The sequence below is a fragment of the Amphiprion ocellaris genome, chromosome 6, assembly GCF_022539595.1.
Source record: "Amphiprion ocellaris isolate individual 3 ecotype Okinawa chromosome 6, ASM2253959v1, whole genome shotgun sequence".
In the NCBI taxonomy this organism is placed as follows: domain Eukaryota; kingdom Metazoa; phylum Chordata; class Actinopteri; family Pomacentridae; genus Amphiprion; species Amphiprion ocellaris.
Window position 1 is genome coordinate 18,398,296 of NC_072771.1, and position 67,572 is coordinate 18,465,867.

Genomic DNA, 67,572 nt, shown 5'->3' on the forward strand with positions numbered 1-67,572 from the left:
AACTAAGCCCCTGAGGATTAAATGTTAAATGAATCAAACATGTGAAGCATTTAATCCGTCACTGACTCATACAGCCGACAGAAACCAGCAAAGACGGACGTGTGGAGGAGTGAGACCTCTTGTCCTACCTGCTTATCTTCACTTCCTGTTATAGCCGTGCTGCATTCATATCTCGCGTAAACGACCGTTTCCGACCTTTGCGGTATGACAAGACCATAGAAGATCCTGTTTTGAGACGCACGGAAACGTGTATATCCACCTTCCTTTCTTAGCTCACCGTTTTGTTTTAGCATATACAACAAGTTTGTCTTTACAGTTCACGTTTTGGGGTTTCCTGCTTCCTGGGTAACCGAATAAGCTAACTGCCGTTGGATTAAGTAAGAAGGGAGTTGGCGTTTCCCGTGATTCGTGAATGCAGCGCAGCGAACAGTGCTGGCAGCTGCGTGTGTCGGTGTGAAGTGAAGGAGGGGGATGACGAGCTGAGGCTTTTTCAGCCATGTTAGTTTTCTGTGCCGTTCACAAACGATGAGAGAGACGAGTCATGGCCTTGTCATTGAGCGGAGACGATGAGGAATATGATTCAGAGTCCGAGCAGGTACGAGCTCCTACGTTTCTTTACTTCACCTCTGAGCTTTGTGTGTGTTTTACAGGTGAAACAAAAAGCTTTCGTGAGCGTTTTTCCTCGGTTGCTTAACGTGAGGTTTTTACCCGCTCCTCTTCTCTGTGTCTGTTAGTCGGCTTGAGGGGAGAAATGTGTCTTTTAAACCTTTTTTCCTCAGTCTACCCGGTTGTAAAGACGAATACGTCGCTAAATGTTCCGTACACGGATAAATAAACTCAAGTTGCTAATCAGATTTGATGCCGTGACCGTCAAAACACACCGTGTCCTCCTCCCCTGGACACCATCTATCATGTTGGCCACCACTGACCCATTTTGTGCTGACCACCTCTTAATACTCAGCAGTTTCATCCAGTCATGTTACACATGCAGTGACCAGGTCCACCAGCTAGCTGTGAGACCACCCGACTTCACCCTGGCTAAAGCTGTGATCTGCTCATGTACCTGCCACATTGGAGCAGCTTTTCCTGTGATGAAGCTCCCCACACTTCCCAAACTTGCCCCTCCACTCTGCGCCTTTAAGACGGCTTTAGGGCGAGATGTTGTTGAGGCTGGGACCGGGGAGGGGGATGGGGAGAGGGAACAATGAAGTGGCTCTACTTCTGTTCTTTGGTAATCCAGTCGTTCCGAATCTGGGGGAGTACAGTGACCCCCTCAAAACCCTGACAGCTCAGTGCCAGGAGGATAATATAGTGCTGGTAATTAGAATCAGGCGCGAAACCAAACATAATGTCCTCTGTGGTTCCTCAAGGAAAAAGTTTTCATCTGTGGAATGAAGTGCTTGTTCAGTGGTGCGAGCAGCATGAGTGCTTTCTAACACGCCTTATGGGATGTTGCTCAATCCTCCGTTGTACGCTTTGCGTGTACAATTCAGAGGAAATATGAGAAGTGCTGATGTAAGATCCTTGTGCTCACATAATGTTTATTTCCACAACACACATTAGCAGCACATCATCAGAGATGATATTTTGGAGTCTTGTGCTGTGACACATTGCTGGATAATGTGATTTTCACTAAGGACCACTGTACATGAGCAGCAGATGACAGACCTTGTGACTTCCTCCCACTGAAATCCACGCTGAGGCTCAGTCAAAAGACCGTGCCGAGAATATAGGCCATGTTTTTGTTCACAGGCCTCAGCAACCAATCCCCAAATTCCTGACATATTACTGCACAGAGTTACAGTAAAGACAAGTCAGCTGATTGTTGCTTTGAGAAGCACATTTTGTGCAGAAGCAGCTCTGACTTTTTTTAATCCACAATTTCCTGCTACTTCCTTGTAGCAAAGTAGTGAGGTAGAGGTTTGAGATGTTCAGGGAGTGAAGGAAATGTCAGTTATTTGTTGTTGTCCAAACTTTCCAGACTGACTATGATATTAGAAAAACACAGTTGTGTCAGTGAGGTCAGAAAAATAATAAGGCAGCTGTTCTAAAAAAAAAAATCTTGTGTGATGCTGACAGTCACCCTGCAGCAGCAGCCATCCTTTCTTTGAAGTTTCCACCCCATATTTTCACAGAAGTCAAAGTAATTAATGGGAAGCTGTTACATTCATTTAACCCCGTTTCGCCAAAATGCTCTGTCAGCAGCAGAGAAACAACAACTTATTTTGTGGGGAAAACACGATTTAAAAGAAACCGTGATCTGAAATCCTTCCGAGGAAAGGTGTGAAGTAGAACAGGTTGTGTTCAACATGAAGGAACATGTTGTTGAGGTTGTTATTATTGATTTCCTGACAAGGTTCTTTGTCATAGTCAACACATTTACGACTGGTTTCTCTCCCCGGTCTAGATGATGTCATTCAGAAACCATTAGTCGAGATTGTCTTTAGCCTGGAATGTCTTGTTCGAGTCTTGTTTTACCTGTTTGACCCGTCAACAGCATTGATTTCCACAAAAGAAATCAGCACATGCTTGAATGCTATTCAACAAAACTGCATTATTTTTAGAGTGAATAATGCTCAAAGAGCTGCTTTCATCTATAGTGTGTGGGCTGTGTGTAGTTATCAGTAATAGAATGAGAGTGAATGACATCAGAAAAGTGCTCAGAGCCACTCGGCAAAGCATAACCTCCTCTGTGAGCTTATTTTTATCCATCTCTTACAGTCCCCTATTCAAACAGTTGCCACCAGCAAGGCAAATGTGTTGCCAAGGTAACCTCTCCTGCGAGAACAAGAATCACAGTAATGGTCTATGATTTGTCTTATTTTTATAGTGCTTTATAGCCCTGCCATGGCAACAGAGAGGAGACTAAAAAATCAAAGAAATCCACAAATGTGAACTCAGGGTTTAGAATTTAATCAGTTAATTGATTAAAGGTTATTCAGACAATTGATTTGATTTATTTTTGAAGCACATCACCAAGCTGCTCAAATGTGGACATTTATTTTTGCACATTTACAGTATATGGTTGTAAAATAAACATTTCTTTTATTTTTTTCATAATTTTCTTACATTATGCAATCTATACAAATCTATGAATTTTAAAAGGAATCATCAGATTAATCAATGACAAAAATAAATGTTTGTTACAGCTCTGGTTTCCACCTGTAAAACCTAGTATAGCTGCAAAGATTAACTGATTAATCAATTAGCTGACTAACAGGAAATAATGAGCTACTATTGTGATAATCAAGCTATGGTTGTAATTATTTAAGTAAAAATGCAAAACATTTTTCTGTTTCTAGCTTTTAAAATGTGGCATTTTTTGACATGCACGATGGTGAATTGATTACTACGACATTTGGAGACATCATTGCCTGCACAAGTTGCCTTATCAAAGACTTTATAAACAGTTGATTGAAAAAACTATCAGGAGACTAATCAATAATGAAATTAATCTATAATGGCAGTCAGAATGCTTGAAACAGATTTTTAAAGACAGTCTTTAACCAGTACAAGTTTCCATGTGTCTCCATCGTCTTAAATAGTTGTAGGAAACATGCTTGGTTTTGAAATTTTCTAACAGGTGACTCCACTGGATCATAATTGTTGATTATAGATGTGCGTACAGTCATTTTTAGCCAATGTGTGTGTGTTGCCATATTTGACAGAAATCTGTGTTTTCCTGTTATTTCTGATGATTTAATTTGATTGAGCTGGTTAAAAATATTCATCTAATCATTCCAACTGTTTAATTTGCAACAGCGGGCAGCCAACCGGCCGAAGCCCAAGATGGCGACGTCGTCGGCCGTTAAGCTGCCGTCCAACCGCAGCTCGTCTGGAGCCAGACGCAGGAGGACACGCTGCCGAAAATGCGAGGCCTGCCTCCGGACCGAATGTGGAGAGTGTCACTTCTGTAAGGACATGAAGAAGTTTGGCGGACCGGGGCGCATGAAGCAGTCCTGCATTATGAGACAGTGCATTGCGGTGAGTCGTTAATTGGAGGATTTTAGAAAACATTCACAAGATAGTATCACATAGAATTTGTATTCGTAGTGCACCAATCTGGAGGAAAGTTTGCATCATCTGTTGTGTAACTTAACCTCTCCTGAAAGACTAAACAAAACTCATTATATCATCATTGGTACATGTATTTATTCCTGCTTTGTTTGTTTGTTCTTGCCTCGCGCAGCCCGTCTTGCCCCACACAGCAGTGTGTGTGGTTTGTAAAGAAGCAGGGAAGGAGGACACTCTGGAGGACGACGAGGACAAGTTCAACTTCATGTTAATGGAGTGTTCCATCTGCAATGAGATTGTCCATCCCAACTGCCTCAAGGTACGAAGAGCCAGAACAGCTAAGCAACTCCACCTCAGTCATCATTCCCATGATGACTCATTGTGTCATGTAGTGTGCCAGGAATCCCAGGTCATTGTAACTTTATGTGAGTGACTCAGATCATTGCACTTTAGTCACTGAAGGTAATGAAGGTAATGGGATGTAGAAATGGCGTTGTTTATATAATTCTGAACACACTCATCATTCTTAAGTGGTTCCAAAGTTTTTATGACTCAACTTTGACACAATTATGTCTGGGGATTTGATTTTCAGCACACACTCAAGAAGTAAAGTGGTCAGTGATTTAAAAACTTGTACAAAATTAACAACAATGTGTTGCCTTAAATGTATGCCAGGAAGTTGACTGAACCAGCTGAGGTGCTAAAGACATTTTCTGAGATGAAAACAAAAAAGTGTGAAGCCACACACACCCTGTTCGAAACCATCATATCAAAACACAGCAAGGTGTTGCAAGTGTAGGCTTGGTCAAACCTGTTTTTGACACAAGCACTGTGTGATTGTTTAGCACATAATAGCTGTGGTGAAACTTCTTTTTTTATTTTATCAGTTGCCTTCCTACAAATTACAGTCAACAAAGAAATGTAGTCATTATTTGGTGTGTCCTAGGTTCACTTGTGCAGAATGCTTGAGGACAGATAGGTTGTTCCAAACTTCTGAGAGAATTTACTGCAGTTGTTTTCTGTATTTAGGCTGTCTCAGTGTCTTCTGTCTCTTTATGTAATCCCAAACTGACATGATGATGTTCAGATCAGGGCTCCATGGGGGCCTTTACCATCTGTTACAGCACTCCTCCATGCTGAAGATGGTTCTTTATGACTGTGGCTGTTTAGTTTTTTGTCGTGCTGCAGCATGAATTTGGGACCTCATACAGCAGTTTAGATTGTATAACTCCTCAGCAGTGCATGTTTAAGTTGTCTGTACTTCCCTTTTCTATTTAATCTATGAAGCAAGAGTCTACATGTTAACGATGAGGTTAAACTGCGCTGACCTGTCTAACAAGAACACGTCACAACTGTGACTTTCACTTCCCTTGTCTTGCTTGTGTTAAACACCCTGTTACACGGCGCTCTGTTCAAGCTTGTTGTTCAGGCTGAAGTCCTCATTTTCTTGTCGGTTTGTCAGGTGAGCGATGCATCAGGAGTGGTGAACGATGAGCTCCCTAACTGCTGGGAATGTCCCAAATGCAACCATGCTGGGAAAAGTGGAAAAGTGAGTACAAATATGTGTGAGTCAGAGGACTTAGGTTGAGTTACAGCTGACTAAGTATGTGTTGGTAGCATTTATAGAAAAGCGGTAAAAACAACAAAAGAGTTACTACTCTAAGAGTTTTGAGATTACATTTGCTTTCCTCTTTCACTGCTGCTCAGTATTTCAGTTTGTGTGTTGATCAGCTTACCGCTTCCTGTTTATACTTTTCTTATTTGTGAAAGTCATCCACATGTGACTGTGTCAGTCACAGAAGCAGGAAACCACTAGCACACAATGTATTAAATTAGTGTATTATAACACAGATACAGTTAGATACACAGCTGTTTTTTCTTGTCGCCATAGGCTAAAGGTATAAAGTTGTCTCGCAATTTTTGTCCCCTTTGGTATTGAAGCAAAAAAGGGGTCCAGGGTTTAAGTACGCCTCCAACCTCCCTGGCTCTTTGCTGAGGGAACAGAAGCCTGTGAAGGAGGAGGGGGATGTTTCTTCTGCAGCCAAGAGGAGACCAGACAGAGAGGAGACGCCCAGGTACAGACCTGAGGAATCTCTGCACCGACAGCCACCACTGCTGTCCCCCAGCACCCTGCCCCGGCCCAGACCTGAGGACAAATTGAGGAAGAAGAGGAAGCTGTTTGACGATGACGAGGAAGAGGATCTCAGTGTGAGGAAGAAGGTCTGTATAATGTACAGAGTGGCTCCTTTTTAGTGGAATTTAATGATGAGTGTTCGGGGATAACCTAAACAAAGTAATCTAAGTTTTTCTTAATCCATTTTTTCCTGCAGGAAAAATCTGATGATCCTTATTTTTCCAAACTCCTGCACCAAATCAAGACCGAAGAGGAGGATGAAGACGCGTATGACGAGGAGGATGAAGAAGGAAGGGAGCCTCACTACCGAAGCTATGTAGACAGGAAAGGGCGTTTTGGGGACACTGAAGATGAAGGGGATTACAAGGACTCAAAGAATGACCTTTTGAATCCCTGCATTAAAACACCAATTGGAGACAGTGACCAGTCTCACTGCAGCTCTCCTCAGGCCGGCCCCAGCAGCGAGGGCGGAAGCGAGACCCAGGAAAAAGGGCCACGTCCAAAAGCTCGTCGTAAGCGGCGTTTACCTAATAGAGAGCTGAGCCGGGAGCTGAGCAAAGCACTGAACCAGGAGATCCAGAAGACGGAGGACTGCCTGGCCAATGAGAACCGGCAGCCCCTCAAGGTGGAACCAGAGACGGAAAACGAAGAACCCAAGAGGTTGTTCCGCAACGGGAATGAGTTCGGGGATCAGAGGGCCCACCTCAAGGCCAAAGAGATGAACGGGACCCCTTGGGAGCTGCGGCACTTCTACCCGAGTCAGATCACACCACTGGGCTTCAACAGGAGCACCCCAACCAACCGGCCGGTGCCGCCACGCTCCCCACCCAAGTGTGTCCAAATGGAGAGGCACGTCATCCGACCTCCTCCCATAAGCCCGCCTCCTGACAGGCTGCCTCTAAAGGATGGTAAAACACACGTCCTACAACGTGAAGTATGGATGAAGATATTTCACTATCTCACCCACCAGGAGCTGTGTGTCTGCATGAGAGTTTGCAAGACGTGGAACAGATGGTAAATGCACAACACACACCTAAAATAGCATGTTTACGTCACAGTTATAACAGAAAAAACTATTCAAGTGTGAAGAAGCAGTTAGCCTGTTGGTGTTCTGCTTTGATGGTGTGACATAAAGACATGACTTATAACACAAGTCTTTCCTTCTGACTAGGTGCTGTGATAAGAGACTTTGGACAAAGATCGATCTGAACCGCTGCACCTCCATCACGCCACTTATGCTAAGTGGGATTATCCGCCGACAGCCAGTTTCCCTGGACCTAAGTTGGACCAATATTTCCAAGAAGCAGTTAAGCTGGCTTATTAATAGATTGCCAGGTACCTAACTATGACTGACTCTTGATCTGCAGACAAAGAAAATAGTGTTTCTCTGTTTCGCTTCTTCTGGATCAGTACATCAAAGTGCTGCTGTGTCTTTCAGGTCTGCGACTGTTGAAGTTATCAGGGTGCTCCTGGGCTGCTGTGTCTGCACTCTGCACATCCAGCTGCCCTCTGCTGCGGACTCTGGACGTCCAGTGGGTGGAAGGACTCAAAGATCCACAGATGAGGGACCTCCTCTCACCCCCCACAGACAACAGACCAGGTGAAACACAAGTGTCAACATTTATAACATGAACATAGTTACTGATCCCGTTACATAAGGATTCAAACCGTTAGTGATTACTGAACTGAATGTAAACTATTTTGGAAAACACTGTTCAAGTGGGTGAGTTTCCTGTAGGTGGTGGGTCGGTTATGTTTATAAACACTGCACACACTACCCACTCCGGTTCATACTCAATGATTGCCCTTGTGGTAAAGAGCAGAAATGATTTTGCCTGAAAGACCTTCTTTAGGGATAGGTCTTAGATTATAAAATCTAGGAGGCATTTATAGCTTTTAGCCATCATAGATATCCTTGTAGACTTGTATGCACCTGTTGACAGAGTACAAAAACTGATCATTTATGTTCTTTGTGCAACCAATGAACAGGTCAACTGGATAACCGCTGCAAGCTGCGTAATGTGGAGGACCTGCGGCTGGCGGGGCTGGACATCACCGACACATCCTTACGTCTTATCAGTCGACAGATGCCTTTGCTGTCCAGGCTCGACCTGAGCTACTGCAACCATATCAACGACCAGTCAGTCAACCTGCTGACAGCAGCAGGGACCACGACCAGAGACTCCCTCACAGAAATCAACCTATCAGGTGAGATGTGGGACCTGAGGAGTGGCATCATAGGAATACACAAGCACAAATCCAGGGCCGTCTGAGTGATTAAATGGGGCTGACTTAGAGGTGTGATGCACTTGGTAGATTATTCAAATGGGAGTCAGTCATTCAGAGTTGCCTGGACCAAGCAAATTTTTCATTCCATGAGTATCAAAATAGAATATGAGTCAATAGAAACTTAAATTAGCAAATTAAATTAATCTCTAACATAACAGGCTTCACAAAATCAGGTATTTTGATTTGTCCTAGCAGGAGATGCTCAGGTGTTACTAACAGCATTAGGATGTCTTTGTTTTATTCTAGTGATGATGACCCATTATGTTTCATGTTAGAGCCCCTAAGCCAAAGCAGCTTGAGGCAATTTCATGGTTTCCATGTGACCAGTGCAGATTTATGTTCCTATTGTAGTATAATAGGTATATGTTATTCTGTTTACAGATTGGGATGTTTCACTCTGTCAGTATGATTATTCCTGTTATGTGCCAAGCACAGTGGGTGAACATGGCACAGGACTATTGAGAAAAATACTGTGTTGGGCATCAATGAAGGAAGCCTGTTTAAAATCAAAGCACTCAACAGTCCCACAGCAGCGACTTCAGTTAAAACTTTTTAAATGCTTAATTATAAATAATGAATAATGAAGAATATTCTTGCGATCGCATAGCCTCTCTTCATAACAAGAATTTGCCTTAAGTACAATTTGTTTTCCTGGCAGTCGATGCGGTTGTGGTGCAAACAGTTTCTTCGGTCCCAAATTTTGGGCTGCATGTAGATGTCCGCAAAGCAATGTGCACGAACCCTTACATGGATGATGAAATTTATACCACATTGTACCCTTGTGGATGCAGAAGGAATGCATAGACCTTTAGGATTACACAGTGTCTTCCATTTATGAGGCCTCCTGCTGTTTTTTTTTAAAAATAATACACAAGACAAACTAATAAGCTGTTATTGTTTCAGTTCTCTGCTCCTTCAGGTCAGTAGTCAACTATTTGGAGATCCCTTCATAGGCAGGATAGAAAAATGCAAGGCTGTGGTTGGCATACACAGTGAAACAGGATCCACTTACATCCTTTCAATCTATGTGTTCTGAAAATGTTTTAATGGTAACTGCAGAGGAAGTAGATGGAGTATGGTTACGTTCATGTATTTCAGCCAATGGAATTCTGTGACAGCTGATATTAATCACTGAATTATTTAAATGCTGTGGGCTGAACTCTATTGATCCAGGAAATAACATACTGAGCTCAAGACAAATATATTGTAAAGGGAATATAACAATCACTGGACATCCGTCATGACTGTAGTGTTTTTATACGTGACCTGAGCCGCTACTGTTACCACAAAGGTGTTCAGTTCAGTTCAGTTCAGGCGGGGCTCTGTCCAAATTAGGTAAGATCACCAAAATAAATGAACCGATAAGAATGTAGCTCTCCCAGCTGAGCAAGTGTAACAAACTACAAACTGTGTTAGACAGCGATCAGTCAAACCTTTCTGTACACACCTACAGATAACAATCGAGAACATTTGGGGTTGTAAATTGAAGCAGTTCACTTAAGTGGAATATAGATAAGGGTGAGATTGCACAACAATGAACAAAACGAAAAACATTTATTTTGATCAGTTCTGAGATCAAGATTCTGTGTCATGATTAATCTTTAGTTTTTAGGAACAATTTTTTTGCTCTGTCAAACTTAAATGACCAAACCACGTCCTTAATTTTCACATTGTGCTTCAGGCTCTCAAATGTTCAAATCTTTGTATCAAAATTTGACTTAACAAAGTTATTTAGTCTAAATCCTAGAGCAGGGGTGTCAAACTCATTTTAGTTCAGGGGTCACATTCAGCCCAATTTGATTTCAAGTGGGCCGGGCCAATAAAATCTCAGCATAATAACCTAAAAATAACCACAACTCCAAATTTCTCCTTTGTTTTAGTGCAAAAAAAGTACTGTCAGAAAATGTTCACATTTAAGGAACTATCTTTTTACATAACATTATAAACAACCTGAAATTTGTTAAGGAAAAATAAGTTCAATTTCAAAAACATTATGCCTCAGTTTATCATTTATACATTACAACTTCCAGATCACAATGGCACAAAGCATTTAGTCGCAGGTATTTGGAACTGAACGATATAGGATTTTACTTCATGATCAAAACAACTTGTCAAGGTCTAGAAATTATTTCAAATTTTCAATTTTAGAAATCTAAAATTTGCAGTTAATGTCATCTCTGTAATTTTTACACTTTACAAAGTCATCCCAAGGGCCTGATTGGACCGTCTGGCAGGCCGCTTTTGGCCCACGGACCGCACGTTTGACACCCCTGTCCTAGAGCAAAGTGAAAAAAAATGCACCCAGTATATTTGACTTGATTAATATCTGCTTGAAAATAGATCCTACAATTTAAAGCTCTTTATCTCAATACCTCACAAGTAGGCAGTGTTTGGTGCAAACTAGGCAGCTGTGCAGAGAGAACTCAGTTACTGTTGCAACTCAGACAGCTTTGTGGCCAAAACTTGCTTTGAAAAGAGTGAAATAAGGTGTTCTAATGTCAGATTTACCCAAGAGGAAATCAACAGATTTTATCTACATGGACTGTTTTTCCAAAAAGTTTGTAGATTGCAATGTTCTTTTAATTATGGGAAGTCAAAATTATGACTAATATTTGATACAGTTTGTAGCTTTATTTAAAGGCAAAAGTTTCTTGACATCTTCAATGAGTTGTAACTGAACTGTAACACTTGTGACCACAGTGTTACAAGACAGGATAAACAGTGGATTTCCTACACACATCTGATTGCTGTTCTCTGTTTCCTTTCAGTCTGTAACCGAGTCACAGACCATTCCCTAAACTTTTTTAAGCGCTGTGGAAGCATCTGTCAGATTGACCTTCGCTTCTGCAAGCAGGTGACCAGGACAGCCTGCGAAAGGTTCATCGCAGAGATGTCTGTGAGCGTACCGTTTAGACTGAAAGAGGAAAAACTGCTGCAGAAGACAAGCTAGTTCCTAATGGGACAAAAAAGGTTGAAAGACTGTCTTTGCACTTAATGGAACAAATGGTCCTGTGATAAGACTCTGAATCACTGTCACATTAAACTGAAGTGAGACATGGAGAGTTTGGACTCTGATGTAAGGAGGTGATAAACATTCACTGGACACATACAGACAAAATGGCATGCATGTATTTCTGTTGAGACTGTAATTTTCTAAAGATGTGCTTGTTATTGACTGTTGGGTTATTTTTTATTCTTTAAATATTTGAAAACAGTATTTTTATACCAGCATCATTTCATGAGTTTATGGTGTCTCAGGATCTAAACGTCACAGAGAGACTGTGCAGCATGTGAACTGAACATTATCAGTTTACCTCCATGTAACGGTGTCTATGTGCCAAAATCTGCATTCGACTTTAAAGTTATTTCGCTATCGGACAATATATAGCATGTACAGTAATATCTGACTAAATGATCATAAATACTTTGAATATTTAGAATGTATTTCGATGATAAAACAGAGTAAACAAATTCATATCCCTGTCACACCCTCATGCCCTCAGTTATGTTAGTACTTTGATCTGTGGAGTGTTTTGCTTGATGGGGTCTTCATCAATATTTCAAGATTAATTTATTGATTTTTTTTTGTTTGTTTTTTTTATTACAGTTTGTATTTATTCCGTAACTTGACATGGATGTCTCACATAGCTGGGTTAAATAATGCGTGCAAATAATTTATCAGGGTGGTGGGAGCACCCAGTTGGTGAGCTTCAACACCCAGAGGTCAGTAGCAGTGACCACAAACCTGACACTGACTTTCTCTAATGCAGTCCGCCACACACAATTGGTTCTCTATACTGGTTTATATAAGCAACTAATCACGACCTTTGCAAATTACTCATTTGCATACATTTTAAAATGTACTCCAAACAGTAGGTGTTGTACTTTGGGTGTTGTGCTGTAATCTGTCACCTCAGGTGAATGTGATAATGTTTATATTTGTAAATCCAAAAATGAAGTGCTAACATGCATTAAAAGAATTTCATTTGTACCATCATTGAGTCTTGTTGGTGCTCTTTGCCATATTCTGATGGAACTCAAAGGCTGATTTGTTCCCTGATGCTAATAGAGAGCAGTGTGTCGCTACTTTTTATATCTTAAAACCCCAAAATGATGCAGTGTTTTTTTGAGACGCATCATAACAAGTTATAGCTTCAGGTAATATGAGGGACATTATGACAGTGATGGTTTCTCACTGTTGTGAGAAATTATGGGAATTATGGGTTGATAATACAAGTTTTAGATGAGTGAACAGAAAAAAATTAAACAAACGTGAAATTGAGCCAGGGAACCTTGTCGCATTCATGTTTTTGCCCAAAATAGGTGAGCAACCAGAAAGTAATCATTACTTTAATCAATAATTTGGAGATTTAGGTGTATTCATTCAGAAAGAAATCTTGACGTGGTTGCAGCTCTGAATAATCCCTAAACCTGGACTCATCATACTGACACAAACTAATTTTAACAGTGTGTTCTGTACCAGAATGGATTCATGTGATATTTAAAAGCAATGTATGCGAGTGTGTGAAATACGGGACGTCACTGAACACATCCTCAGACAGAACATGCACAGAGAGGAAACAACTGGTACACTGGTAGGCTGAGAAAGAAGAAGAGATTTAAAGACTGAGAAAGAAAATAAAACTGCGAGCTTCTGTTGGTGTTTTGTACTAGCGTTCATGGTCCTCAGAGGATGAATCCCACTGACTTTTATTCATACCTTCCACACCTGCTAAACATCTTACCATTGTTACTGTGAGGATGTTGGTGAAAGTTAAAGCTCAAAGCACTAAGTACAGGCTCACAGAGGAATTAGCAAGCAGTCAATCAGGTTTAATTTGTATAATAAATCATACAAATGGAATGTTTCACAGTGCTTTAACACAACACACCCATAAAGGATTGTGAACCTGAATAAATTTCCAATGAGAAGGAAGGAAAAGGCAAAAAAAAAAAAAAATTAAGATTGGCAAAATAATAAATAATGGGAAATGCAAATATATAGACAAGCAAGATCTGAAGAGGTAAATAAAAATATTTCACAGAAAATATAAAAACAAAGATAAGTTTCGTTGAACAGCTAAAGGTACCGCCTCATGGTTGTTTGCCTCCAGCAGCCAGTAAGAATGCAGTTCACATCCAAGCTGTTAAGACTTGACCTTTGGATACAAAATGTCACTTATTTATCCTTTTAGACATTTGTGTGAAGCTTTGTGATAATTAGTGTCATAATTCTTGAGTTGTGACTAAATGTGTTTTGTGAGGAAACAGTGACTTAGATTTTTGACCACTAAATTCAAATTAGCTCATCCTCGAGTGCCAAATTTTTTGCTAAATGTCCTCTAGACGTTTAGAGAGTGAGATGGATGGAGGAATGATCCAATTGACATATAAAAATGTTTTTGTTGTCTTCTTGGGACCACTTGGGTTTATTTGATTATGGACTATTGATACTAAAGTATATGATTCTTATAATGTAAAAAAGTGACATTTAGGGGAAACAAGATCATCTACAACAGAAATAAATACATCAGTATCTCCTCTTTGCTAATATTGTAGACTATTATTCAGCCTAAATCTAGCAATAATTTTATCAATTAGACATCACAATCAGAATGTTGTCACTTTATCTTTTTGTCTACAAAATATCAGAAAAAATATGCCACACCATCCCAGTATTAAGCCTCTAAAATGTCTTATTATGAGTCCTAAACCCCCCAAAAAGCCAGTACGTCCTCATATTTGACAAGCTAAGATAAATTTGTGTTGATCCATTAATCAGCTATTTCAACACACATTATTACTGTACCTAAGATAGTACAGGGACACTTACTTGTGATGCATGATTATACAAAAACAGACTTTAATTACAATCTTTAATTACCAAAATAAAAAGCTCAACATTTCCAAATACAAAGACCAAACCTTGCACACAATTACACCCTCTCTAAAGGAAAAGTGCAACCCGTTCCGCTACTCATCGTGATTGTAGGGGACATCTTTACTGTAATAGCAGCAATGTTGACATTGTGGGGGGAACCGTACAGAGCGTAATACTTCGAATTGAGCAGGATTCGGGGGAGAACAAAAGCAGGGAATCTGTTTAATAAGCAGGGGGAGGTATAAAGAGGAGGATGTAACAAAACCGGTGTCGTAAAGCTTCTTGTCATGCTCTGGGACAGAGAGTTCAAGCAAACTAATGTTGATTAAACACATTTCAAATCACTTGACAGGAAACATAACTCTGTAATAGTAAACTAACCCAATCCTGGGGACATTTCAATAATCTGATATTACACAATTTAAATCAAATGGAAAAAAAATATAGATATATACATCTCATGTGGATCAATATATGCAAATGTACATTAGCAAGTCATTATTTCTATATACTTTCTATACCACAGGTCTCAGTAAACTCATAGCTAGATCTTTGAATAGTTAGTTGAATACAATACTCCTAATTTCAACTAAAGAGTATTAAGACACTTCATTCCACTCCTGACAACAAAGAGAGTTTCACATCCACGGTTCAGCTGGAAAACAGTGAAGATGGCTGAATGAGTTAGCACCGGTTTTTGTCTTTTGTCTCCACTAAAGTGCCGAGACGGGACAGAGGTGACAGCGGAGGTTAGCTATTGCTGTAATGACAGACTTTATACGATCATTTAAACGCTTAATGCGTTACAGTAAGTGCATAAATAGCAAAATAAGTCAATATAATTAATTTAATTCAACTCTCATAAATCACAATGGTCAATCACCAAAATCTTTAAATCACAATGGCAGAGCACCTGTGAGCTGAAACTTCAAAAGGAAACACAAGCTAAAGGATTTCTAATTAGCCTTTTCCTCTGATTAAACAAAGGTAGTGGAATCAGTGAAGCATTCAAGAACAAGCACACATTACCTCAACCGCTATTACTCGTCATTGCTTGAAGTGGGATGTGAGCAGTGGTGCATTAACACCCAGTGTGAACAAAGTGCTTTCTGATCTAACATGCTGAAGAATCAACAGCCACACATTGTACTCCACAGCTGAGGGGAAAAAATGGGTGAGAAGAATCAGGGCATGACCCATTATTTGGCACCTAGTTCACTCGCCTCCTCTCTCCTGTTGAGGTTCAGTATGTGTCTGCCCCCGATGTTATTAAGATATGTAGTCACTTGCAGCAGTTGTAAAGAGAGGTGCTCTTAAAGAATACCCAGCAGAGCCGAGTACCAGCTACAGTTTATAGGCAGATCTGAGGGTGACGTGTTGTGTTTAACAAGACTGCACGTGGCTTGTGCCACACATTCTTTGCTTTGAAAAACTGTAAGAAAAATAAAACAGACAGTTAAGACAGAATGCAGATAAGAGATATGTTAAGTTGAGGAATGACTCGTAAGATGGTACGGTCCTTCACTCTGCCCACCGGTGAAACCAAATAGTCAAATTCTTAAGAAAAACACATTTCTCATACTTCAATGTGCAAATAATGTGAGAATCAAGGGAATGCAAACATCCACAAAGTAAGTCTTTTGGGGAGTCGACGGTGGTGAGCGGCATTGCTGAGTTAAGGTACAGTCTCAGTCTGAAGCAGGTGCAGTGGTGCTGCAGTGGTGCATTAGGATTTGAAGACGTGCACGGCCCTCACGACGTACTGCCTGCAGATTGGGCATTCGTTCATCCTCTTGCCACACTTGGTGCAGGTGACCATGTGACCACATTCCAGGAGAACGCAGTCGATCACAGCATCCATGCAGATCCTGCAGAGGTTGTCGTCATGAATCGTCAGTGGACAGTTCTCACCATCTGCAAGAGAAAGACATGGAGAGGTGACTGGAAATGTTAGGAATCTGGAGTGTTGTATCATGCATCATGTCATGAGGGACGAGAGGGTGCCGAAATACTCCACAGAATAATAAAACACCTCATCCAATCCAGTGCACCTTCTCTGGGGAGGGTCATGCTCACAATCTCTGGCAAAATGTCAAAGCCTGGTATGGCTATGTGTCATAACGTTTCTATGACAACCACACAGCCTTTATCACTGGAAGCGTGCTGCTACGAGAGTGAATGTACACGGCTAACATACTGCGGCTCTCAGTATAATTAGCTTCACATGTTCAACACATGAATAGACGACTGAGAGGGATTGATCTCACAGTGGATCAGTGTTCTGGGAGCATGACGAATGAAGATACATTATTTAAACTCATGTTAAGTGGAGACATGAACATTCATTTCCATCCTCAATAAAACAGCAAGAGACCCTCAAAATAAATGCCATTTCACACAAAGCACCACATATAGGGGTTTCACAATATGAGAACAGGCTGACAATGAACACAGATGGATGTGTGATTGTGAGAATACAATGGAGAGGCGAGTCACAGAGAGAACATGTGACCACAGCGATGGTGGCGAGGACTCTATAAACCTTACCTCCGATGGCACCATTGCAGATAGGAGGGGGGAAGGCCATCACTTTAGTGTGGGAGGAGTAAAGCAAGCATGAGACATTTTCATTGTGGTTCTAAATGAGAAACGACCTGCTTCTGATCAGTGCACCTTCTTGTAATTTATTATTAACGCCTTCAGTATAAAATATTGTCAAATGAAGCAGAGCTATTACATTGCTATGGTTAAAAACAGGATGTGGTATCCAATAGTGACATCTAGGGCTGTATGCACACAAATGAGTGACAGCTTACCTGTGGTTACAGTACTGCTCACATTTTCCACTGCAAGAAAAATAAATTGAATTTAGTACAGCAACTTACTATGACAAGCTACACTCGAGCACTCAGTGATTTCTATAGTACAGATACTGAATTGGGACGTTTTTATGACTGAGAATGAATAAACAAAAGTACACAGTATTTACTCGGCGTGACAAAATGAATACCCACATGATTTCCTGTTCTCCTCCGTCTCTCTGTACAGCCTGCTGACACGCTCCACCAGCTCCCACTTCTCACAGCACCCTGAATAGTTGACAAAATTCCTGGCCAGGATCTCCTTCAGTTGCCTGACAGACAGGCCCTCAATATCCCTCAAACTGGAGATGTCCGAGAGGGACGCTCTGGCCCGGCGTCGTGTCTGCGGACTCACCTGGAAAAACACAAAACACCACTCAATTAGATGTTTTGGACGCAATTTTCCCATTTCTCTTCATAATTTTATATCTCCCGTCTATCATATTTGATTTCATTTATTACTGCTTCTTTGGTGCAAAAAGCCATTTTTAACTTGGAGCGCAGAAATACACCGATTAGCCACTTTATAAAAAACAGACAGCTGAAGTGAATAATAGCGATCATGTCCTTGCACTGCTGGGAAACTGTCTTTGCACTCATGCGGATGTTGCTTTGACATATAGCACCCATTATTTATCCAAGCACACTCCTGTTCAGCCAATGGCAGTTGCCTCCCCTAGTAGACTAACATACCCAACAACATTACAAAAACTGGTCAGGAACAACTAAGCAAGACTACAAAGAGCCCAAGGTGTTGACCTGGACCCCAGCTCCCCAATTCCGAATCTGATGCAGCATACATTGGATGTGCTAGAATAAGCCCAATGTACAGTGGCCCAATCCCTGGAATTTGCATTTTCCCATTTCCCAGCTCTCCTCCACTTTCCAAACATGCAATTTTTAGCAATTGTACCCGACCGGCCAGAGCAATTATCGCAATGCTTCGGCATGTTTATGCAGATGCACATATCTGATGGATTGCAGTCTATAATTATATATTATTATTATCAAATATTTTTCTTGAAAATGGCAGAAAGAATTTTTAATGCCACTGAGAATCAAATTTTATGATTTTTAATGCCATTTAAGGCCTTAATTTTCACAAAATCAATTTAATGACTATTAATGCTTTTTAATGCCCTGCAGAAACTCTGACAAACGTACTGTTTAGGATCTTCCATTTCAACTTGGTTTGTTCTGCCATCCCCGGATCAACTGCCTATTTGTGCACGTGCGGCGGCATGCACAACGGTAAATCTACTTACACAAACTGGCCGAAATGCAATGCCAGAGACGTTTCAGGGATTTTGAGTCATTCTGTGCTGCAGATGGGTTAATTGCGTTAAAATTTTTAATCTGATTAATCATGATGATGGATTAATTCGTATTAAAGCATTAATTTTGACAACCCTATATAATGTTATGTCACCAAGTATTTCTATTTCTAATCCAGCATCAATATCCAGCTACAGAACTAAAATTCATGTATCACCAATCCACAAAATGCATGAACTAAAAAAAACAACAAAAAAAACCCCAAGATAAATAGGAATGCACAGATCACCTCAGGAGTGTGTTCACTGGGGTCCAAGTTAAGGAGAGACACTGATGTAGCGTCACCTATATCCTGCAACAGAACAACAGAAACGACAAACATTAGTGTGCGATACGTTAGGAACACGCCAGTCCTCTGTGGATTAGGATTAGACACACCTCAGCCTGCCCATTGATACCTTGGGAACAATAATGCCAAGTACCTTCCATTCATAGAAAAGCTTACTGATCCATAAGCAGGCCGAGTACATGTATTTATAGTAGATCCTGGCTGCTTGGAGCTGAGCTCCCTTTTTAGTGCAGGTTGTCACTTCTATTGTTTTTTGTCACTTTGTTTTCTAGACTTCTGATTGGTTTCCTTTTTCAGAGGCTTACAAATTGTACTAAAGCCAGGATGAACAATATGTCTCTCTTCAATAAATAGCCTGTGGAGTCTTTGGGAATATGGTGCCCATAGACTCATTTGTGGTGGCTCGACAGACAAGATCTGCACAAGTAAGATAAAAAAAAATTGTGGAAAAACAATTAAATATAAGCTTTGTGTCCCAAGGCCACCAGTTTTCACAAGTCATGTTACTATTACTTGTAAGAACAAACAAGAGGGAGATAATAAAATTGAGAACTGGCTGATATAGTTCTGTGTGTCAGTAGCTGGATCTGGCTGATACATAGGGTCCACCCATGTTTTAATGTTGGTCCTGACCTGGTTGGTATCAGAGCTATCACTCCTGCTGAGCGGTTCCTCCTGAGAGGCAGCGAAAGCAGACAGCTCCGAGGCAGACTGTGTGGTCGAAGGGGTTGGTGTATACAAGGAACGGGAGTGGAGGCTGGCTGTGTCGCCATCCTCCTCTTCCTCAATGCCTTGGTGACAGAGCACCAAGTCCACCAGGTCTTCTTTTTCCCTGCAGGTGTCAGTGGGGATGTTATGCAGCATCAAGTACTGACGCAGATCCTTTACTCGCAGACGCATGAGCCGTGGCCGCTGAAACGCCGTGGCCTTCAGCAAATGACATGTGGCACAAATGCGGAGATTCTCCTGAAGCACGGAGCACAGAGAGCAGAAGCTCTTCTTGCAGTCGCAGCAAATATACTGAGGAAGAAAAGAGTGAAAAAACAAGATGAAATGAGGCCACTGGTGATTCATGCACACCTTCAACCAAGTGTTATTGCCAAAAATCCCTCATGACAGAATGATGCTGTGGACATAAAAAATATAACCAAAATCATTCATTCTATCCCTTGTTTTTGGACAATAAATTTAGATTTTTCTGAAAAAAAGGACAACATTTAATAAATTACTCCAGTTTTCCTGCATTTTTCAATCACTCACATCTGCTCTTCCTCTCCAGGCACAGAGACCAGGAGGCACTTTCTTTTAAGTGACAAACATCAAACAGTAATAAATGCAAGATGTGGGATTAGACTGGCATGATGAGCGAGTGAGGCACAGAGTTCAGACAGAATGAGACCCTGTGAGCCATACATGAACATGAGCGTACAGTGGAGATATTACTGCAGCAGTATGTTGTTCCATCTGTCTTTTGATTGAGCCTATTTGTCCCTGCACAGTTAGACACTAGTTCAGCGCTTTAGGAAAAAGCCATCAGTATTTTAACATTTGAACATTTGCTTGATTAAAAAAAACAACAACAAATAAATAAATAAAGTCAGGGCTAGACATGAAAATGAGCATAACCATGCACTCTGCCTACAGGCCAAAAGCACCTCCAGCTAAAATATTCATTTATTATCCCCCTCTGCTTCTACACATACACCTCTTCCTTCTAATTAAGTCACCAGATCAGTTAACATGTGCTGGCACCACGCAGATCATCCAGACACCTACCTTCCTCCTGAAGACTGAGAAGGCCTGACCACAGGCCTTGCATACAAGACTGGGACTCCCTGAGCTGGTGGGGGGGTATGTGGAGTATCCCGCACTGGGGGCAAATCTGAAGGGTCCAGCACCGGCCCCAAACCCTGGCTGCTGGCCTCTGACGGCCCCTGTACCCATGACTTCATTCAGCAGACCACAGCATGAAGCCCACATGGACGAGGCCCCTGCCTGACATGAACAAAACATCCTCACTTCAATGTCTGCTGTCTGCACATCAGTCTGGTTGTGGCTCCACTACCATTCAGACACACATGCACCAAAGAAACAAGTCTGCACTTTGCATAGAGGCCACATATGAGTACTAATTATAGATGAGAGGACTAAAAGCCTTCACCCACGGCGCTGCTTCAACACAGTGTGAGGAGAGCAAGCAGCTGTCAAAACACTGACTGCCACAAGCAATTAAGCTACATAACCGTTCATTTAAAATACTCCTGCTAAACAGCTCGTTTTAACGTTGCAAAGAAGCAACTAAACCAATATTAAATTTAAATAATAAGTTCACTAAAATAATTTAATTCTCAACATTACTGTCAAGTCGAGGTTTAGTGTCAGCTGTCTGAGCTAATTAGCTGAGTAAGAAAACATCAACTGCCACATTCAGCGACATGAAGCTTATGTTTCATTAGTAGCTAACGTTAGCTAGTCGCTGCTAGCGACAGTCTATCGGCAGAGCTAAAATAGAAACAGAGGTATTGAAGAGGGAAAAGCACCTTCATTGCAGCTCCGGCGTGTCTACTGGGAAAGAAGAGATTGACGGTGTAAGCATTGCAATGTGTGGCGTCTCTTATTTAGCTGAAGAGCCTAGCCTGGATGAGACTGGATGCGATGAGACCAACGGTCGGACACCGAGTGCTGCTGCTGCTTCTTCGGTTTAATGAACAACTGCAGCCAGGCGGAGCATTACCGCCACCTACTGCTGGATATATAGGCCCTGCACCGTCATACACTATCATATACAGGATACCACACAAGTTAGTGGGACCCCGAGTAAATCCACTTAAATGTCAAATTATTTCAAAATGCATCATCACACAAAAATGCATTATTTCTCTTTTTAAAGTATGATGTGTGCACAGCATTACTCAAAAACGGAATAATGAATTTGGATGAAAATTTTCAGGGGAGGTCAGAAATGACTCAAGGACCAACTGATTAGATTTCGGCAGTGATGCGGCTTATAGTGTGGATCCATGGATTTGATAAATATTTCTATATCATTGCCAGATAGCAGCACAGCGTCACTGTAACTATGACAACAAGTGAACACTATCAGCTACCTGGTGATGATCACACACTGCAATCCTACTACAAATTGACTACTACGGACTTATCAGGGCTTATCTGTCAGAAATGATACAAGGACCAGTTGATTAAATCGTGGGGCTGTGTCCAAGTCCCATCCTACATATTTAGGTCACGCCATTTGGTATCTGTACATAATGTACAGCACAAGGTCATTTTGTTTGTGGGTACATCTATATAAAATGGCCACATTCTATGTTTCCGTGATTTCTGATCAACAATAACTAATAAAAAAATGCATTTCAAAAAAAATATGCTGCATTTCTGACAGTGCCATATGGGGGAATGAACAGCCTTGGCGGAGTACTGCGCTCTCTGAGACCTGCATTTTCAACAAAAAAAGCAGTAGAAACTCTGCAACAAATATGAATGTACACTACATTTCAAAAGTTTGGGGTCATTTAGAAATATCCTTATTTTTGAAAGAAAAGCATTTTTTTTTCAATGAAGATAACATTAAATGAATCACAAATACAGTCTGGACATTGTTAATGTGGTAAATATCTCCATAGGGGTACAGAGGAACATTTCCAGCAACCATCACTCCTGTGTTCTAATGCTACATTATGTTAGCTAATGGTGTTGAAAGGCTAACTGATGATTAGAAAAGCCTTGTGCAATTATGTTAGCACATGAATATAAGTGTGAGTTTTCATGGAAAAAGTGAAATTGCCTTGGTGACCCCAAACGTTTGAACGGTAGTGCACCTGTAATTACAGACACAAGTTAGAAAACCTGTGATCAATGAAGCATAATCAAGCACGTCTGTTCTTTCGAATTAGTCTCAACATGGTTATACAATAAGTTATGAACAGCGGACTTTTCTCAGTTTCAAACCTAAAAGCTGTGTCTAAGTCTGCATCATGGCTTCACTTGTGAAAGCATTGACGGAGCAATATGATTGTGTGACTTCACAAGGATGTACAAGGATACAGGAAGATAGTAGCCAACTAAGAATCAACTGAAACACAGCTGCAGCAGTAATCAGGAGGTAGCCAATGAGAAATATTACAACTAATTAGATCTACAGAAGTCGTCTAGCCAAAATGAATCACGGACAGTGCTACTTTCAACATCTAGCTATAACAAGCAGATGGGCAAGTGCTCAGATTTGGCACTGGGAAATTACTGTAAATGAAGTTTCTGTGCAGGCTCAGACTCAGGGGGTCTCCAGAAAATGTTCAGAGGGGTGGCCACATCGCCATATGAATGCACAGAAAATCTTGGGATGGCACATGACAATCAAAAGCCATAGCTGAATTTCAGGAATTCCATAATGTTGTAGTAGCATAGAAGGTAGATGGAAAGTATGTCAGCACGAAAGTTTAAAAGTCACATACTAATATAACTTGGCTTCTAATTTCACATCCATCCATCCATTATCTATACACCGCTTAATCCTCACTAGGGTCGCGGGGGGGCTGGAGTCTATCCCAGCTGACTCGGGCGAAGGCAGGGGACACCCTAGACAGGTCGCCAGTCTGTCGCAGGGCTACATACAGAGACAAACAAGCACTCTCACTTTCACACCTACGGACAATTTAGAATAATCAATTAACCTCAGCATATTTTTGGACTGTGGGAGGAAGCCGGAGTACCCGGAGAAAACCCACGCATGCACAGGGAGAACAGAAAACTCCATGCAGAAAGATCCCGGGAAAGCCGGGACGCGAACCAGGGATCTTCTCACTGCAAGGCGAAACTGCTAACCACTACGCCACTGTGCAGCCCTCTAATTTCACAGTGAAGGTTAATTTTCTGATATGTAGCTCTACAATCATGAGTGACAGTGCAGAATTTTTTTAAGGTAACTAGCAAGTTGGTTGCAATATTCTCTGGAAATTATCTTTCCTGGCTTGAACAGATATTTTTGGTTAGAATATTGATTTTAAAAAAACAACAACATGCAGCCAAGGAAGTGAAATGCAGATGTCCCCCCTGACATCTACTTCTTGTTCTTAAAGCCTTATCTCTTTTAGAAATCTGACTTACATCTGAAAGTTCTGCTAGAGGAGCCAGTAAGTTTCAAGGTCTGTAACCTGCTTTATTTGCTTTGATGGTTCACACTAAAGATAATATGTTTCTCTTGCTTTCATATTTATTCTTTTTCTGTTTTGTATCTGGGCTGCACAGTGGCGTAGTGGTTAGCACTTTCGCCTTGCAGCAAGAAGGTCCCTGGTTCGCGTCCCGGCTTTCCCGGGATCTTTCTGCATGGAGTTTGCATGTTCTCCCTGTGCATGCGTGGGTTCTCTCCGGGTACTCCGGCTTCCTCCCACAGTCCAAAAATATGCTGAGGTTAATTGATTACTCTAAATTGCCCGTAGGTGTGAATGTGTGAGTGATTGTTTGTCTATATATGTAGCCCTGCGACAGACTGGCGACCTGTCCAGGGTGTCCCCTGCCTTCGCCCGAGTCAGCTGGGATAGGCTCCAGCACCCCCCGCGACCCTAGTGAGGAATAAGCGGTGTATAGATAATGGATGGATGGATGGATGTTTTGTATCTGGATTGAAGGCTGAGGTCCTGGGATATAGAGACTTTGCTGCATTCTCTGCCATCATTCAATATTACTTGCAGTGAGTCACTAAGAAACAGCTCTGTGAACTGAATCGTTGCACATCTGGACAAGACAATGAAGACTCTCTCTGAGAAAGTCAATCTGTAGATGGAGGATTGTGGCAATAGCAAACAGTGATGCTAAATGGGGTGTAAGTATTTTCCAGTAATGCACTTTTATTATTTGTGCAGAGTGTATCTGCTTCAGTGTCAAAGGTATAATGATAATGATGAAAGAAGCTGAACATAAATCACCTCTTGAGTCATGACCAGTGGGAGTGTCTCTTAGTGGATAATTTAAGTCCTAAAGGAGACTCACCAAGTTAAAGATGCACATTGCCGAATCATGATCACATATTATGGACAGTGCATTCACAGAGTGGTGTGGTTGGTCCTCTCTTCTGCCATCTTAATATGAACGTCAGCCAGGACTCTTATCATTACACTTTACTTATTTGAACAGTAACTCAAAAGAAACATCCATTTCTGCATGAGAAGCTTTGGAAAAGCAGGCTGAGAGTTCTTTATTTACACTGCAGTGTGGTGATGCAATAGCTGTGCCTACTTTTAGAAATTGCTTATAACAACTACAAGTCAACAGTCCACTATATTAAGACCTCCATAGGCGAAAAAGGTGATTTATTATATTAAAGACACAGGAGGGAATTGACAAAAGTGTCAAATTAATACAGTATTTATATATGTACACTACCAGTCAAATGTTTGGACACACCTTCACATTCAATGGTTTTTATTTAATTATTTAATATATTGTAGATTAATACTGAAGGCATCAAAACTATAAAAGAATACATATAGAATTATGTAGTAAACAAAAAAGTGTTCATCTTCGGTAATAATGTACAATGTATAAAATGATGCAAATAAATAAAAAGCATTGAATGAGAAGGTGTGTCCAAACTTTTGACTGGTAGTGTATGTTAAAATAAAACGATTACAGTTAACCACACAACCACACATTTGAGAAACAACTTTATCATAGTGTTTACTGTCCACCACTGCAATCTGCAAATTTTCCAACAAAGAGAGGAAATACTGAGAGGAAGTTTCACATTTGTGTACTTTATATATCAAATGACATTGGATCCTAGTTTTGGTGCAGAGAGAAATGTATTGGATTTTTTAAGCCTAAATGAATGTACTTTATATTTTTGAACTGCAAAGGTCATTGTAAAATAAACGCACTGGCCGTTATATCCACAGAAGGTTTTTGAAGGTCGACAATATATTAAAATACACTTTTTGGATGATTTTTCTTTTTTCTTTGAAGATGTTTACTTAGGACTCATTGAGTATGAGCTTTCGAAAAGTATATATTAAGTTTTGCTGAAGCTGTTGTTGAATAATTATTCTCATAAACCCGCATCTCGGTCCGTGAACGCACCAATAACAAACGTCCCCTTCTGATGACGTCGACAGTCACCGTTTTGATTTTGAGCGCGTTCACGGCGACACCGAGCAGGAAAGTTTAGCCCTATTTCACGGTTGCACGATGGAAACCGACGCCGGTGTCACTTTGTTGATAATGTATGAGGACGAGTCGGTGGATGTTCGTTACGGTAACGGAGCGCAGTTACAGCTGTCGCCGTGTGGCTGTGAATTCACGCTGGTGAAACCCGCAGACCCCCGAGAACATCCGCTGCTGCCCCCCGAGAGAGTCCGACAGAGGAGCAGGTTCACCATCAGCACCTACAAGGTAGAGACACGACGCAGAAAAGTTACTGAAGTCACCGTTTTGGCTGTTGTTAGTGCCTCTAGTGTTAGTGTAAGGATGGTGAAAGGCTGTTTTGTTGATTTACACAGTTTGGCTGTTTAGGCATTGAGGTAACTGAATGATTAACTTCAACTCTATTCAATGTCATTTTATCACAGGAGCTGATGGTAGCTGCCTTGGATTTCAGGAATAAGTATGCTAGTCAGCCATATCTGCCAGAGGAACTCATCCCTGCTGACCACAAGAAGGTATCAAGCTACTTCCTAGCCCCATATAAGTCCCTCATGTTATGTGTGGACAGCAATATCAGTGTCTGTATGTTCTGTGTTTCCTCCTGAAGCCTTTTTTCAGTATTGACTCAGCTGTGCAGTGGCCTGAGACGTCGTCCTATGAGCCTGAACTCGGACCCCGAGGCGACACGATCGTCAGGTCAGAGGACGGACAAGCAGCGTTGGTGCTCTCACCCTCAGGTGAAGAGTTCACCGTCGAGTTCACATGCAGCCTCAGTCAAAACCAGCCCCACAACATGCAGTGTTTAGGCAGAGATACCGATAGCAGTCAGCAGCAAGGGAGCAGTCTGATCTGCGACAGCGCCAGTGATCACGCCGAGGAGGTTAATCAGGGAAGGAGAAGTAGAAGGAAAGAGCTGTCTCAGTCAAGGTCTCCTCAGATGGTCAGCATTCCTCAGTCAAAGGTAATGCCTCTTAGAAATATTCATGTGCTTAGGTCTCAGGTTTGATAGCATCAATAATTTGGCTTATCTACCCAGCCTGAACAGATATATCAGTCCACCACAGTGGTGCAGCATCACTCTTGCTGTGCTGTTGCTCCCATGTGGGCCTACCCTCTCTCCTTGGTTCGCCTTCACTGGACAGCTCGTCGCTCTAAAGATGTTGGAGCAGAGGGAAGGGGCGGATCTAGTCCGGCAGATGTGGAAATAAACATGCCTGACAAATCCGGTGATGAGAGAAAGTCTTACCTTCCTCAGGCACTGCCTCTCACATGTCCATCACCTCACTGGCACAGGTTTGTGCATTAATAACTGTCACGTTGTGCTCGATTTAATGTTGATGTTCAGTTACAAATTTTAGCTTCTTTACTCATGTATTTCAGGTGGAAGGTTAAAGATCCCCTGGCCAAGGAAGAACATTTAGACCTTCCGACAGAGCCGGTTAAAATCGTGTGGTGTCAAGGAGTTACTTATAGGTAGGTATGAAGGTTCTCAGAATTACCAAGGTCCTTGAAGATCTTTCAAATTTGATATTTGACTGCAGAAGAAATAACTCTTATCTCTAATTATATCAAGTTAATTATGGCAGTACGTGCCAGTATGACTTGCTTTCACAAAATGAAACATTCAAAGTTGTTTAGATTTGATGTTCAAAAATGAATGTGCAAACCCATTAAACAAAATTAACATTTATGAGGTGTCATTTGTTTTGTACAGTCAAAAATAGACATTTTAGGAAAGCTTCCTCTGTAAAGTGTGTATTTCACCATTTTGACATTATGTATACAATGTGATTTTTCTTCTTCCTTAATCTGAAGCCAAATGTCGTGACAAATGATGTGCACTAAACAGCAACAACATTAAAACCACCTGTCTAATACTGTGTTGCCCCCACCTTGTGCTGCCAAAACAGCTCTGACCCATCAGGCCATGGACACAGGACCTCGGGTAGTGTCTGGCACTGGGACATTTCTCAGTGGACTCAAGGTTTCCCTGCAGAACATTGCATTGGAATGAGATGATCAATGTTATTCACCCCACCTGCCAGTGGTTTTAATGTTGTGGCTGATCAATACATAAACAACTACACTATGATTGTGTGTTTACCCGGATGTCTTCTATGTAGGATCTTAAGCGGAGCTGTCCCAGTCATAGAGGTTTCCCCAGGAGATGGATCTGTCATCAGGTCTAACGGTGTCCTTAACTCTTATTTCACCCACCTCAGACCTGAGCTCCAGTCAGAACAGGTCAGTTTTACTTTTTCATCACAGAAATGGCATGTTCAGGTACATTACCGTTTCAAAGTTTGGGGGTAACCCTGGCAATTTCATGTTTTCCATTGAAACCCACACTTATATTCATGTGCTAATGTAATTGCACAAGGATTTTCTAATCATCAATTAGCCTTTCAACACCATTAGCTAACACAATGTAGCATTAGAACACAGGAGTGATGGTTACTGGAAATGTTCCTCTGTACTCCTATGTTGATATTCCATTAAAAATCAGCCATTTCCAGCTGGAACAGTCATTTGCCACATTAACAATGTCTAGACTGTATTTCTGCTTCTTCTGCTGTCTAGGCTGGACATTTCTAAGCGACCCCAAACTTTTGAACGGTATTGTATATATCTACGTATGTTATTTGAATCATACTAATCCTATTGTGTCCATCTCACAGTTAAAACGGGTAACTTACCATTTAAACAGTCTTCCACCTGATGTGCTTGGACAGGCCTACTCTGTGTGCTCTATAGTGAGTCGTGCAAGTAGGTAAGCTATGACGTCATCACAGTCTGACGAGTTTAAATACTTTCATTTATTCAGATCTTCATCCATCACATAACTGTTTTACAGGATCCTTACTTGCTACAACCAGGCCAAGCAATCGCTGAAGCTCCCTGCCACACCCAGCTGCTTGCAAGCGGTTAGTAGAGTACAGCTGCTAATACTTACAGTACTTATATAATAGTCAATCCTTTAAATTGGTAATAATGTTGTACAATTATATTTGCAGGATAGACATTTCTCTAAACCAGCATTTGAAGAAAATCTGTCCAGTGCTGTGCAACACATGGATTTAACACAGACAGCAGACACTCTGTGAGTTACGTTTCTCTGATCACTCTGTTTCTATCTACTGAATGCAGGATACAGTGTTAGCAGCTCGTATGCAATGTTGATACGACCTTCTGTCCACTTTAGGTCAGATCTTGTTGCTGCAGAGCTGGAGAAGATAAAGCGATTCAACTGTATCCTTCAGTGCTACTGACCACGAATGTCCGTTTTTGTTGTAAAAGTTTGTAAGTTCGACATGTTTATATTGAGGATGACTTTGGGTGCTCTTTAACATCCTGTGGCCAGTTTTGCTGGAGAACTGCCACCTGCTGAGGAGTGAGAAAGGACATGCGGACCTGGAAGGCAGCTCTGCAGAGGTCACTCATGAACCAGTAAATGAGAACTGCATCGCTGAAGCTCTTCAAAGGACGTCCAAAGCCATTCAGGATATTGACACTCTCATATCTGCAGCCACACAGACTTAAAAGAGTCCTTTGAGTTAAAGAAGAAAAGCATAAATGAGTCGGTCTGCAAAACCATAAAGCTGTACAGACTCTCAAAGGCTTCTTTTGATTTGCTGGCAGCAAATAGTGTTTTCACAGATTGCTTTTAAATAAATAATGTGCAAACATAAACAGCATACATTCAGTGGTCCATGAAACATGAGATTTTCACAAAAGATAAAGAAAACCCAATGAAATCAATATGACAAAAATATGCCACAGCTTTTATTTGTAGAAAAAAGTGATATAATGCGTATCTGTGACAGACAAAAGTATTTGAATTTCTTGATTAGCCGTAAGTTTGTAGGTGAAATTAAAGTCAAGAGTTTTGAGTCAATGGTAGGACAATCAGGTATGAGTCGGTGCCCTGTTTTATTTAACTGTTACACAGTTTTTATTATTACTAAACTGGGTTTTAAAGGTTAGTGATTGAATGGTAAAATAGGTCAAGCAGTCTTTGTGTTTTATGCATCTAATATTTGTTTTTTATTATTCAATAACCCTTCATTGAGGGGAAAAAATCTAAAGGGATTTGTTGTATTAACCAAAATTAGTTTTCAAACAAATATATAACAGTAGGGAAAAATAGTGCAGATAATTTCTCAACTAATTAGAGGTAAAAAGGTTGACCTTCAGTACATATTTTCAAAGTGCTTATGTCTGCCTCTTAGAAAAAGAATCGATGCCAAACTCAATCACATGTTGTACTGTAATCAAGACTTGCGCTACCAGTCAAAAGTTTGGACACACCTACTCATTCAGTGGGTTTTATTTAATTATTTTATACTTTGTAGATTAGTTTTTTTTAGATTGAAATGGAGTTTGCTGGTGTGCTCAGTAAGGTGGCTGGTGACGGTATGCACACTAAGTACAGTGGTAAAGGATGTTTGGGGAAAAAATCCTTTTCTTAAAGTAACCCAGTGAAAATGAGTCCTGCATTTAAAACCTTTTTTAAGTAGAGGTATGTAGTACTTTCAACAAAATTTACTTTTAAGTAACAGAAGTAAAAGTATTCACTGTTCAGAAAAATGTTCTCTGTCAGTGTTTTACTACTATTTATGATGTTTTTAGGTTAGTATTACTGCTGCATTAATGTTTGTTTTGCAACTTACTACTATAATTGTGAAAGAGAAATATCAAATTTTAATGTCACGTTATATCTTTTTCTGATTTCAGCTTTCGCTCATTTTTAGAGACTTAAATGTGTAAAATGGTCACCTGTATGATTTGCACTTAGGTCATTTAAAATATTAAAAGCTACATTAACGTTTCTGTTTTTGCACTGCTGGTGAGTCTGACATTAAGAGCAACGTGGATCATCTAGAGATGACATCATGTTTTTTTGTGATTTGAATGCTTCACATTTGGTTACTCATTACAACAGAGATCCCAGTGACTGTATCACAATTCAGTGCTGATAGACAGCAGAGGGCAGTGTTTAACCAAAAAAAAATTAAAAATCAAAGCCATTGTCTTATATGGAATCAAGTGTTACGTGAAATAAATATATGCACAAAAAATGTGTCTCATTCAGCATTGCAAGTTCAGTTGTTTCAAACAGTGAAGAAGCAAAGTCATTTTGTAGTCCACAAAATGTTCATTGTTAAGTATGAGTGCCACCTATTGGTCAACAGTACAGCTGCAGCTGAGGTAAACTGCTGCTATTTGGTTTTACACCTGAAACCTCTAATATCTTTTTCATCCATCTAAATACCTCTCCACCAAAACTAACTTTTAATCTTATAATTTGCACTTTTTGCTGTAGCACAGTCAGACACTTCTGTTGGTTTGTTGGTGATTTCCTGTCCACTAATTTCATTTAACACTTTTAAATATAAAACCTTCAACTACAAACTCCCTCTGAATGGTTCTTCCTTTTTTCCTTTCAGATTTTCTACATATATTTATTTACAGGCTTGATTAGTTATTATTTCTATGTATCACAACATGTGACATTGCAAATTGTGTGTTTTTTGTTTGTAGTTTAATTATAATATTATTTAGCTCTAACATGACATTTATTTATTGAAAATATAACACTCTGCATAATAATTATTTTTACTTTTGATATTTTGCCGATATGGAAAGGATAATAATTCTGTTTAATAATAATGGAGTATATTTATTATGTGGTATTTCTTTTTGAGCATCTGAGATCTAAGAACACCTTCTCCCACTGCAAACAAGATGTTCCTTAAAATTCTATGTAAAATGTTAAGTACTTTTAATGTTTCCTTACAGATTGTATCATGAAATCGACTAATCTACTATAATAGCCGTGAAAGTGTAAAGGTGATGGAGTTTGTACACATGAATATCTAAACCCATGCATCAGTTTGGAGTGTTTGTACATTGTTTATGAATGAGAATGGGAGCCATTCCCCTGGTTTGGGGGTGAATTTCCTGAATGCTCCTATTAAGACAGACTGGGACCACTGTGGACTTCATCTTCTACATCCGTTCCAGCTTTTCCTTCATTCTTCGGTACTTCTCAATCTTCCTGATGTTACTGTCAGCTGGGATTGCCATTTCTATTGCAGCTGTTCTCTTCTGCTTCTTGTCGAGGACCCAGCAGCTCCTTGTCAGCTGGGCATTTCAAGTCCCGCAGGATTTTAGCTCAGTTTTGGTTGTGGTGGTGTCCCACTGGGACTTGAGGACCTAAACCCAAACTCAGCACAGATGCACCTGTATATTATTCCAGCCACTTGGTTGTTTCTCTCTGTGTACGCTATACCAGCTTCTATCCTACACTCTGCGGCTATGTGCTGGATCATCTCAAGGGCATCTTTGCTCAGAGTTTAACCACTTTAGTCCCGTTTGTAGTCCACTCCTGCCTCTATGATCTGGCACTCAGCTTGTTCTTGTGCTGCCATGATCAGAGTCTCTCTGAGCTTTTTCTAACCACTATTAGGATATTCTTGATGTCAGCCACCTCTTGTATCTGCCAAAGATACATCCCATGGAGGAGTCTGGGCTTCCATGATATCTCCTCTTCCTCATCATCACCTCCGTCTTCTGCTGCTCTGAGCAGTTCATCCTGAAAGACAAGAGCTTTCTGATGAATTCATGGATTTTCCATGTCTCATTGTGAATAACAGCTCTGACACTCACAAATGCCGCCCCTCTCACACATATGTGTGTATATAAATATGAATGTTTATTGTAACAACCCTAATACGTTTTTGATTTTGTCTGTTCTGAACAGTCAGTGGTGACATACATTGATAAATATGGACAAATCCTAATTCTGGTTATCCTTTGATTTATATATTGGTTTGTAGATTATTTGACAGGAGGAAATATGTTGTAATTTATTTAAGTAATTTTTAAGTAAACAGATTGATCAGTGCATTGTGCATGATTAATTTATTCTTAACGTATAGTCTATGTCCCATGTTTAAATTAGTGTCCTGTTTTAATCAATAATAATCAGCATTCAAAAACTTACTGATTCTCCCATAAAATGGTCTATGTAAGTGTTTAATATTAAATAGTAGTTTTGGATTAATATTATTGATATATTAATGTGTATGTTGCATTTTACTACTGTAGATGTTTAACGTTGAGCTAGGAAAGGATGTTTTAAGTTAATTTTACACCAGATTTTCAATTCTATTTTAAATGATGAAGTCACATTTGTGACGAAAATGATCTGATGTCCACCTGTTAAATAAACGTCCCCTTCGCTGACCATAACACAGTCGCCGGGTCAGATTTATGTTTTCATCCCTGATCAGATTAGAGGGGGATTAAGGAGGATCCAGCTGATCTCAGGGCTGTCGGGGGTCTGCGGCGGCTTGCTGCGACAACCGCCTTGTCTGTCTTCTCGCGAGAAACAGCGAAGTTTCCGGTGTTGTGTATGTTCCTGGAAACATGGCGGCCAGCTTCCGCGGCCGTCCTATCCGGAGTCTTCGGATGCGAGGTAAGCGTGAAAAACTCGATTCAGTGGGAGCTGAGCTAGCGGGATATTGCAAAAATAGATTTTCTGAAGCATGTGATGACCTCGGAGGGATTCCTCAGCATGTCGGCTGTGTGTGTTTTTGACAGGTCGAAATGACAGCGGGGAGGAGAACGTACCGCTGGATCTGAGCAGAGGTAAGCAGAGGCTTCATCACAGCACCCTGAAAGCGATTATTGTTCAAAATGGATGAGGGGAGTTTCTGCAAACACTAGTTCCGTGAAGTGGAAAACCACATAGTCCGTGCACTTGTCCCCTCATTGCTGTTGTTATTTCGCCACTTTTCCTCTCTGCTTCGTGTAATTTCATTGCTATCGATATCATAATAACAGGCGGCAGCAAGCTAACTAACTAGCTGAGTTAGCGTTAGCTAGCTAAGACAGCTAACCAGCCATGACGACGCTCTGTTGTTTTGATCGGTGTGAGTGGGCAAGATAGCCTGTTATTTAGCCAAACAGCCGAAAGTGTTGCAGTCATGCATTGGTCACCGCTGTCTGTATGAGAAATTAGGTCTCAAGGCTGTTTGCTGAGTAGCATTCAGGGAGCACAGGGTGTTTCTTCCAGTGGCACAGTGATACACAGCTGCACAGCCTGCTCAGATTTACTTCTCCAGCAACAACGCTGCATACCAGTTTGTTTACATCGAGCAGCGGTTCTCTGTCTCACTTCTGGCAACACACCTCCCTGCTGGTGTTAAGTCGTTATATTTTGCACCTTAAAACCCTAATAACTGCCCTGCTTTTGAAGTGATTCAATCAATTTCATGTAAGGGACTGGTTCTACTCAGAGTTGTTTCAACAATATGGATTTGTGAAATGATTGTACATTATGACAATGCTATGGTGTGTCACAAGAGTTTTGGACAGTGCTAAAACTGGAAACTAGTCGAAGACTGTGTCTGAGACAACATCATGAAACTCAGAATTTTTGAGTATAGTATGTCAGCAGTTTTTCAAGGGTGCACATGCCCACATGGGACTCAGTGCAAAAGACTTTTTCTTCAATTAATAGATCCCCATTACTGCCTAATCAGTAAGTGAACTTGTAGCTATATCAGCTAGATTTATATTACATATTTTACGTTGAGTTTGGTGAAGCTACTAACAAATGCTTGTTTCATTTTTCTAAATGTAACATCAATGAATAAAAACACTTTTGTGGTTTTCTCTTTTACACTTTTGGATGTTTTGCACCTGAAATGCCTGATGATTGCTGTCTCATTGACACTATTCAGTCCTCCACATATAAGGGGCTGAATACACTTAATATGTGAGCAATTTCACCATGGATTTGCAAAATGACTATTTCTATGGGTTTGATGACAATATGGTGATGTCTCACAAGAAATTTTACACTACAAAAACTGGAGACTCAGCCACATCTGTGCAGTATGTCAACAATTTTTCCAGCATGCACATTTGCACATGGGACATACACCAAATGCAAGAGACCTTTTACTGTATAGATTGATTCCCATCCTTGCCCTATCACTTAACTTATTTTTAAATCTCATTTATTTATACAATGTTATATCTTACTCCAGCTGGAGCAGTAGATCCTTTGAAATGATTGTTTCATTTCTCTAATTCTAACATCAAAGAATAAATAACACTTTTGTGTAATATTTTTCTCATTTGGACTTTTGCACATTTTGTACTAGATAAGACACACAGTGGCAGTAGCGTTTGCAATAGTCCAGTATAGTCTTTGAAGCTTCTATGAGCTATGACTAAAACTGAAAGAATTTGCTATTTGGCTAATTGAAATTAAGCCAGTGACATCCTCTGGCAGACTTTGTTACTGAGGGGAAAATTATCTATTAAGATGCTGTATTCATAGTTCCTGTGGCATTGGTGTTGTTTGTTGAAATGAAGTATCTGGAACTAGTTTCCATGCAAATTAGATGTTAAGGCATTAATTCTTGCCAAAAGAATCCTCTCTTTTAAAAACCAGTTGCCTTTGGTCAAGAACATTAAGCACTGCGATAAGTACATGATAGCTTAAAGGAACTGAAAACAACAACACTCTCCTGCTCAAGTTTTGCTTCTTACCGTCTAGACCATGTTTTGACTGTACACACTAAATTAGTCCGGCCTGCTAAACCAACTTCCTTCCTGCAACATATCAATTACGGCTCATCGACTTATATTATGGCAATATGGTTAATGCTTTCCTTAGTTACATTGTATTTCTGTTTAATTCTCCTGCAGAACCATCAGAAAACTTCCGTGAAATCCTTCAAAATGTGGCCAAACCACACGGAGTCAGTAACATGCGAAAACTGGGCCACCTGAACAACTTCATAAAGGTAATGCTGTTAAGTTATGATGCTTTTAACCTTGCTGTTTTGTTATTTAAGGCAGTGTTGACACTATTGAGATTTAGTGAGAGCTTAGCATGCAACTTTTCATCAGTTTTGACTTATTTTATGTATCTGTAAAGATTGATTAGCTACCCCTCCTCTGTAGTGTCACCACTGACCTCTCCTTGATCCTCTGCTCTTGGGTGTTGCTGCCAGCAGGCCTAGCTGTGCCTGTCATTGTGATGCTGACAGTGAATGTAACAGGAGCTCTGGGGATGTGAAAGCACTCCAGTCTAATGTACATCAAGAGCAGCACTCTGGCTTTGAAACTTGAGATTATTAATGTCTCGTTATTGTTCTTATGAAGCCGAGACGCTCTCAGTTCTCAAATCTGTGTTTTTCTCAACTTTAGTCTGTTTTTTCTTTTGAGTTTTGCTCCATAATGTTGAGGGTAGAAGTAGAGATTTTCCAGTGCATACTGTATTAGAATTGGAATTAGAATGGCTTTATTGTCATCATCCATGGCATGACGAAAATATAAATAGCTTCCACTGGACAGTGCACAAAAACAAGCAATAAGTAATAAAATATCAACATTAAATAATAAAATCAAATGTATATATATAACGAAACAATATTAAAAATGACAACATCTGCAAAGGAGGCCAGATATATACAATACGGGTGGAAAATGAAATGGAATATGAACCAGTAGCATAGGATAAATCTTATGATATTGCACGAAAGCAGCAAAAAGTGACATTGTACATCAGGTAGACAGGTGTTTGGAGTTCAGGAGTCTGATGGACCATGGGTACAAACTGTTCCTGGGCCTGTTTGTCCTGCATTTTGAGGATCTCAGTATCTTCCCTGATGGAAGACAGCTTCTGGCCAGGGTGTGCGCTGACTGCCCAGATCTTTTTCCCTCTGATGATGCAGCGGGAGGTTGCGATGTTCTCCAGAGGGGGCAGAGGGCAGCCGATGATTTTCTGTGCTGTACTGATAACCCTCTGCAGAGCCTTCCTGTCTGCGATGGAGCAGGCTGCGAACCAGACAGTCACACAGTAGGTCAACACAGACTCTATCGTGGCCTGATAGAAGGACACCTGCAGTCTCTCCTCCAGGTGGTTCCTCCTCAGCACTCGGAGGAAGTGGAGTCCCTGCTGTGCCTTTTTAACTAGTGCTGCTATGTTGGCTGTCCAGGTGAAGTCCTCACATAAATGAGTCCCAATGAACTTGAAGGAGGCCACTCTTTCCACACAAACCCCGTTGATGGATAGTAGAGCATGGACACCCTTATGCCTCCTGAAATCAATGATCATCTCTTTGGTCTTCTTGGTGTTCAGCTCCAGGTTGTTCCTGAAACAACACCCTGCCAACTCCTGTATTTCCTCCCTGTACGCCGTTTCATCAGCCTCCGAGATGAGGCCAACCACAGTGGTGTCATCGGCAAACTTAATGATGGTGTTTGAGGGGTGGATGGGTGTACAGTCGTACGTGTAGAGGGCGTACAGGAGGGGGCTCAGCACACAGCCCTGGGGGAACCAGTACTGAGTGACAGGGTGGATGAGTAGAGCTGACCCACCTTCACAACCTGTGGTCTGTTAGCCAAGAAGTTCTTGATCCAGGAGCACATCAGGGGATCCAAGTCCAGGTCCACCAGTTTCTCCACCAGGATGTCAGGGCTGATGTTGTTGAACACTGAGCTATAGTCAACGAACAGCATCCTGACGTAGATTCCTGGGAGCTCTAGGTGGCTCAGGGCTGTGTGTATGATGTACATACAAGCATGTTAAAAGAAAATTCTGCTTTCAGGTAAACTGGAACATAAAACAAGTGGTCATTATTGTAGCAGGCATCAGTTCAAAGGTTGAAATGCGTAACCGTAGCTGTACAACTGGGCTGTGTCTTCTGTATTTATCAGCCGGTGATGGTTGTGCTGCAGAGATTAATTGTTTGCAAATGAAAAAGGAGGAAGAATTACAGATTGGGTCATAAAGTATGTCCACATAGAAATAGTCCGACATTTGAACAGTGCTTCTAAATTTTTGTGTTAGCCTGTGTCACTGTTGTGATGGACTAGTCACCTCTTCAGGGAGTCTGTCTGCCCTTTACCCAATATATATGATGATGGTCTCTAGCCTTCCTAGTATTTTCTGCAGGAATAGCAGTTAATGACTTGGAAATCTACAAGACGAGTATGAGGGAAAAACTAGGAGTTTCTTTTACCTTGAGCACGTTGTTTTGGCTTGCCATCACCCCATTGAGAAATGTCAAAAACATTTACACAACTGTCCACTTCGCCCACCTTGGGCACTGATTCCTGCTGCTGTTTAGACATTTTCTGCTTTCCTCTGTCGACCCACAGCCTCAACCACTTCTGACTGTCAGACATGGACATATTGTAAACAGCTGTTGGTGGCTCTGCAGACAGTGACTCTTGGCCTACCTACCGCTGTGCAGAGGGCATTGTAGCAAGCTTAAAGCTGAACGTGGGTTGTGTCTGTAATCCGTACACCTAACTCTCTTGTTTACAACTGACTCCAGGGTAATAGCCATGACGTACGTGTGTGTGTGTGTGTCTGTTAGAGCACCATGACTCTGATTCCTTATAAGGGTTCCAGGACAGTGAGGGTGACCTAATCCCCCCAGAGAGCGTCACATGCCTCCTCCTGCCTGCTTGGGATCTGACATCACAGCTGGTTTAAAACAACCCACTACTCACCCTGTCTCTCGTCACCCATCCCTTCCCATCCTGCACTCGCCTCCTCCTTTGCAATGTGGTTTATGATGCTCATCTTTGAGGATCAGTTCAAACTGAAATTACCAGTTTAATTTACTCCTCTGCTTCACTGTCTGCATGTTTAGGTTGAACTGCTGTGATGGAGTGTCATCGACTTATTAGTGCTAGATTTCCTCAGGGTACCAATGAGAAAGGTAGCAGCTCCAAAATGGCAGCATCCTTTTCCCCAAGGAGCTCATTGCTTTTAACATACAACGTGTTCTAGTCTGTTGTTGTTAGTTTTGACCTGCCAGCTGACACCGACTGTCTGTGAGTGGGCCCCTGTTAATGATGTTGTGAGGGAAGTGCCAAAGGCAGACATTCATGCTGAAAAACAAGGTCATGCTGCCGCGTCTGGCAAGGTAGAGAAAATGGGAGTAAATAGCCAGGGTATGAGCAATTCCAATATAACAAAATTAGCCAAACTGTTGAAGACTTTATGTTTTCACTTTCTGTTGCAGAAAGCACACGTTCTCATAGACAACAAACAGTAGAGGTGACACTAGCCAGCACTCCCGACTGAACCTGTGAATGTGTTGTTGCTTTCACTTTCGTTCGCTTTCCTCCATCTACCACCAGTAAAAGCATAACATTATCCCATTATCTACTCCAAACAAATCAGCATGTAACAGACACACAACAAACACACTTGCTTGGCTCCTGCAGAAAAATGTTGTGCTGTTTGTTAGTTCGAATTGTCGTATAGTGTGGAGACAGTGATGACAAAAAACAGGTTTACTGCCACTCTTGTCTTGCAGTTGATACCTCCACACGATGCAACATAATCACTTTGGTTAAGCATTTGAATCACCACCACAAAGCCACAACAAGTAGTGTTAATTTGATCATCCTGTGGAAATTGCAGTATTTTTTCAAATCACATAAAAGCTAAATATCTCAGTCATTTTTTGATTGCCAATATCATGCATCCGTATGTTCATGTAGTCAGAGTATTCATATAATCATTTATTTTCTGTTCTGTGTTATAGCTGCTATGCAGCATTGGCCAACGTGAGGAAAACTTTGGGTTTACATATGAAGAAATCATCGTTTGGTAAGTATTGCCAGTAGACAGTAGTTAATGATTGTGCATCAACATGTGCTCAGGTAATTGACAGTATTGTTATGGTGCAGCTAAGGCTTGTGACTCTCAGTTAAAATGCTGTGGTAAAATCCTGTGTCGTGTTGTTCCTTAGTTTGCGACTAGCTCTTCTAAATGAGGCTAAGGAAGTACGTGCTGCAGGGTTGCGGGCGCTCCGCTACCTCATTAGAGACACCAGTGTGCTGCAGAAGGTCCTCAGACTACAGGTGGATTATTTAATAGCCAGGTGAGTTCCCGCTTTGACTACAGCACTCACATGGAAAAATACTGTTTATCTTGCTCCACGTTGTTGTCAGATCTTATTTGTTTTCATGGGAAATCAATTAAGTTGTTGAGAAGTTTTCTAGTTAATTTGAATGGTCATGCTTCAGCCATATTTAGTTTTCTGCTTCTGATAATAGACATTATAGTTTTTCTGCTACTGACTGCAATAAAATGAAACTGTCATGACTAATTATGCCTGTGTGTTGTTTCAGGTGCATTGACATCCAGCAGAGCAATGAGGGGGAGAGAACTCAGGCCCTGCGTCTGGTCCGAAAGGTAAGATAATATGTTTATTGATTATTATTATTTTTCTCCCTTCTAACCATTAGTACAGTCAGTGTAATATCGCTACATGAATTTGCCCTCACTCCTCAGCCTTGTGCCAGCACAGTGCCACCAGAGTCTGCAGGCGAGGTTATTTATAGCTTTCTGTAGTTTACTGTAAACCTTCTTCACTCTATACACACACACGCACGCACACACACACACACACACACACACACACACACACACACGAAATCAGGCTGTGGTCTCACGAAACGACTTCTGGCTGTACAGGCAGTAACATAACGCATGTGTTCATGTTCTAGCATATGGCCTGGCCTCTTATCATAAAGTTATCTTTTCTTATTTTGTACATTCTAGGATATGTGACCCTCAGAATGCATTCAGTTACCATTTTTGCATTTCAAAAGCTGATCTTCTTTTTCTGGAGTTCTAGAAAAAGTAACCGTGAAAAACTTTGTAGTTATTTTTTGCCTCTGTTTGTCCAGACTCGTTTGATGACTCATGTTTCTCTCCTCTCCCTCCCTCACTAGATTATCACTGTCAATGCGATGCTGTTCCCCACCTCTATTGCAAACTCTCTAATTGCTGTGGGGACTGACGGACTGCAGGAGAGAGACCGCATGGTCCGTGCTGCCATCGCCATCGTATGTGAACTAGGTGGGTGCCTGGTGTACAAACACAGTTGCAAAAGAACCACCAACTCTCTCGTGCGCTTGCTCCTCAGAGGACAGATCAACCCTGTAACATTTTATGAGGAGATACTATAATATAAATAAAATAAAAAATAACATAATAATCAATATTGCTCCCGATTTGTTTCCTCTGTAGCCCTAAAGAACCCAGAGGTGGTGGCCAAACGAGGAGGCCTCAGCACCATCCTTAAGAGTGTCATTGACTGTCAGCTGAGTCGCATCAATGAAGCACTGATCACGACCGTCCTCCATCTACTCAACCACCCGCGTACCCGGCAGTATGTGCGTGTTGACGTCGAGCTGGAGGTATTCTCACACACACGCACACACATATTAATTCCGGGGAAGCTCCTGTTTATAAATGAGCCAGTGTGCTGGGAACCTTTCCAGTATGGCTGTAAGGTGCCCGTCTCTTTCCCATGGAGCTTACAGTAATCAGTTACAACATTTCTCTAAAGCCTCATTGTCTGTAAACGGACACCTAGGAGAGACGCAGCTCATCACCTCAGTCATAATATCCTCATGGATGTCATATGAGATCTGTAACAGTTTGATTATTACTGCAATATGTTTCATGAGGACAGTTAAAAGCACTTCCGCTTAATTTTCCAGAACTAATGAAAAGGTTTGAAGTCTGTTGTGCTTTGTACACATTCATCTTTTGTGTGCTTTGTGTTCTGTCCTCCAGCAAATCCTCGCGCCTTTCACAGATTTTCACTATCGTCACAACGCAGACACGGCTGAAGGGCAACTCAAGTGAGTGTGTGTGTGTGTGTGTGTGGCGGAGTATGAAGGGTGCCACTGTTACAGTAGAAACAAAAAGATTGAGTGTCTGACATTTTCCTCTGTTGATTGTTTACTGTGTTCCAATATTGGTAACACCATGCGTTGAGAAAGTTGAGGGTTTGTGTAGTGTTTTTGTTATGTGAACCTTCTTATCAGGGCTGCTTGACTCTAGAATGACTTGCCAGAGGATGTGAAGCAGGCTAAGGCCTTTATATAAAAGGTCTTTTATTGATTCTCCTTCACATCCTTCAGTGTTTTGTTGCATAGTTTGATATCTTTTCAAAAAGGTCTTTAATGTTTTATGAAAAATCCCTTACAGAGATCATAGTCATGTGTGTTTATGGAACATATTGTTCAGTTTCTGATTTGTGTGTGTTTTTATGTTCACAGAGAAGACAGAGAGGCCCGTTTCTTGTCGAGCAGAATGGCCATAGTGGCTGCCTTCCGCTCCTGGTCTGGTAAGGTCTTTAATGTTGTGATAAATGTCATAATTTAAATGAGAAACCCTGTTTATTAGGGGCATTATGAGTTATGTATATCTCTTGTCTCTTTTTTTCGCTCAGGGATTATCAACCTATGCAAGGCCGGAAATTCTGGAATTCAGTCTTTAATTGGCTTACTTTGCATACCAAATATGGAAGTTAGGGTAAGTATTAGAACATCTCCATGCTAAATATTTAAACGTATAACTGAGCAATAAGGACATTTACAGATTTAAAAGCAACTTATAACTCACTGCTTTGTTGATCTTTTCCCTGTAAAGTTTTTGCCCCAGCACTGGTTATTTAGTAGCTATGGTTTGATGGAGACATTTAAAGTACACCAAAATAAACCTACCAAACAGCTTTCCCTTGTGAGGAGTCTAGTTGAAATCAGAGAATCAAAGCATAAAGAGAAATATTTTTGTTGTGGAACAGATTGATCAGATCAACAGATCTAGTAGATGTTATCATTCTTTTTCTAGTGAAACGAGGCTTCTGCCAAGCCTTTGTTTTGCACAGTAGTAACAGTACAGTACACATATTGGATACTGTTTTTCCCCTTTGCCACTTAATGTGGCTTTACCCATAATAAACACATATATTTCTGAAAGCTTTGTGATAATTTGCCCTGCAGAAAGGCTTGTTGGAGGTGTTATATGAGATATTTCGGCTCCCTGTGCCCATTGTAACTCAAGACTTCACGGAAGCTTTTCTAAGTGTTGGTAAGGACAAAGTCGTTTGTATTTTCATTTGTGTACTTCCTTCTGGTGTTTTGTATCATGTATCTTCATGGGTGTTTTTGCGTACTGTGTACTTACAGATGTAATTGTGCGTAATTGCAGTTTGGCTGCTTGGCTTTGTCTGATCGTGACAAAATGCTTGCCTGAGTGTTTTACACCATAACTTTTTGTTGCTCTTAGAACCTATGTAAGTCCATATTTTAGCCTCACAGCACTGACTACTCTTTTCTCTGGTTGACTTCAGACCCTGCCAGGTTCCAGGACACCTGGAGACTGTCTGATGGGTTTGTTGCTGCTGAGGCCAAAGTCATTCTACCCCATCGGGCTCGCTCTAGGTGAGAGATGATAGAAAATAGAAATGGGAAAGACTGACAAAGTTGATTTCAGTTCAGAGTTTACGTGAGTTATAAAATGTTGTGTGTGTGTTTGCTTTATTAGGCCTGACCTGATGGACAACTACTTGGCATTTGTTCTCTCTGCCTTCATAACTAGTGGGCTGTTAGAGGTGAGCTTATATAGAATTTTTTTTTCTAACGGCTGATCTGCCAGACTTTGCTTTAAGGCAAAATTGTTTAAAGTTTACGCAGGATGACAATCAAAATATGGCAACATCGTACTAAATTACTTTACATCACACATTTGATTCTGTGCATCGGAGCTTTATGGCAAATTCATGGTTTCTGCACAGTCAATGCCGATGCTGGAACCAACTGTTATTCATGCTTCAATATCCAGGCATTAGTCTGCTACACAAATGGTTACATTGCCCCGCATTTTAAATAAAGAAAAACACGCAGACCTCCTGTGGATGCTTCTAAAAAGGCTGACTATGATGCTGCTTTTTACAAGATACAGCAGCTAGTTAGAGACTGAACTGTAGCACCATGTCGGTAAATGTTCCTGACGTGTGCTGAGCAGAGTGGGCAGAAAAAGCACAAGATTTCAGGAGGATTCAGAATTTCCTACAGTGGCTCTGTTGATGGAAGGCCTGTACAAATCAAAGCACCTCCAAAGCCGGGCAGCGACTGCTTTAATTAAAAATCTTTTAATAATTAATTACAAGGGTGTGGATAACAGCAAATCTCTTTGCAGTGCCTCTCTTCAACACAAGCATTTGTTTTGAGCACTATTTGTTTTCACATGAGCTCAGCACTCTTGGGTTGCAAACAGTCTGCAAAGTCGTAAATCTTGGGCTGCATGCCGGGGCTGAGCAATTAATCGATTTCAAATCAAAATCGTATATTGCAACAATGCAATTAGCAAATGGCATATGCTGCAGTTTAGGTTATGTATTGTGTGGAGTGTCTGACACAGGGCTGAAGGTGTTGTGCCAGTGGTTTTACAAATTCGTGACAGTCACACTTTTAATGAAATCTCATGGGGTGATGTTCCTTCATTTGTTTTACATTTACTACGCAGAGAATATTGAACTCAGGATTCACTTTTAAGCATATTATAAATCAAATCACAATATTTGTCCAAAAAAATCAGAATTTAGTATTTTCCCAACACTGCAAACGGACGTCTGCAGACTTCATCACGTAGACAGATGCGGACACACGAATGCAGAGAGCAGGAGCTGGCTTGTGGGTTGTCAATGTTGGTATTAAGCCATATTCTCCTCTGTGCCCTTATTTTTGAAACTGTAGGGCCTTGTTGAAGTTGTGACTAGTAGCGATGACCAGCTTGCTGTCAGAGCCACCATCCTCTTGGGAGAACTTCTACACATGGTAATGTAAAAATGAAAGTATCTGCAACACATAGTATATATTGAAAAGTATACTATTGTTTGGCACACTAAGGCCCATGTCAATGTAGAAGAAATTAACCTTAATGTTTGTGCATGTGTCAGTGCAAAATTAACACTGAATAAGACTAATTATATTGGTGTTTTTGAAAAACTGTGCGCTACAACTTATACTGTAACTTTAACTGAATAAATCTCTGTTTTTTCCTCGACCTGCTGCTGTTTATTTAGGCAAATACCATCCTTCCTCATTCCCATAGTCACCACCTGCACTGCCTTCCTACTCTAATCAACATGGCAGCCTCCTTTGACATCCCCCAGGAGAAAAGACTGTGAGTACAATCTCACACACACACACTTCTGTTGTACCTCACAAAGGACAATTACAGCACATATTTGCAACTGTACCTGCTCTCACAATGCATTGTATCATTTGTAAGTTTGTCCTCTGTCATAAAGCTGTTCTGATCAGTGGTGCTCATTCAATGTGTACACTACTCACTTGCAGGTGTTAGTTATGAATATGATGCGTTCTGAATGTATGTTACAAAGAAAAAAGCATCTCCCATCCTTCTTGTTTATTTTCTAGTCGGGCAAGTGCAGCAGTCAACAATCTGAAACGTTTCCATGAAAAGAAGAAGAAAGGTTTGAAACCACACAGTCTTTACCTGGACCACATCATACGAAAGTCTGTGTCGTCACATAACCGCAGAGAGTCACACTCACGTGTCCACAGGGACATCTACGTCATAAAGGTAAGGCTAGATTTCAAGTTGGCCTAAATCTGTGCCTGAACATATAATGATTGTTTCAAGTAATGCTTTTTAGTAAATATGCTTATTTGCCATCTTACACACAGTTGATGAAGGTCTGTAATGTTTTTGGTTTAGATTTAGGCCAGTTTACAATGTAAATATTTCAAAAATACATATAGTTGATTAAGAGTAAAATTGTTGTAAAGTTAGAGTGGTGTGTAATGAATGTGTTTTTAATCAGTAAGTGACTCAAGAGTCAAATAAATGTTATCTGCCCTTGTGTTCAGGACACAGAAGAAGCACTGATGATGAACCTGAGAGACAGTCACATTCTCAACCACAAACAGAACCTGGAGTGGAACTGGCTGCTTATTGCCACTATCCTTAAGGTCAGGCTGTTCTCTTGTAGTGCCACAGGCTCAGTTGCTATTTTTCTTCCTGTCTAAAATGTTCTTTTTCTCCCCCAGTGGCCAAATGTAAACCTCAGGAACAACAAAGATGAACAGATGCACAAGTAAGACCCTTTATATAATCAAAGACCACTGCAGCATTTTGAACGGTGTGACATCCTTTTGTGACTTTTATGATGTCTTCTGCTAAATATTTGTTTGTATCTGTGTGATGCAGGTTTGTTCGGAGGCTGCTGTACTTTTACAAGCCCAGTAGTAAATTGTATGCAGGGCTGGCATTGGATCACCTAAAGGCCAGACAACTCACTGTGGTTGGATGTCAGTTTGTGGAGTTCCTCATGGACTCAGATGAGGTTTGAAAAGTTTGCAAGAACACACTTGCTCCTTTTTTTCTTCTTTTCCATTTTCTAACCTGCCTCTTCTCTCTGCTCTTTCTGTCTTCCCACTATCACCAGGATGGCCAGGGCTACCTGGAGGACTTGGTGAGGGACATGGTGGCATGGCTCTCCTCATCCTCAGGGCTAAAACCTGAGCGCTGCCTGCAGAGTAATGGCCTGCTCACGACACTCAGCCAGCACTACTTCCTCTTCCTGGGGACACTCTCTGCACACCCACAGGGTGTCAAACTGTTAGAGAAATGTGGCCTGTTTCAGTGGTGAGTCAACACAAGAACCTGTCCCAGTCCCGTAGTGTGTAAGAATGTGAAATGTTTGTGTCCGTGTGATGAAACAGTCTGCTAACAGCTCGCTCTTTACTGCATTCAGCCTGCTGAATCTGTGCTCGGTAAAGAACCAGGATGCTGTGCTGAAACTTGCTGTATCCACACTGGACTACAGCAGAGACGGTCTGGCCAGAGTGATCCTCTCCAAGATCCTCACTGCTGCTACTGATGTAAGACAGCGCCGATAACAAAAGATTTAACCACAAAATACGTATAGAGTAGTTATGGAAACGTCAGTCATTACATTGTTACAAAACCACACTTTACTGCAGTGTCATTAGATACAAAGTCACATTATTACAAAAACACCACCATGTTATGGACCCTAGGGGAGAATATATGGGTGTCGTGAGAAGATGAATGGAGACTCATCAACTATCAAAACCTCTATGTGGTTGTTAAAACAGTCACCTGATGTTCTTGCACCCACATGATCTGCTGAACTAGCGTCTCTCAGCTAAATTGATGTCCTTAAACCCCCTCCTTATCACACAATGGTTCTTGTCTTACTGAGCAGACGTGCAGGCTGTATGCTACCAAGCACCTCCGTGTGCTGCTGCGTGCGGGTGTGGAGTTCTTCAGTAGCTGGGGCATGGAGCTGCTGGTCACACAGCTTCATGACCACAGCAAGGCTGTGTCCATAGAGGCCCTGGACATACTGGATGAGGCTTGTGAAGACAAGGTGAGCGATGGAAAAACACGTGCTTCACTGGGATCACTGTCAGTACGGCATGTTGAAAGAGGCACTAATGAAGCCTTATCTTGTTAGATTTAGTTGATAGTTTGACAGTTGTGTTGTGCTTCACAGGCCAATCTTCACGCTCTAATCCAGCTGAAACCAGCCGTGTCCCACCTGGGAGACAAAGGCCTCCTACTGCTCCTCAGGTGGGTTTTGACCACAACAGCACTGTTTACCAGGAATGACTTCCAGCATATTTGTCAGTCTTTAAAATAGTTCAGCAGCAGCATTATATGCCCTCTCAAATACACTCTTTTTTCCTACTGTTTAGGTTCCTGTCCATTCCTAAAGGTTTCTCCTACCTCAATGAGAGGGGTTATGTCAGCAAACAGCTGGATAAGTGGCAGAAGGTATTATCAAGATGTCAGCAGAGAGTGAAATAATATCTAAAATTGTTGCCCACTTAGAAATCATTTTTAATCAACTTATAAGAAGACCTGACATAAACAGAAATGTTTCTCTTTTACTCTCTTGTGATTGCAGGAGTACAACCTTAAGTATGTGGACCTGATAGAAGAGCAGCTCAATGAAGCACTTACGACTTACCGCAAACCTGTCGACGGAGACAACTACGTCAGACGTAGCAACCAAAGGTAAGAAAGTGGAGTGTGTCATCACCTGAAAAGCAACAGGAGTAAAATGATTTCTACATGTGCCTTATTTCTTCGGTGGTGTCTCCAGGTTACAAAGACCAAATGTCTATCTTCCTGTGCACTTGTACGGCCAGCTGGTCCATGATAAGACAGGCTGTCATCTATTGGAGGCTCAGGTTAGTGCTTTATTTATTAAATGTATTCAGCCATTTCAAAACACTCTTTGTTCTTACTGAGTGTTCTTACTTGTTTTCTGCCTTCATTGCTCTGAAGGGTGGTAGATTGTGAATTCTTGCTTCTTGATGTCTTTTTTCATTTGTCTGCAGAGTGTGGTTCCTGACCTCAGCTACACGGTTCGCTCCCCGATGCTGGACACCTGGGAAGGCATCAAACAGCTGAAGGCTGCACTCTGGGCTCTGGTCAGAAACACTCGCGTCAATTTATGTCACTTGCCATACTATTTCAGTATAATTATTGTAATTGAAAGAGATGACTCTGATGGTGTACATTTTCCATTTTAGGGCAACATTGGCTCTTCAAACTGGGGTTTGAATCTCCTACAGGAGGAGAATGTCATTCCAGACATCCTCGCATTGGCTCAGCACTGTGAGGTGCTATCAGTACGAGGGTAAGCATGCCTGTTTTTTGTTTTTTCCAAAATCATTTCCAGACTTAACTCAGCTATGTTTAAGTAGCTGATACTTAAAACATGTGGACTTAACGCACATTTAACAAAACAACTGAATCAATCAGTCAAAGTTTGTTTGTATAGCCCTTTACAACAGCCCAAAGGGTGATCAAAGTGCTTCACAGTGAAAAACAAGAGAATAACTTAAAAACAATACAGTAACTTAAAACAGGACAAACAGTCACACTTGTATTTACACCTACGGGCAAATTTAGAATAATCAATTAACCTCAGCACATTTTTGGACTGTGGGAGGAAACCGGAGTATCCGGAGGAAACCCACGCATGCACAGGGAGAACATGCAAACTCCATGCAGAAAGATCCCAGGAAGGCCGGGACACGAACCAGGGATCTTCTAGCTGCAAGGCAAAAGTGCTAACCACTACGCCACTGTGCAGCCCATAAAATATTCAATAAAACAATAAAATAAACAGCAATAAAACAGCACTAAAATAAAACATCTAAAATAAATTAAAGTAGTAAAATGTCACCGTACTGCTAGGTATTAAAAGCCATTTTCAACAGGAAGGTTGTGATTTAAAAAGACCTAGGTCAGTGATGGTGCTCATGTCGGGTGGGAACTTGCTGCAGAGCCTGGATGCAGCTACAGAGAACGCCTGGTCACCCCAGTGTTTGTATTTAGACCTCGGTGCTTTAATCAGCTGCTGACTGGAAGACCTCAGAGCTCTTTTTGGTCCTTTAAAGTTAAAAGCTCTGACAAATAAAGGGGAGCAAGACTGTTAAAAGCTTTTAAAACAAACAAAAGTTTAAAAAGAATTCTTGACTGGACTGGAAGCCAGTGGAAAGCGTAAAAGACTGGGGTGATGTGCTCAAGTCTGGGGGTGTTTGTTAAAAGACGTGCTGAAGCATTTTGCATGAGTTGTAGGCGGCTGATAGATGACTGGGAGATGCCAATAATGTAAAGTGCATTGCCGTAGTCCAGTCTTGAACTGATAAAAGTATGGATTGCATGAAATGAATGGAAATATTTCAGGGATTTGCAGATGTAATGGGTTAACGAGGCTGTTGTATTTTTACTGCACTGACTGACTGGATGTTGATCACGGGTCTAAGCCTGCCATTTCCATCAACACATTTCATGCAGTATTCTCCTCTCTGTCTGCTACCTTCGCTTTGGCAAACAGCAATCTCTGAGCAGCAACTTACACACTAAAAATTGCAGGTTTAGACAAAGATTTGGATCGACAAAGAGGCAGACGTTTTTTCAATGAATGTTCCACCACAACATGTTTCCCCGGCACCATTTTGAAAGGACACCATCACTGCATCCTGGGCTTAGCACCACCCAAGACAATTGTAATTTTGATAAAGAAGCGTAGTGTCAACATTGTGGAAATGGATATGCTCACTGATTGTCTTCTTCTGTCTCCAGGACGTGTGTTTATGTGCTGGGTGTGATCTCCAAGACCAGGCAGGGTTGTGAGGTTTTGAAGCAGTATGGTTGGGATGCAGTCAGACACAGTCGCAGGACGCTGTGGCCTGTCACTCCAGATGAGGTGGACACACAGCTGACCTCTGAACTTTCTTCAGTACCTAGCACGCTCAGTCTGAACTCTGAATCCACCAGCTCCCGCCACAACAGCGAGAGCGAGTCTCAACCAAGTACGTAGGACATTGTCTAAGCTTTATCAGCAACATTTACAGACAGATTTAAAACTTTTCTAATTGACATTTTCAGGTAGACATTAGCCTTTAATTGTGTTGTTAATTCACTCTTTGTGCTCTTAGACATGTACATCCTGGATGACGACAAGTGTGATGTTCTGGACCAGTCAGATGAGCCCTCTTTCTATTTACACTCCAAACCAGTCAAAGACCGCAGCCCTTTCACAATCCTGGCCTCTACGCGCTTTGTCCGCACCCGCTTCCTTACCTCCCTGTCCCTCCCCAGCAAGAAACTGCGCTCCACCAGTGACCCTAAAACCCCCACAGGCTCTCGCACCCCTACTGAGCTCAAGACAGGGAGTATGAGACGAAACAGGACAGTGACAGAACCCTCTGTCTACAGCCCAAATCAGGGGGACGTCTTCACCCCTGTGTTTAACGGCAGAGGAATTCCAAAGAGTCCAACAGTCAGCCTGGAAACATCCTTTGTTGGGACCAGAGGGGGTTCTGAGGAGCAGCTTGTGGATGGCAGGCTGGCCAGGGGATGCGGCTCAGGCCTCGGACTCAGTGGTCTCGGAGGGCAAGGGGCTGTGGAGCACCACAGCCGGGAGAGGGAACAGACCAGCCGAGAGCGTTTAGCAGGCGATGGTGGCTCCTCTTCTAGTGGAGGCAACGTTGGAGGGGGTGGAGGTGGCAGCGGCGGAGGTACTCAATTTAAAAGCCGCAGTCAGAGCTTTAACACGGACACTACAACCAGCGGCATCAGCTCCATGAGCTCTAGCCCCTCCAGGGAGACCGTTGGAAACCCTGATCATACAGAGCCTGAACCTGACTCTTCTGACTGTGTGAGCCTCAACACAGTCGTGTCTGCCAAGACTGTGAAAACACTCTCTTCCCTCACCCCCCAGGCTCAGACTAACCACATGTCCATGTCTAAGCCCTCTACTGTCACTCTGGTACCGCCTGGCTCCTCGCACACTCTCCCGCGCCGAGCTCAGTCTCTCAAGTCCCCCTCAGTAGCCACCATAAAAAGCCTGGCTGATTGTAGCTTCATGTACACCAGCCCGAGAGACGCGCTGGGTTACGCTACGCTGAAGAGGCTGCAGCAGCAGAGGATACACCCATCTTTGTCACACAGTGAAGCGCTGGCTTCACCTGCCAAAGACGTGCTATTCACTGACACCATCACTATGAAAACTGGCAGCTTGGACTCCAGATTAACACCTCGGAGGTAAGTTAGCCATCAGTACAGGGACTGTATGACAGAAGGCAGACGCTGTCACACCTGAATTTATCTGTTTTTCCTTTGTCTTCACAGTCGTTTGTTTCAAATGATATGTTTGTTGTTTGAAGGGGAAGGTGTCCCAGAGAAAAGCTAAAAGCATGCCTCGATTTGTGCTACTGCAGCTTAAGCAGCTATGTGATTGGGCCAGGGTGTCTGCTTTGGCAGTGGCAGGTGTGAGTGTGTTTTATGTGCACCTTCTGCTGTGTCTGTCAGGCTATCAGATAGGAGGCGTACCTGTCCAGAACCCAACACGATAAGTTCCTACCGCAGGCTGTCCAGAACACTCGTACCGCGGTGGGTGGACCTACCCAGCGTCCTCCTTTGTAGAAATATAGTTTCTAGCGCTGATCCACACGAATGCATCATTGCTGCTTTTCCTAGAGTAGTGACAGCTCCATGCTGGTCTGCCTTCGCTTTGACCCGTAGAATGAGTAAACCCTATATAGATCGATCAAATTCTACTTGTTCCCTGTAACCTTGTCTAGAGATTGAAACAGCAAACAGAGATTGGTCCTAAATTATAAATGTGCCTTCACTGATTGTACTGGTATTAAATTGATTTTTAATTGTTGTGTCACTCATGCATGTGTGAAGATATTTATCTAGACAGTGCAAAAAGCGGTGCCACAAAATGGAAGTCTGAGAGTGTGAGAGGTTTGAGAACGAATGACACAAAAATCAAGCTCTTAACTCTTAATGTGTATGATCTCTGATCACTGATCTCATTAATGTGAGGTACTAACAGTAACTTATTCATACACTTGAAATCTCAGGTGATAGAGTGTATTTAAATTACATTATGTGAAAAATTAATCTGTGAATTTATTCCTTGGTAAATCTATTAACAGTTTGGTGTATGACTGAAATAATAACAATTTCCAAAGTTGTGTCATAAATAGTTAAAATCCTACCTCAAATTTGAAGCTGATGTATGAAATTGTTTTAGCTAAAAGCCTAAAGATATTGAATTATATGAAACTGAAAAAAGAAACAAAACTTGAAAATACTACATAGTGTGTGACATGTTGTTACTCTCCTGTATTTTCAGTGTGCAATAATGCAAATTTGGTAATTTAATTCCCAAGAAAACCTTTTAAGAAGGTTTTTTATTGAGTCAAAGTTTTCCAGTTGTTGCTTCCCTGATAGCTTACTACAGTGTGTATGCCTTAAAGCCTGTTAATAAAACCTTGTGTCTGTGCTTTTACCCAACATTTTTCACTTACTCCCCATGTTCCTTTTCTGTCCCAGTCTCTCCCCCCGGATCCTCTCACGCACCTCTCCTCTTGCCCTCCCTAGATTTCTGAAAGCTCTGAGCTTTGCCTCTCTGGATAAAGAGGAACTTCTCAGTCCCATCAACCAAAGCACCCTGCAACGCTGCTCTTCTGTGCGCTCAATGGTATCTAGCGCCACCTTCGGGTGTAACGATGACTACATTGGCCTAGCGTTGCCGATGGACATCAATGACATGTTCCACATCAGAGACTCGGCCTACTTTCAGCAAAGGATCAGCCCGCCTTCAGAAGAGCGGAAGCGCTTCCTCTTTGGTGATGGAGATGGTAAAAGCGACTTCATGCCTGAATAAATGATAATTGAAACATAAACCACTGACAAGAAAAGTATTTTGAAATGGATCCGTGTTTGCGCTCTCCTTTGTAGGTGATCGTCCTGCTATCCCAGTACTGAAGCAACAGTTCAGTATCTCTGAGCTGATCGTGTGCCGAGGTGACTCCCAGAATCATATGGTGGGTTCAGAGGAGACAGGCCTGCAGGATCACACTGAAGAGAACTGCCTTTACTGCGTCGGATCCACCGTCCTCGGTTACCCCACGCAGCCACAGATAAACAGCACGCACCCTCGGACAGGTGAGCGGACACACACATTGAGTTGTTTGCATGAACATTCTTATAACGCCGTGCAGAAAACAAGAAATGCTTTTTTTTTTGTATTTTTTTTATCCCAGATTACGTCGACTTCCCGTCATGGGCAGGGCAGAGTGGCCATCGTCTGGAGGTGATGCCTCAGTCCAAGTTCTCTGGAGTGTCAGGCTGCAGCGACGCCGCCGTTTCACAAGGTTCAATCTGTAGCACGCCCACACCTGGGGACATTGTCATTGGTAAGACTGTAAATAACCACAGCCTTGAATTAATGACCCTATTTGATTAATGTTAATTTTTTGCTTGTTTATATTTTCCTGTGGTGTCCTAGAAGCTACATAATGAACTAAATAAGTTGCGGCTAAACATTTGACATTGTAGCAATCCATTAACAGTCTCACAAACACAGATTCAGACATCTTTATGTAACAAACCTCAGGAACCAGTCCTGTCTACTTGCAGTATGGGGCTTTCCTTATTCTTCTTCTTCTTCAGAACCAGTGTCTGCTTCATAGTACAGTTTTGTACTTTGTAACATGCGTAGTTTAGTGTTTTTTTAGTGTTTGAGCAGAGTTGGAGGTGAGCTGACAGGAGTGGCTTGGAGAGAGGGGACAACTTCATAGATGTGCACATATTAGAGGAATCAGTGGTGTAGAGCTACATTTAAGTCATTTCAAGGCAGGAAGGGATTGTTTTCATTAAAAACCTTCTAAATGTGTCATTTTCATGAGTATTGAGAAGTTTAATCAATGCTTGGAGAGGGGCTTTTTTTTGGACTGTCTAGTGATCCATAGTCGAAGTACATTATTACATATGCACAACATCCGTCCATTATCTATCCACTGCTTAACCCTCATTAGCTTGTTTTATGCTTGATGCGTCCTCGCCACTCCGCGTGGACAAATTGTCATTTTAGCAGCCACGCCCCCTCACGCAGCCCTTCTCAAGCGGAAAATTTCTGTGTCACGCACCTCCGAATTTTTTTAGCGCAGACGGAGATGTGTGGAAAGCACACAGTCTATGGGAAAACATGGCGGAAGAACAAGAGCTCCTAGCAGCAGAAGCAGAAGTTCAGCAATACAGGCATTTATACGATTCATCACACAGAGATCAGCGTGGTAACCGGGTTATGAACAATTCATGGTGGGAAATTAAAACTAACACCTGAAATGCAGCCTTTCGGTAATATACCATGTTGTAAGTGGTGTAAAAGATGAAAAACTTCTTCTAATCTAGTTTATTCTGTGGCGGACGCGTGTTCACGATACACTGCGCTCTGCAGTTTGGGAGCACACGCCGCACGGAGTATAAAAGCCACACGCGTTCTCTCGTGCAGATTCTGAGTGTCTCATTTCCGCGTGTCTCGTTCATGCGGGAAGCATAACCCATCAGTGAAGGCTGGGGGGACACCCTGGACAAGTTACCAGTCTATCACAGGGCTACATGTAGAGACAGATAAGCATGATTTTGGACTGTGGGAGGAAGTAGGAGAACCTGGAGAAAACCCACGCATGCACAGAGAGAACATGCAAACTCCATGTAGAAAGATCCCGCAAACCGGGGAGATCCTAGCTGCAAGGCAACGATGCTAACCACCAAACCACTGTATGCACAACATCCGTGGTTCAATTCCCAGCCAGAACACCTATGTTGTTTATCATATCCCGCTCTATCTTTGTGTCTCTCTGGAATCTCAAGGTGTCAAAGCAAAGCCACAACGACGACTAAGAACTAAGAAATCTAGTTGAGATTAAAACTCTTTTATTCCAAAGTGTCCTCTCCAAGACAGGCATCGGGAAAAATGAGAAATGACACAAAATATTGTTCAAAGTAAGAATCAAACTTTGTGGCCTAAACAGTCCTTAATATATGACTCCAGTATGAAAGAAGCAGCTTGGAGCTTCAGATTAGTTATGTGCAGTAAAAAAATCTTATTGTAAACCAAATAACAAACAAGGACAAAGTCAAAAAGCAGCTCATTGTATCTTATCAGTCCCCTCTTCTCATTTCTCCGTTTGTACATCCTGAGTTCCTCTCCTCAACTGCTATTCTTGCATTTTAGTCCGTCTCACCAGAGATGCCAGCAGAGGCGGCAAAAACAGAAAAGTGAGAGAGGAGTCTAGACGGCTTAAAGTATATATTTACTTCTTAATCAATTCACAGTTTGACATAATGTGACAAGGATTGCATGGATGAAATAGGTTTAATGAGAGACATATATTATGACTGGCGGGTGCAGAAAATACTTCTGAAAAGACTACAGCGAGGATCCACCAGTACATCCTTCCTCATAGCTCCTCTGGCAAGTCCTCCTTTCTCCTTGAGATACCTTTTTGGAACTGAGATGTGCTTTAAGCAGGCGCGGTGAGATTGATATCTGGGTGACAGGCGGGAGGATGGAGGAGACTCCTAGTATTAAATCCTAGTAATAAAAATCGACCTAAAATGGCTGGAAAGATTTTGGCTGGAGCGAGTTCTGGAAACATAACACAATGAAGAGAAGTAAAGATTAAATCAGGAAGCAACAGAAGAGAAGTGTAATATTTACTGCATTTAATGTGATGAATACTAGATATTTATTCGTTGTGTCCTTCAGGTGGCAAAGCGATATCAGAGGACGGCCCTGCGTCTCGAGTCTTGCTGAGGAAGGAGGTGCTCCGGCTCATCATCAACCTCAGCTCCTCTGTAGGAACCAAAGGCCACGAAACAGGACTACTGACGTAAAACTCACTGTCTTACATGCAGAACATAAATCAGAAGAGAATAATTGAGGTTGTTTTGAATGGTCTGTTAACTTTCTCCTCTCTTCAGGATAAAGGAGAAGTTTCCATATGCGTTTGATGACATTTGCCTGTACTCCGAGGTTTCCCACCTCTTAGCCCACTGTATGTTCCGCCTGACCTCAAGACGTTTCATACAAGAACTCTTCCAGGATGTGCAATTTATGCCAGTAAGACATTATACCACCTGTCCTCTACCTTTTCTGAAACTCTTTGTGTTTTCTATTCCGCATTTTTAATCATTTTTCCTCTTTTTTTCCAGATGTTTGAGGAAGCAGAGGCAATCCTGACAAAGCTACCAAAACCTGTCGAAGAAGATGTTGACCCTCCTCCAGAATCCTGATCATCATCCTCCTCACGTTCCCTACACAGCTGCAGTCCTTACAACCACGGACAGAAAGCAAAAGACCAAGATAATATAAGTTATGGCTCTAAGGATGGGGAAATGTTTGGCTTGTTTCTGTTTATTAAAGCAGAGCACCATAGCCAATGAAAAGGAGGACATGGACATCGCTCACCTTTCTTCTAGCAAGTACAAGCTGGAAACAAAGGACGTCAATATCTGTAAAACAAATGTAACCCGACACGCCTAATGCTGTTTCAGACTTTTTTTTTTTTCCCCCACAGGACAAAGCGGGGAGCAGTTTAACCAAATACTGTTTTCAGATGGGTTGGCAATCTTGAGCAACACTCAATAATACATCAACATAATGCTTAAGGACGAGCTGGATCATTAAGACAAAGACTCGAGCTGTGTTTTTAAAAAAAAAAAAAAAGTCTATCATTTTATCTCTTTCCAGAGGTGGTGTTTTTCTGTAATGAAATGAATAAGGCATGTTGTTGTGTCTACCCAGTGATTCCTCGGACCTTGCGTTCTTTTCTCCAACAAAACACTACAGAGGGATCCTGCTGTTTTTAAAAACTTATCTGGAGCCTTCCTGGTTCACATCCCACCCCGACTCGTGATCTGTTTAACCAGAAATGTGCTTTTGCTTCTCTTGCCTCGCCACTTCCTACAACCTGTAGCCTCTTGTCAGCACAGACAGCCAATTACTTTTCTATTTCTTGTATCTCAGACAATCAAACATCACTAGTATTGTATTTTCTAAAGCATTATATCTACCGCCCGTACACAGTACATGAGGAGAATAGCATGTAAGTTAATGCTAGTTTATTCCATCCTTTACTTGTTTAGGACCTTTAATGTTTTTTCTTCAGCCGTTGCATTTTTAGGAAGCTCCTCAGGAGGTGGGTTGGTATTTGGAAAGATGCTATCTGTACAACGATTCTTTACAGATCTGGTACCAAACTCTGCTTACAAACGTTTCCAAATCCTGTGTAAACCCAGCAGCTGCCCGTCACTATGCCTTCTTACCTCTGTGCTTCACCTCCACTGCATGTCCAGCAAGCATGGCAAAGTTTGTAACTTCACTTTAACGTGTTTTCTTGCTTGTAAAAAAAAAAAAAAAACCTTTTTAAAAAATAGGTTGCCATTACATGCTGCCATCACATTGTAGGAATATAATTACCCCTGGATCTGTTTCCACAATGCAATATCACTATTTGTCATTGAGTGAGATGGAGAGGGGGGGAAAGGGGAGGGGGCGCGACGACTTAAGGATTTGTAAAAGGTTTCCAGGGAAACAAGGATCTCTGTTTCCATTGGCTTGTTTTTTGCTATAATGCTGCTACACAAATGGACTCCTAGAGAGATGATTCATAGATCAGCTGAGTGATGTCAGATCCGATCTATTTATTATATGTCTGTACCATAGAGTGAGCTCAACCAGAGAAGAAAAAAAAGTTATTTATATTTTTTCCTCGAGACTGTATTATAATTTAAAAAGATTTTTTCTTTTTTTTTTTTTTTTTTGCCTGAATCGTGGTTTCCCTTGTATAATGTGTACAGTATGTTTTTGGGGGCATTGATGACCTAAAGAAACATACAATCCTATCAAAGGGATGCATTGTTAATAAAATGAAATTTGAAATACCCAAGATATTACACACTTCTCTGCGTTTCTTTTTACTTTTCGTTCACAAGTTTTCTTTTCATCTGATAATTCACCAGGAGAATGTTAGAATGTCCTCTTTGCTGAAACTGAAGCTCAGATCTCATGTCTGTTAAGGAGGAATTACTGCTGACAAAGGGTGAAAGTCTGGCAGGGAGGGTACCAGGAAAAATCTGGTAAAAAAAAAACCTAATGCAAAAACTTCATCATACGTCATCTAAAACTGGCTATCTATAAAATACTATTTTTTAATCCGAATATAGTAGAATGGTGTAATTTTATTAAAAAGAACAACTCCTCTGTAAAAATACAGAGTTTTTCAATGTTTTTTTTCTGTGATTTCACAAAACAGAAAAATCTACAATAACAGTAAATTGTTCAGGCGTTAAAAACTTAAATTATTATAAGTTATTTGATTTTCTTCTTAAAATGCAAAAATTAAAATTGAAATACAAGGCGTTTTTCCTTTTCATGATCAAAAAGGGATATACGATTTTTTTTAAATGCTTTGATTTTCGTTTTATATTTAGAATAAAAAGAAAGTAACATCAGTAACAGAAACGAAAAAAGGTCCGTTTTATCATTTTCTGACACCGGAAGTGGTCATCAGCAAGTGTGGAGCCAAACAGAGTACGGTGCTTAGACTGTACATACATTTTTTTTCGTGAGTTTTCATGGTCAGAATGAGAGATCAGGTGGCCGATCATATAATAAATCAATATCGATTTTTTTATAGAGCGTTAAAATTTTGCGAAGCCAGGGGGCGGGACTACTTGATTGACAGTCCGGTCCGGAATGATTGACAGGTCCTATGGAGGAGGAAGCAGAGACTCTGCTCTCCTCGTTTGGATTAATTCTGATATAATAACTGTTGGTTTATTTATCGGTGCAACAGCAGAACATTTTCCACAGACAGTTTTCCTGCCCGTTGGCTTGTTTTAACCAGTTTTCTGCCTTCGGCTGATTCTACCAGCAGACACTGAAAGGACTGATAGTTCGGTAAGTAAATGTTTATTTTCGTATCGGTGCCGCTTTTAATGCACTTTATATGCAGCTTTAGTGTCAGATGTAATGTGTGCCATGCACTCCAGATGTTGGTGGAGTTTGTTTCAGTGTGTGTTGACCAGAGAAGAAAGTTAGCATAGTAAATATTAGCTTTAATGTTAGCGATGCTAACCGAGCTAGCTGTTCAGTTGTAGCCTGATTAAAGCTAACGTAGCATCAAGCTAACGTGTTGAGTTTCATGGAAACAGCTGAAGTGTGTTGTGTTCATGTAATGTGGTTCATTAAGTTCATAAAACTGTGGCTGGTTGACATTAATGTAACGTTCAGGAAACTTAAATGTGATTAAAACAGTAACGTTAATGTTCTAGTTGTCGGTAATCAGTTTTAATTTGACACTAAAACAGACTCTGATAATTTTAAATGACATCAGTTTCATTAATTTGTTGAAAATTGTCTCATTTGTTGTTGTGATGTTGCTGCTGATTCATTAAAAGCAGATGAGCCGTGTTGAAGATACGTTTAGTTCTAGTATCAGAAGTACAAGAAGGAAAATGGAAGTTTAGTTCTGCAACATCAAAGATTTCAGGATTAAAATAACTAAATGAGCCTTTATGCTTCAAGCTTTATTTTTACAATAAAGAAATAATGAAATAATCACAGATAATAAAAATATGAATAGCAGAGAAAACCTGAGAGAATAATTTCCTGAAAAGTCTGTGAAGGAAAAGCAGCTTTTTTATCCTGAAAGATCAGAATCAGCTCCGACATCTGCATCTGACAGCATCAAGTCAACCAGAAAGAAAAGAAAAAAGCAAATGATGTCTTTCTGATCACATCTGTTCCGCTGCTCACAGTCTGCTGCTGCTCACATTCTTCACATTTATAATCCACTTTTAAAAGTTCAGCAGACATGTGCTCTCCTTTGGAGTGTGACGATGTTGTCGGCGGTGGGGAGAGTGAAGTTTCTGTTTCACCCACAGCGTGCTTTAGGGCAGCCGGGTCAGACTTGATGTTTGAAATACTGACCAACAGCTCAGATTTAACTGTCTGTAGTTCCGTTTTGATGGGTGTTAAACTTTCACTCAAAGCCACCAGAAGCTGAGTCTTTAAAATAACCGCTGTCTCGTTACAGAGTGAAAGTAGCAATTCCTCCTTAAGGTCAGCGATTGCAGCATCTGAGGGCCTCTTCAAAAGAAGACGTAGCTGATGAAGGCGTTCTGGAGCAGGACCAGAAAGACCACGACCAAGCAGCCTTGAGATATTAGGCAGCGTCTCCTTCAGGTGGGTGTCAACGGTGTTCACGGTCAGGTCTGTGGTAATCCCGTCAAAAAACAAAACAGAAAAAAATCTAGATTATAAATCAACATGTAACCAAAGCACTCTGTGTATAACGCTATAGTATAGGATGTAGTTCAGAAAATGTCAAAGTATAGTATACTTTTCAAGAATAACATAGTATGGCCTGTAGTTCATAGTATAGCATGTCGGCAAAAAACCCCAACTGATTATTATGTGGTTCAAAAAGTGCAAAATGACAGGATGTTGCCTAAAATTGTCATGTATGATATGTGGTTGAAAAAATGTCATAGTGCAGTATATTGTCAAAATAGTATGTTTTTCAAGAAAACATCAGAGTATATGTCATCTAAAAAATGCTATAGAATAATATTTCATTGCACAAGTAAAAGTATAGTAATTTTTAAAACTGTTCAAATTCTTATATGTTGCAAAAAACAAAAAAAAACTAAAACAAGAAAAAATGTCACAGTAATATGTCAATTTAAAAAGCCTATAGTATAGAGTGTTGCCCAACAAACGTCATAGTATGGCCTTTGGTCCAAAAAACGTCATAGTATAGCATGTCGCTCTAAAAACGTCATAGTATAGCATGTCACCCAAAAAACGTCATCGTATAGCATGTCGCTCTAAAAACGTCATAGAAAAGCCTTTGGTTCAACAAAGGTTGTTTTGTCCCGGCTGTCTGAAGTAGGTGAGGAGCAACACAAAAACAGTCCAAACGCTGGTTTCCAGAGGGTTAGACGAGTATTTATTTGAAAGAGTAAGTTTACAACAACACAACATGTGAGGGGGTTAAAAGCAAATGGGTGTTAGTAAAATAAAAATAAACAGAACTAAAAGTGAACTTCATGTTGACATTGATGGGCATTCCAACCAGGAACAAAGTAAAAGATAATCAATACGAAAAAAAACTCTTCCTGTTCACCTCTTAAAACCCAAAAACACACCGCAGTAGCACCCTAAACTAAAACTACCAATGGGTTCCCTGTTTTCCTTTCTGAACAATTCAAAGGTCCCTCTCTATCTCCCCACACATCCACCAACCACTGGAACACATCTCCAAAGTTCTGCTGGGCCAGCTCGGCTTCCCCTCAGAAGAAGTGCTGCCACCTGCCAGATGAAGGAGCCTTTTGACAGGCAGCTGGCATCGTGATTGGACTGTACTTTGGTCTGTTCCAATCCAGCTTCAGCTCCAGAGACGGCAGGCGGGACGAGTCAACGGAGGCCGGGTGGATGAAGGCATGCAGCTGAGTACAATCCAGAAAACAACAGAGGAGGAGTGCAGTGGCCCAGAGCCAGAACAAACAGAGTAGCATCGTATGTCTCTTAGAAAACATCATAGTATAGCCTTTGGTATGAAAAAAACGCCATCATATACATCGTATATTGTACAAATAACAAGTCAAAGGAAAGAGACATACATTGTAGAATTGTAGTAATTGTGGGCTGACTGATTTACTGATTATCAGTATTTTATTTTTTACTGATTTATGGTAATAAATACATTTAAAAATGGCGCTACTTTGGCTCTGAACCTTAATCTACCTGTGGTCGCTCTGTCTTCTGGAGTGACTTGATTGGTTATACGTCACGAATAAAACTCCTTTAACTTAACATCTCAAGTTTCCTGTTAGAGTTTGTGTTCTTCTAAGTTTAACTCCAAGATTTTAAATACTTTCATTTACTGCAAATGAATATCGACTCCAAATGTGTCACTAATAATCATTATCAGCCTTAAAAACCCACAAAACACCCCTTTATACTCGACCACACTTAGTACAGTCCGGTTCCCCCTTCTATAAATCTGCTTGGAATCTTCCACTTCCTATTTGTCAAAGTGGCCTTCTACCTGGACAGGTTTTGTTGGAGCTCATGCAACAAACATTTTGGGTAACTGCACTTTAATATGAATGGATGACACTGAATTAGAGTCTGTTTTCATGAGACTGAGTTAAGATGTGTAGCTCTGTCATTAAATAGTAAATTATTTCTCAGAATTCACAGAGAAAAGTCTGAAATGTTTGCTAGGTTAGCATCCCACATGTTCTTTGGCTCAGCTAAAGCTAACTCTCTCCAACTTCTGGATCTCTTGAGTTGCTTGTTGTTAAAATATCTTGCTAGAGGTGCTGAAGCTCAGAAAGTCTGAGATATTTGTTCAAAATAAGCTCATTCTCAAGTCTTATCTGAACTGTCCTCTTTTGTTTGAACTTTCCCTAAACTTAGGAGTTAATGACAGAGCAGCACATCCAGACTCAGTCTCATTATGTAGAGATTAAACTTCAGTGTCATTCATTGATGTTAAAGTGCAGTTTTTCAAATGTTTGTTCCACATGCTCCCGACCAAACCAGTCCAGGTGGAAGACGATGTGAAGAGAAAGTACCAGAGGATGAATATCACACATTTACATTGGAAATAAATGTCCTTTAATTAGACATTGTCATGCAAAAGTTGGATATCCCTTTAATGATGTTCAAATCTTTGTTGAGTGTTTTGTTGATGTTGGTTTCTAAATGTTTTTTGACACTCGGCCCCAAAGATTAAAACCTTCTACGGCTCACAAGCTGCAACAATTCACACATTATCAACTATCTTGCTGACTAAACTAAGATAAAAAGTGAAAAACTGCCTGATTCCTGCATCATGAATGTAAATCTTTTTGGTTTTTATGACAGTAAACTGAATATATTTGGGTTTGACATTTTATAAACCAAAACAAGAAATGAATTACTGGAGAAAACAATCAACAGATTAATGGACAAAGAAAATGTGTTTTCCAACATGTATGGCTGAATTACTCCAACATTACAAGATACATACAGTTTTAATTCAATTTTATTTATATAACGCCAATTACAGGTCCAATTGTCTCAAGACACTTTATTTTTATATTTTGTCATATTTAAAATATGACAAAGTAAGAAATTTAAACCTCTTGACTAATTCAATCTATTATTTGGTTTTTAAGAGACAAATCGACAACTGAAATAACTTTCTCCACTAAAACAAATAAACATGAGGTCAAATAGAAGGAACAGTTTTAAATATTGCAGTCCCACGATGACAAGAATAAAGTTTGTCAACAAAAACTAAATCTGCTGGTGGATTCCATTAAAGTCCTAATAAATGATAATAAAGTGTGATACTAAAGGTTTGTGGTGCTAAAAATGTCAAAGTAAAAATATCAAGTTGAACATATGGATGCAGATTGATAAAAGTTAACCTTCTTTCATTTCTCTGGAGCCGACTCCATGGATTTTATGGATGGTGGTTAAAGACCTGCTCTTCTAGTGGTCTTCCTTCTAGTCGCTGTAAAAAGTCAGTCCATCCTGGCCGACTTCAACATCTCTTCATGACAACTTGTTCTGCCTCTGACCTGGTGGAAACGCCAGAAACTAGGGAAAACCCATGGAGACTCGAGGAACTCGTCGGGCGGGGGAAGGTGTGGTGGGTGGTGGGGGAGGTGGGGGAGTAGAGGGGGGAGGCCGCCACCCACCTTCCCACCTACTCTCCGCCCTGACTCCACCCAGACTCCGCCTTGGCTCCACCCATGTGGTCACTTGAGGAACTACGATGCCAAAGGGACGACGAATTTATTTCTTTTCATCTGATCTGTAGCTCAGTGAGTTAAGGATTTGCCTATGGAGCTGCAGGTCGCTGGTTCAAGACCAGACCCTTCTTAAATTTTTATCAAAATCCTGACAAAGACAAAGAAAGAAAATGCCAGTGGCGGGTCTTGAACCTGTGACCTACCGGTTGGTAGTCTGTCTTCTTAACCCCTGAGCTATCCGCTCAGATACTAAATGTTCTTTTTTTTGCACATTTATCATCTATTTTTTGTCGTTTTCGAGTGTTTCTTTAACTTGAGTCTTGACTCAACCGTTTTTCTCAGGAGGTTGGACTTCAGCCTTTGTGCTGGAGGGTTGAACCCTCAGTTCCAAGACTTTCCAAGCCTCCAGACCTCCCGAGTCCTCAGGACCTGAGCTTTCACACAGTCTGAGGGCTGAAATTTTCTAAGTCCCACAGTAGTTCTCTGTTAGATTGAACTTTCAGACAGTCCAAGGACTGATATCTTCGAAGTTCCTGAGTAGTTCTCTGTTAGTTTGAACCTTTCCACAGTCCGAGGACTGAAATCTTAAAAGTTTCTCAGTACTTCTCTGTTAGTTTGAACTTTCTGGTTAACAGAAGCCTTAAAACTTGTGACCATGAGTCTTGATTTCACATTTAGACCATCCATCTGAGTTCTTCTCAGACCTTCACCTGTGGGTTTTTTAGAAATCTGAACAAACTTTGATTCACTTCACTGAACAGTAAAGTTTGTGGAGATCAGAAGGTAACATTAGTTTGATAAATGCCTTCAACTACTAGTATACTTTATCTGGAAAGCAGTTTTCTGAAATGAGTTCTTAGTAAATCTGTCCACAATCAAACCAAAAACATAGAAAGAGGAAACGTTTGAAGAAACAACTTGATGTTCTCATTTCAGACTACAAAAGACTTGAAGACCTTTATCTGTTTTTGCTCTTTTTGATCGTTTTATTGTCTCTTCTGTTTAATTTGATCTTCTAAAGTTTAACTGGTGTCTTTAGTTTGATTCTTCTTAAATGTTTACTTTTGCTCTTTTCTCACCTTTTATTCTTTTCTAATGTCTGATTTGATTTCCAAATGTTTTGTCTTTTTAATGTTTAATTTAATTTTTCAAATGTTTTATCGGCTTGTTTGAATTTTTTTTCTTTCCCAATATTTAATTTTTTGATTAAATCTTTAAAGTTTTTCTTTTTAAATGTTTCACCACCTTTTAATGTTTAATTTTCTTTTTAAATGCTTCACTGTATTTTCTGTTTAATTCCTATTTGAAGTTTTATTGTCTTTAAGATGTAATTTTCTGATTAAACATTTAATTTTTTAATTGAATGTTTTGTCTTTTTAAAGGTTTAATAATCTAATTAAATGTTTTGTATTTTTTTAAATGTTTAATATTCTTCTTGTTTAATTGTATTTTTCAAATGTTTAATATTCTTCGTGTTTAATTGTATTTTTCAAATTTTTGATATTCTTCTTGTTTAATTGTATTTTTTAAATGTTTATCGGAAATATTTTATCTGTAATTTGTAATATTAGTATTTGAAAAATTTTTGTTTAATTTCATAATGACATTGTATTGTATCTTGTTGAATTATCTAATTCAATATTTTGTCTGTTTAATAGAATTTAATTGTATTTAATGTTTAACTATATTAAACAGACAAAATATTGAATTAGATAATTCAACAAGATACATGTCATTATGAAAATAAACAAAATTTTTAAAATACAAATGTTAGAAATTACAGATAAAATATTTTCGATAATTAAACATTTAAAAAATACAATTAAACAAGAAGAATATTAAACATTTAAAAAATACTTTTTAATAATAAAACTTTTTAAAAGTTTTATTGTATAAAATTTTTTTCCCTTTGATTTAATTGCTTTTCGTTATGTAGTTTATTTCTTTAATCTTCTTTTTCTGTCAAGATTTTAACCCCAACTTCAAAAAGGAAATTAATCCTTAAATCACAATTAAAATACTTCTGTTGTCACAATCATGAGTTAGTCCGTTATTCAGTTTATCAATTCAACTTTATTTGTTTAGCACCTTTTACACAAATGACAAAACTAAACAAGCAAAGAGAAAAAAAAACTATGCTAAAACTATGATTAAATCTCAAAAACATTAAAAAAAAAATAAATAAAAAATGTAACATGGTAATAAAATATGTGTGTGTCCAGGGGATGGAGGGAGTTTATTGAAGTCTTCTTGGGCTCACATGGCAAATCATTTAAAATATAAACTTGATATTCAGTACAAGGAAACTGCAGAATGACAGAAGAACCAACAATATCTCCTGTTTTCTCCTTTAATGAGTCGACTCTTCTTGTGCTTTCAGACCAAAGAACTACAGACTCTTCACAACCTGCTCAAACTCTTGGTACAGGACCTCACCACACGGGTCAAGAAGGTTTCCATCTCAATTCTACTCTGAAGCTCACCTTCTCCTGCTCAAACTGCTGACAAATGTTTCTGCTGCTCTAAAGTCTGGTCTCCAGAACTTCCTAAAAACTCTCTAAGTCTGCTTTGTAGAACTGTTGCAGAAAACCTCACTAAACCACATGGAGGGGCCTCAAGATAGTCATCCAAATGAAACCGTACAAAAACCAAACTAACACAACTCAAATGCTAAAGTCTCCTGCAGCCTACCAGAGAACCTCTGAGAACAGAGAATCAGGACAGGAACTCTTACCTTCTGGACAACCAGTGTTGGTTCTCAAACAAGAATACAGAATGTGTCTGACCAAAAACCTCTAAAGACTCACTACAGCCAAGATAAGGACACAACTCAGCTGCACCAAATCCACTAATCACTGCACATATTTGCACCATGTGCTAACTGTGGCTAAAGAACCAGATTTACCAAGACAACTATCCAGTATAAAGTCCTAAAACACTCCAAGAAACACATTAAAGACGATTTTACTGCTGGAAGCTGCAAGTCAACGTCTAAAGAACATACTAAAGCAACAGAGCCAAACCCGGTTCAGTGGTGGAGAGAAACAGAGGAAATGTTTGCTGCAGCTAAATAAAGCAGGAAGACACTGAGCTGCTCAGGTGTTCCTGATAACACTGAGCTGCTCAGGTGTTCCTGATAACACCAAGCAGCCACCTGGACAGCCAATAGGAACACAGCTTCCTGGAAGTCCAGAGGGCTGGCTTAGTGAAGGAAATTTAGTTTAAAGTTGAAGCAGAAAGTTAACAAAGAAAGTTGAAAACCACCTTCTGATACCTGAAATCTCTGAGTTTTCACACAAAGAACGCCTGAACATGTCAGACTGGTTTCATAGTAGAACCATCATTGTAAAAACATCGTAGTATGGTGTGTTGCTCAAAAAACATTAGGACCCGGCTGTCTAGGGTCGCCGAGGAGCAACACAAAAACAGGACAGACGCTGGTTTCCAGGGGGTTAGGCGGCTATTTATTTGAAAGAGGAAGTTTACAACAACACAACATGTGAGCAGAAAAATCACAAAGTCTGTCTTTAGTTCAGCTGAAAATATTAGTTTTTGTCTTTTTTATTGACCAAACTT

The 67,572-nt window shown here is 40.8% G+C and overlaps 4 protein-coding genes and 1 long non-coding RNA gene across 11 annotated transcripts; 4 read left to right on the forward strand and 1 right to left on the reverse strand.

Moving 5' to 3' along the window:
* The first annotated feature begins 269 nt into the window (after nt 1-269).
* Nucleotides 270-12,434, forward strand: kdm2ba (lysine (K)-specific demethylase 2Ba). 2 transcript variants are annotated; one of them, XM_023289515.3, is made up of 10 exons: nt 270-595; nt 3,763-3,984; nt 4,190-4,333; nt 5,477-5,563; nt 5,947-6,234; nt 6,345-7,162; nt 7,320-7,483; nt 7,587-7,748; nt 8,138-8,356; nt 11,206-12,434. In XM_023289515.3, the coding sequence occupies exons 1-10, from the start codon at nt 542-544 to the stop codon at nt 11,385-11,387; spliced, it is 2,340 nt and encodes a 779-aa protein (XP_023145283.2). In that variant the 5' UTR covers nt 270-541; the 3' UTR covers nt 11,388-12,434. The 2 variants fall into 2 exon arrangements, with proteins under 2 accessions (XP_023145283.2, XP_023145285.2); XM_023289517.3 differs by having other exon boundaries at nt 5,956-6,234.
* A 1,844-nt stretch (nt 12,435-14,278) lies between these two features.
* On the reverse strand, nt 14,279-21,508 carry rnf34a (ring finger protein 34a). 3 transcript variants are annotated; one of them, XM_035956948.2, is made up of 8 exons: nt 21,344-21,508; nt 20,580-20,798; nt 19,437-19,823; nt 18,744-18,806; nt 17,333-17,534; nt 17,135-17,164; nt 16,866-16,907; nt 14,279-16,232 (listed from the first exon to the last, which is right to left on the reverse strand). In XM_035956948.2, the coding sequence occupies exons 1-8, from the start codon at nt 21,347-21,349 to the stop codon at nt 16,045-16,047; spliced, it is 1,137 nt and encodes a 378-aa protein (XP_035812841.1). In that variant the 5' UTR covers nt 21,350-21,508; the 3' UTR covers nt 14,279-16,044. The 3 variants fall into 3 exon arrangements, with proteins under 3 accessions (XP_035812841.1, XP_035812842.1, XP_023145289.1); XM_035956949.2 differs by lacking the exon at nt 20,580-20,798; XM_023289521.3 differs by lacking the exon at nt 16,866-16,907.
* Nucleotides 21,509-25,928: 4,420 nt separating this feature from the next.
* On the forward strand, nt 25,929-31,005 carry c6h5orf34 (chromosome 6 C5orf34 homolog). The gene is made up of 11 exons (XM_023289518.3): nt 25,929-26,207; nt 26,384-26,473; nt 26,566-26,919; nt 26,995-27,251; nt 27,339-27,431; nt 28,082-28,202; nt 28,637-28,728; nt 28,813-28,882; nt 28,973-29,058; nt 29,161-29,207; nt 29,320-31,005. The coding sequence occupies exons 1-11, from the start codon at nt 26,004-26,006 to the stop codon at nt 29,496-29,498; spliced, it is 1,593 nt and encodes a 530-aa protein (XP_023145286.1). The 5' UTR covers nt 25,929-26,003; the 3' UTR covers nt 29,499-31,005.
* A 2,342-nt stretch (nt 31,006-33,347) lies between these two features.
* Nucleotides 33,348-58,132, forward strand: LOC111581375 (rapamycin-insensitive companion of mTOR). 3 transcript variants are annotated; one of them, XM_035956951.2, is made up of 38 exons: nt 33,348-33,438; nt 33,564-33,611; nt 35,685-35,782; nt 39,548-39,612; nt 39,755-39,886; nt 40,137-40,200; nt 40,743-40,869; nt 41,041-41,210; nt 41,593-41,660; nt 42,081-42,148; nt 42,254-42,336; nt 42,807-42,894; nt 43,157-43,247; nt 43,351-43,417; nt 44,562-44,642; nt 44,891-44,991; nt 45,249-45,414; nt 45,702-45,803; nt 45,882-45,928; nt 46,042-46,177; nt 46,280-46,479; nt 46,589-46,715; nt 47,063-47,227; nt 47,354-47,430; nt 47,556-47,634; nt 47,768-47,877; nt 47,966-48,053; nt 48,204-48,296; nt 48,399-48,505; nt 49,960-50,189; nt 50,316-51,423; nt 51,691-51,771; nt 52,726-53,033; nt 53,134-53,340; nt 53,439-53,591; nt 55,949-56,072; nt 56,164-56,302; nt 56,395-58,132. In XM_035956951.2, exons 1-38 carry the CDS (start codon nt 33,390-33,392, stop codon nt 56,473-56,475), a joined length of 5,328 nt encoding a protein of 1,775 aa, XP_035812844.1. In that variant the 5' UTR covers nt 33,348-33,389; the 3' UTR covers nt 56,476-58,132. The 3 variants fall into 3 exon arrangements, with proteins under 3 accessions (XP_035812844.1, XP_035812843.1, XP_023145279.1); XM_035956950.2 differs by lacking the exon at nt 51,691-51,771; XM_023289511.3 differs by lacking the exon at nt 51,691-51,771 and having other exon boundaries at nt 52,774-53,033.
* Nucleotides 58,133-58,842: 710 nt separating this feature from the next.
* LOC129349098 (uncharacterized) lies at nt 58,843-67,529 on the forward strand. Of its 2 annotated transcripts, none has more exons than XR_008601958.1 (3): nt 58,843-59,143; nt 60,282-60,430; nt 66,377-67,529. It is a non-coding gene; the product is annotated as an uncharacterized LOC129349098 (long non-coding RNA). The 2 variants fall into 2 exon arrangements; XR_008601957.1 differs by lacking the exon at nt 66,377-67,529 and adding an exon at nt 61,461-61,969 and having other exon boundaries at nt 58,848-59,143.
* The last annotated feature ends 43 nt before the right edge of the window (nt 67,530-67,572 follow it).

Bases quoted from the DNA above. Each gene is read 5' to 3' on its own strand.
- c6h5orf34 (XM_023289518.3), top strand. From the start codon at position 26,004: ATGGAAACCGACGCCGGTGTCACTTTGTTGATAATGTATGAGGACGAG. The intron at 26,920-26,994 runs GTAATGCCTCTT...TTATCTACCCAG, and splicing joins TCAGCATTCCTCAGTCAAAG to CCTGAACAGATATATCAGTC. The intron at 29,208-29,319 runs GTATCCTTCAGT...TCCTGTGGCCAG, and splicing joins GAAGATAAAGCGATTCAACT to TTTTGCTGGAGAACTGCCAC.
- rnf34a (XM_035956948.2), bottom strand. The intron at 19,824-20,579 runs GTAGGTGTCTGG...TTTCTTCCTCAG, and splicing joins TCTCAGTCTTCAGGAGGAAG to TATATTTGCTGCGACTGCAA. The intron at 18,807-19,436 runs GTCAGGACCAAC...GTTCTGTTGCAG, and splicing joins ATAGCTCTGATACCAACCAG to GATATAGGTGACGCTACATC.
- LOC111581375 (XM_035956951.2), top strand. From the start codon at position 33,390: ATGGCGGCCAGCTTCCGCGGCCGTCCTATCCGGAGTCTTCGGATGCGA. The intron at 45,929-46,041 runs GTAAGACCCTTT...TGTGTGATGCAG, and splicing joins AAAGATGAACAGATGCACAA to GTTTGTTCGGAGGCTGCTGT. The intron at 50,190-50,315 runs GTACGTAGGACA...TTGTGCTCTTAG, and splicing joins CGAGAGCGAGTCTCAACCAA to ACATGTACATCCTGGATGAC.
- kdm2ba (XM_023289515.3), top strand. From the start codon at position 542: ATGGCCTTGTCATTGAGCGGAGACGATGAGGAATATGATTCAGAGTCC. The intron at 596-3,762 runs GTACGAGCTCCT...AATTTGCAACAG, and splicing joins ATGATTCAGAGTCCGAGCAG to CGGGCAGCCAACCGGCCGAA. The intron at 3,985-4,189 runs GTGAGTCGTTAA...TGCCTCGCGCAG, and splicing joins TTATGAGACAGTGCATTGCG to CCCGTCTTGCCCCACACAGC.